This window comes from Podarcis erhardii (genome assembly GCF_964252035.2).
Source record: "Podarcis erhardii genome assembly, chromosome: 14".
Lineage (NCBI taxonomy): Eukaryota > Metazoa > Chordata > Lepidosauria > Squamata > Lacertidae > Podarcis > Podarcis erhardii.
Window position 1 is genome coordinate 53275155 of NC_138503.1, and position 60198 is coordinate 53335352.

The 60198-nt window shown below is 46.7% G+C and overlaps 1 protein-coding gene across 2 annotated transcripts; it reads right to left on the reverse strand.

The window, feature by feature from the left end:
- Window positions 1–3976: 3976 nt before the first annotated feature.
- MMD2 (monocyte to macrophage differentiation associated 2) lies at window positions 3977–43917 on the reverse strand. 2 transcript variants are annotated; one of them, XM_081840059.1, is made up of 7 exons: window positions 43739–43917; window positions 14154–14235; window positions 13494–13654; window positions 11694–11768; window positions 10557–10658; window positions 7759–7828; window positions 3977–5391 (listed from the first exon to the last, which is right to left on the reverse strand). In XM_081840059.1, exons 1-7 carry the CDS (start codon window positions 43783–43785, stop codon window positions 5188–5190), a joined length of 741 nt encoding a protein of 246 aa, XP_081696185.1. In that variant the 5' UTR covers window positions 43786–43917; the 3' UTR covers window positions 3977–5187. The 2 variants fall into 2 exon arrangements, with proteins under 2 accessions (XP_081696185.1, XP_081696184.1); XM_081840058.1 differs by lacking the exon at window positions 43739–43917 and adding an exon at window positions 42099–42248.
- Between the last annotated feature and the right edge of the window lie 16281 nt (window positions 43918–60198).

Below are 60198 nucleotides of genomic sequence, written 5' to 3' on the forward strand. Positions count from 1 at the left end.
AATCCATATTAAATAACACTGTGTTAAATACAAAGACTCGATGGCCCTTGTGGTCTCTTCCAACTCTATGATTCTAAAATACTGATTTTAACAAGAGACAAGTGGTTTTAAAACAGTTGGGTTTCCTTCCCCCCGTTTCCCTGCGGGTCTGTATCTCATCCGCAGTTTCGTTCGCAGACGTTCTTCTCTGAAGCTACAAATTTGTATGAAAAGTTAGTAGAAAACATTTAGGACGATAGTAACAGCTGCCCCACCGCTGATTATACGGCAGGAAGATCTTACAAAGCATAAAAATAACCAGAAAAATCGGAGACTTGGGAAATCCAAGGCTGTCTGGATTTGCGTAAGGAGAAGATTTGTAGAAGTGGGGGAACCATAGATCAGGTGCCTGTCCCAACCTGGCGCCCTCCAGATAATTTTGGACTACAACTCCCATTCTCCCAGACCTTTGAAATTGGGGATGGCTGAAGAAGTCCTGTTTAAGCTATTGCCCTGTCTGAAAGTTTTCAATTATCATCACGAGTGGGAAGATAGATTGGTCAAGAAGTAAGCTCAACAGGATTTGCTTTTGAGCAAATGGAGTTTTTCTTTTTCTAGGAATGGATCAAAATGGCCCCAATCCAACACTCTTATTTTCTGAGTCCATTGATTGCCACAGTATAAATCAGCTGTAGCATGCTACAATTCAGAGCTGGATGAGACCCCTTATCACGGAGGCTGGATCTCCCAGCTTTCTGCCGCAACCTCGCTTCATAGGTGGGCTGGCCCTGCCATGCAGCTGCCTTGGGTGGTCCAAAGCCTTGGTAAAGGTAAAGGGACCCCTGACCATTAGGTCCAGTCGTGGCCGACTCTGGGGTTGCGGCGCTCATCTCGCTTTACTGGCCGAGGGAGCCGGCGTTCAGCTTCCAGGTCATGTGGCCAGCAGGACTAAGCCACTTCTGGCGAACCAGAGCAGCGCACGGAAACGCCGTTTACCTTCCCGCCAGAGCGGTACCTATTTATCTACTTGCACTTTTTGGCGTGCTTTTGAACTGCTAGGTCAGAGGTCAGCAAACTTTTTCAGCAGGGGGCTGGTCCACTGTCCCTCAGACCTTGTGGGGGGCCAGACTATTTTTTTTTTTGGGGGGGGGGGATGAACGAATTCCTATGCCCCACAAATAACCCAGAGATGCATTTTAAATAAAAGCACATATTCGACTCATGTAAAAACACCAGGCAGGCCCCACAAATAACCCAGAGATGCATTTTTTTAAAAAAGGACACATTTAACTCATGTAAAAACACGCTGATTCCCGAACCGTCCGCGGGCTGGATTGAGAAGGCGATTGGGCTGGACCCGGCCCCTGGGCCTTAGTTTGCCTACCCATGTGCTAGGTTGGCAGGAGCTGGGACAGAGCAATGGGAGCTCACCCCGTCGCAGGGATTCGAACCGCCAGTAGGCAGCCCAAGAGGCTCAGTGGTTTAAACCACAGTTCCACCTGCGTCCCATTTGACTCAGTCCCGATTCCTAATTGGGAGAAAGGGATCTGCGCTTTCTCCTTTGCTGCATGAAGGAGAGGCCAACTCTCGGGACGAAGGAGGCGAACCCCTTTTGCGACTCCAGCTGGGATGGCGGTGTGTAGAAAGGAAGAGTGAAGGTCACAACTGCGCACCAAGGAATGTACAGAGTTGTCTACGGAAGAGTAGGCTAGAGAGAAGAGGCTTTCCTTGTGTACTCACTCCGGGGAGCCCTGGGTTAGATTCAAGTTTTTGTCGTGTGTAAGGCAATGGGATCCTGCACGTTCCTGGTCCATCCCTGCATGGACTCGATCCGAGCCTAGGTTTATTTTATTTATTGAATAAATAAATAAGCTGAGGTCATGCCGTCTAGGGGTTGCATCCGGAATTTTTTGGGGGGGGATTTTGTTGGGAGTTTTTGCTGTTATTGATATTAATATTAATTGATATTAACTTTTGATCGCAACCAGCTATCTGCTGTGCATATAAAAAGGGGAATGTAACTCTGCTACATAAAGGAACTTGCTAGGACAAGTTAGGAAGGATATTAATAAACAATATACCCTCTCCTACCACCCTGAACGTTCCCACACAAAGCAACGGAGGCAGCAATGCCAGTTGCCAGAAGCCACGGGAGGGGAGAGCCAGAAAGGGCTCTTGGGTTCGAATCCTGGGTTTCCCACTGGGTCATCTGGCTGTCCCCTGGGAGAGCAAGTTGCTAAACCAGGTGGACCATTGGCCTGATCCACCAGGCACTTCTTATGCCCTCCGTGTGCCCTTGAAAGTTGCAGCAGATCCTGGGATCCTTCATGGAGAAGGAGCAGCTATCTGGACTCAGCATTTGGGAACTCTGGGAATTGTAGTTCTCGGAGGGGAGCAGGGCTTGTCCAACAATTCTCAGCACCCTTAACAAACTAGAGTTCCCAGGATTTTCTGGGAGAAGCCGTGACTGCTTAAAGTGGGATACTACTGCTTTAAAAGAATAGTGCGGATGGGGCCTAAGATTAGATACAGGTCAGTGAAAATGGGCTGAGACGACTATGAGACAGGATCTCTCTCTTCCTTTTGCAGCGAAGGAAGGAAGGAAGGAAGATCCCTTCTGAACCCCAGAAGTTTTTAACACATTGCTCTGCAGTTTTACATGGCTTGATTCAAAGTACCTTAAAGTGAGCAGCACAAAAGTGCTCTGAAATGCATTAGGTCTTTTTCTTTCTTTCTTTCCTTCCTTCTTTCTTTCTTTCCTTCTTTCTTTCTTTCTTTCTTTCTTTGCCTGCCAGATATTCTGTTAGCTCTTCCACAAGGAACTGTGGAACGAAAGGAATGGCAAGAGCGTCTAAGATTTGATGGCTTCAAGATCCCAGTGTAACTTTGGCTGGTGGGAACTAACGGCACAGTGCTGGTCCTTTTAACAGCTGCCAAGCCAAACCCTCAATTTCTGAAGAAGTGTGCATGCACACGACCCAGAACAAACTTAGTTGGTCTCTAAGGTGCTACTGGACAATGTTTTTATTTTATTTTTTTATTTCGACTACGTCAGACCAACACGGCTACCTACCTGAACCTCAGTTTCTCAGTTTCAATCTTTGCAGGATTAAAGTCCCCGGAAGTTCTGCTTCTATCCCAAAACAAAACAAATTCCTTCCAGTAGCACCTTAAAGACCAACTAAGTCAGTTCTTGGTATGAGCTTTCGTGTGCATGCACACTTCTTCAGATACACTGAAACAGAAGTTTCCAGACCCTTCTATATAGTGAGAAGGTGGGGAGGGGTATTACTCAGAAGGGTGGTGGGAATGGGTGATTGGCAGATAGCTGTGATGAGCCTGTTGACGACTCTTAACGACTGCAATAGGTCTTACAGGAAAAAGCAAGGGGTGGAAAGGTGAAAAATGGCTTTGTCATGTATAATGAGATAAGAATCCAAGGTCTTTGTTCAGACCAGGTCTCTCCATGGTTTTAAGTTTGGTGATAAGTTGTAATTCAGCAGCTTCTCTTTCCAGTCTATTTCTGAAATTCCTTTGTAGTAAAACAGCTACTTTGAGATCTTGTATAGAATGTCCTGGGAGATTGAAGTGTTCTCCTACTGGTTTCTCTGTCTTGTGATTCCTGATGTCCGATTTATGTCCGTTTATTCTTTGGCGTAAGGTCTGGCCTGTTTGTCCAATACCCCTCCCCACCTTCTCACTATATAGAAGGGTCTGGAAACTTCTGTTTCAGTGTATCTGAAGAAGTGTGCATGCACACGAAAGCTCATACCAAGAACTGACTTAGTTGGTCTTTAAGGTGCTACTGGAAGGAATTTGTTTTGTTTTGACTATGGCAGACCAAGACGGCTACCTATCTGTAACTGCTTCTATCCCAGATAGCCTTTTGCACAAATTGCTCCTGCTACCCCAAAGGAACCTTCTTTCTATCTCATCAGACTCTCAGCTCATCTGCCCCAGTATTGCCCAGCCTGGCTGTCCTTCCCATCAGCTGGTATCCTTTTTCTAACTGGAGATTGAACCAGAGAACTGAGCCAGGGACCCTCGGCGCCCGAATTCAGGTGCTCTTGCCACTAGGCTAAAGACCCTGACCTCTTCGACCACAAAGGCTATATAGAATGATGACTTCTTCATTTTTGTAAAATGTTAGCTCTAAGACTTAGTTTTCATAGTGGTGGGAAGCGGGTCAGGGCTCCGCTGCTTCCAGTGATGGAATGTTCTTCGATATCCCTGCACATAGAAACAAAATCTGTCAAGGAGAAAGCCAGGCACAGCGCTTTTTCTCCTGACAAACTCGTTTTCTATGTACAGACGGCTTTTTCAAATGGTCGTGTCGCCAGAGGTCATGCAATCCAGAAGGGCATATCATTTAATCTCCTGCCTATTAGAAGCAAGTTTAGCATTTTAGGACACTGCGGGAACCAATAGGCAATGTATTTATGACTGCATCCCGCAACTGACGCGCAACAGATTCTTAGCCCTTTGGCACCTTTTCCTGTGGTCATTCGTCACATTCAGGAGTCGCCAAGGCAAACATTCCTGTTTCCATTGAAAGATGTGGAAACAGCTCAGCTGAAGATGTCATTTCAAAGTCTGCAACATCCAGACAAAAGTTGGCGATTCAGATTTCTGTGGCCTCCCAAAAACTAGCCTAAGCATTTGACAGTCTGGCCCTTGATTGTCCCTGCTGTGACATCACAGCAGCTAAGCCAATTGCAGCCAGAAAGGGAGGGGCAGATTTTTGTGTGTTTGTAGGAAATGAGAATGCAACTAGTCAATTATGATGGACCCTTTGCAGACTGGTATTCATGTAAATCTCCTGTCAGCTTCCTATTCGGTTTCCTTGCTACCAGTTTGTGTCAACGAACACTTAGGACCACAAGGGCAGAGACTTCCAAGTGCCTCCAGAGGCCTGTTTATCTCCCTCCCCCCTTGCCTTTTCAAGAATATCCATTAATTGTTCGCTTCATTACAAAACCCTTGCCTAAAAACACTGATTTATAAAAATAAGAATAGAAAAAAAACAACCCTTGGGGCTTGGGCAAGTTTGGCCAAGGAAATAATACTCAAGACCACCATTTCCCATCAGGAGAAGGAGGAATCAGCACAGGGTCCACGTCTCCCAAGGGCGAACCGAAGGACAAGAGTCTGTTGGAAGGCTCCCCAAAATCCCTGGCGCCTCCAAATCCTCCTCCTTAAGGCACCTGTCTACCTGGAGGTTTCTGCCTCGACATCGCCCGGCTGATAGAGGTACCTCCAGATGGCGTAATAGTGGGTGCCAGCTCCCAGCGCCACGAAGAGGTGCCAGATGGCATGGGCGAAGGGGATGCGCCCATCGCTCTTGAAGAAGACAGTGCCCAAGCAGTAGAAAAAGCCACCAGTCACCAGCTCTGAAAGGCCGTCCGTGTTGGGCTGCAACAGGCAAGCGGAAAGAGAGGCCAGCGGTCAGTGATCAGGTGGCAGAATCCAGGGAGCACAGCCACGAGCCCCTCCTAAATACCGTATTTTTCGCTCTATAAGACGCACTTTTTCCCTCCTAAAAAGTAAGGGGAAATGTGTGTGCGTCTTATGGAGCGAATGCAGGCTGTGCAGCTATCCCAGAAGCCAGAACAGCAAGAGGGAGTGCTGCACAACGATCCCTCTTGCTGTTCTGGCTTCCGGGATTCAGAATTTTTTTCTTCTTGTTTTCCTCCTCCAAAAACTAGGTGCGTCTTATGGCCTGGTGCGTCTTATAGAGCAAAAAATACGTTAATTATTATTACTTTTAAAAGACCACTGAAGGCGACCCTGTTTAGGGAAGTTTTTAATGTCTGATGCTGTATTGTTTTTAATATTCAGTTGGAAGCCGCCCAGAGTGGCTGGGGAAACCCAGCCAGAGGGGCAGGGTATAAATAATAAAATATTATTATTATTATTATTATTATTATTATTATTATTATTATTAATTAAGCGTCCCTATTTTCCAGGGACTGTCCCAGATTTACAGAAACCGTCCCGGTTTCTGATTTGATCCCAGAATGTCCCAGGACGTCCCTATTTTCATCGGAGGGTATGGAGTTATGTGACCCCCCCCAAGCTGAGAAAATAAGTCACGGCCTTTAGAAGACATCTGAAGGCAGCTCTGTATAGGGAAGGTTTTTTAAATGCTTCATGTTTTATTATGTTTTTATATACAGTCGTACCTTGATTTCCGAACTGCTTAGTTCTCAAAGGTTTTGGCTCCCGGACGCCGCAAACCCGGAAGTGACTGTTCCAGTTCGCGAACTGTTTTCGGAAGCTGAACATCCGACAGGGCTTCCGCGGCTTCTGATTGGCTGCAGGAGGTTCCTGCAGCCAATCAGAAGCCGCGCTCTGCTTTCTGAATGTTTTGGAAGTCAAACGGACTTCTGGAATGGATTCCATTCGACTTCCAAGGTACGACTGTATATTGGCAGCCTCCCAGACTCACTGGGACAACCCAGTCAGATGGGCAGGATATAAATAATATTATTATTATTATTATTATTATTATTATTATTATTATTATTATTGAATAGGACGTCCCTATTTTCATCAGATACATGTTGGAGAGTATGGAGAAATGAGAAGTGGCAGCTGCTTCCGGGTTTAGGCAAGATCCTGCGAGAACCCCATGAAATTTTGGGGAACTCTTATGAGATCTTGTCATGGGCTGGCACTTTCACATTTTGCCTCAGGTGGTGAAACAGAACAGGCCATCCCTGGGCACGGGCACCTCTGAGCACCTTCGCTGGGTGCTAGACATTACGAGGAAAAACGCAGGACTCTCAGCCTCACGTAACGTGAATCTTATTCGTTTAATGCATTTATATCCCGCCATTCTTCCTACGTTTCCGAGCACAATTCAAAGTGTTGGTGCTGACCTTGAAAGCCCTAAACGGCCTCGGCCCAGTATACCTGAAGGAGCATCTCCACCCCCATCATTCTGCCCGGACGCTGAGGTCCAGCGCCGAGGGCCTTCTGGCGGTTCCCTCCCTGTGAGAAGCCAAGTTACAGGAAAACAGGCAGAGGGCCTTCTCGGTGGTGGCACCCTCCCTGTGGAACACCCTCCCATCAGATATCAAGGAGATAAACAACTATCTGATGTTTAGAAGACACCTGAAGTCAGCCCTGCTTAGGGAAGTTTTTTTTAATCTATTCTCAACTGCAATTGCTATCTCAGGCGTCCATTTTTTTCTGCACAGTGCTGAATCATTTGCTTTATCTATTCCCTGTCTATGTAAGAGCGCTGAATTGAATTTTGGCCAGTAGTGGAGACAGTAGTGGAGAAAGAAATAAACAACTATCTGATGTTTAGAAGACACCTGAAAGCAGCCCTGTTTAGGGAAGTTTTTAATGACTGATGTTTTAATGTATTTTTAATCTTTTGTTAGAAGCCGCCCAGAGTGGCTGGAGAAACCCAGCAAGGTGGGCGTGGTATAAATATAATTTTATTATTCAAAAAGTTAAAAATAAAAATCCCTCTTTTTAATTTCTTATTCTTTTCTTTTTCTTTTTCTTTCTTCTTTATATGTTAATTGTTTGCATTTTTGTACTTCGATGTTTCTTGTATGTTTTTACGTTTAGTGTTTTCTTATGTAACATTTTCTTTGATAAAATTTAATAAAATATCACTTTAAATAAATAAATAAATATATATATATATAATTTTATTATTATTATTATTATATTGCTATCCCCCCCCCCCGCCGCAGCTTGAAATGCAAGGACAGGACCATAAGTGCAAAATCAGTGCACTGCACTCCATCCCAGGTAACGTACCATGGAGAGAATGACCACCGCAGGAAGGAACCCCATGATGACATAGCACACCAGCTCCACCAACTTGTATCTGGAAAAAAGGAAAGCAACTTTCCATCATTTCCCCCACAATTAAAAACAGGAGGCATACATAAGGGACAAAAATCTGGGCTTGCGAAAAGCATTTCGTTCCACGAGGGGGTGCTGTAAGCCAACTTTGCGCCAGCTGTAGATCAACACATCGATTTACCCAGAGCTAAACTCTGCTTTTCAGCTAGTCATGTGAAAAGGTATTCCAAAACACATGTTTGCTGTTTCACAATTTATTCTTATTATTTACTTATATAATAACAGGCCCACCAAGTGTCCCTATTTTCCAGGGACGGTCCCAGATTTACAGAAGCCATCCTGGTTTCTGATTTGATTCTGGAATGTCCCGCTTTTGTTTAGGACATCCCTTTTTTTACCAGAGAAATGTTGGAGGGTATGCAACAGTTGCAGGAATTTATGTACAGGTGGGGGGGGCGGGTTGCCCCTCTAGCAGATCTCATGCACATGCAGCCCACTACCAACATCAGCACAGTCACTTTTGTGACTTTTGTGATTTGTCCCCACAAAACATTTCATCTCAGTTTCTTCCTATCTAATCAAAGGGCCTTTGCTGCACGATACCAAATGTAAGAATTCACTGATAAATGTATCTATGTACTGGTTCACTGGGAAAACTTTAGAAATTCATATAGACATGTGAGCTCAACTACTCAGCAGCCCCTCTGCCTGAGTGATAATCCCTGGCATCCTGATACCTGAGTGCCAGACAGGTAGCCATTCCAGAAATCACAAACCCAGATGAAGACAAAAGGGTGTGATTAACTTGGCTGGGAAACAGGGAAATGCAAATATCTCTTTTGTTCCACTTGATGGGTGTTTGGTGGAGGGCAAGGGGAACCATGGGGCAGGGTCCAGGATGCTCAGATTACTGCCACCAGACCTCCCCTTTCATGACGTAACCGTGATGTATGAGTGATGTAGTTTGGGGGGTGTAACATGGGGATTGTTGTTGTTGTTTAGTCGTTTAGTCATGTCCGACTCTTCGTGACACTCGGGACCAGAGCACGCCAGGCACTCCTGTCTTCCACTGCCTCCCGCACTTTGGTCAAACTCATGCTGGTAGCTTCGAGAACACTATCCAACCATCTCATCCCCTGTCGCCCCCTTCTCCTTGTGCCCTCCATCTTTCCCAACATCAGGGTCTTCTCCAGGGAGTCTTCTCTTCTCATGAGGTGGCCAAAGTACTGGAGCCTCAGCTTCACAATCTGTCCTTCCAGTGAGAACCCAGGGCTGATTTCCTTCAGAATGGAGAGGTTTGATCTTCTTGCAGTCCATGGGACTCTCAAGAGTCTCCTCCAGCACCATAATTCAAAAGCATCAATTCTTCGGCGATCAGCCTTCTTGATGGTCCAGCTCTCACTTCCATACATCACTACTGGGAAAACCATAGCTTTAACTATATGAACCTTTGTTGGCAAGGTGATGTCTCTACTTCTCAAGATGCTGTCTAGGCCTGTCATTGCCCTTCTCCCAAGAAGCAGGCATCTTTTAATTTCGTGGCTGCTGTCACCATCTGCAGTGATCATGGAGCCCAAGAAAGTAAAATATCTCACTGCCTGCATTTCTTCCCCTTCTATTTGCCAGGGGGTGATGGGACCAGTGGCCATGATCTTCGCTTTTTTGATGTTGAGCTTCAGACTATTAGCAGCTAATAAAAGTTTGGTTTCTCTTTTGTTGGGGGCTTCCATCTTGTTCCACCTGGTGGCAGGTGGGAGTCCTGTCGCCACAGTCTTCAATAAAGACCAAGCCTCCTGGCTGCTCTTTTGCTCTGGTACTCCTGGCTGGCGTCCTTGCTTTTTTGTCCAAGGGAGCCCTCAGATTTCTCCGTTAACACTCCCGAGTAGGAGCGCCTGAGGCCAAGTTGGCCCTACTACTTCAAGTAGCCAAGGGGCCAGGGGCATAGAGCATGGAGAACTGTAGTCTAACAACATCTGGAGGTTTTCCTTTTCCTTTTTTTGTAATATTTTTTATTAGGCTTCCATTTTACATAGTTAAAGCACAACCTTATTTTAACTCATGGGTCTTTGCTCCTATGACCTAATCGACTTCCCTCCCTCCTGCTTCATGGTTACCATAATTCCATTCTGCGTCATAGCATTTATACTTTTTTCCTATTTGTATTTCATTCATCTCCATTGTCACAACATTAAATGAATATATAAAAAGGTATCTGGTCTTATTTTGCTTTCAATCCGATTTTAAGCTGTATTTTAGTCGATCGTTGAATTTTATGTCTTAATATATTATATATTTTGATTTTAGCCACCCTGAGCCCGGTTCTGGCCAGGGAGGGTGGGATATTATTTAGGGAAGTTTTTAATGTCTGATGCTGTATTGTTTTTAATATTCAGTTGGAAGCCGCCCAGAGTGGCTGGGGAAACCCAGCCAGAGGGGCAGGGTATAAATAATAAATTATTATTATTATTATTATTATTATTATTATTATTATTATTATTATTATTATTATTCAGAAGCACTGCTGCCTTGTTGGTAGCCATCAATAGCCTAATCCATGAATCTTCTTTTAAAGCCATCTAAAATGGTGGCCATCATTGCCTCATGTGGGAAGGAGTTCCGCAGACTAACTCCATGCTGCGCAAAGAAACCTGGGACTTTCTGCGTGCAAAGGATTTCTGCCCTGTCACTGTGCCTCCACCCTTCTTGTCAGCACTCAGCACCCTGGGGGGCATATCGAGGTTTCGACTCACCGTTCATGGAAAAAGAAAACGTAGATGGTCCCGACGGAGGCCATGATCCAAATGATCCAGCGCATGTGGGAAGCCCAGGGTCCCAACTCCCGCAGATTCAGCCTGGGAGAAGAAGAGAGACCATTGAGTGCTTGAGAGAAACAGGAGCCTGGAAAGGGGAAGAGAAAGAGACAAACACATACGAGGAAACACACAATTCCAGAACAGCGAAGGAGGAGGGAGGTGGGACTGCAATGCTTACCTATGGACATTATTATTATTATTATTATTATTATTATTATTATTAATATACTGCCCTATTCCCAGAGGTCTCAGGGCAGTTCACAGAATAAAATCAATATATAAAACAAAAAATAGATAATCAAAATAAAAACAACAACTCAATAACACACACACACACACCCCATTTTAAAAGGGCATAGGATGTCATACAGGTCAGCCAAGGGCCTGGTTGAAAAGGGACATTTTTGCCTGGCGCCTTTGTTATACACCTTCCCTGGGGAGAGCATTCCACAGACGGGGAGCCACTGCAGAGAAGGCCCCGTTCTCGTGTTGCCACCCTCCAGACCTCTTGTGGAGGAGGCACATGAAGAAGGGCCTCAAAAGATGATCTCAGGGTCCGGGTATGTTCACATGGGAAGAGGCGATCCTTGAGGTATTGTGGTCCTGAGTCGCTTAAGGCTTTATAGGTCAAACCCAGCACTTTGAATTGAGCCCGAAAACTGATTAGTAGCCAGTGCAGTTAGACCGGGATCGGTGTAAGATGCTCAAACCGTCTTGCCCCGGTGAGCAACCTGGCTGCTGAATTCTGCACCAGCTGAAGTTTCCAAACCGTCTTCAGAGGCTTAAGATGGGAATCATGTAGGTGGCTTCATGAAATAATAACAAATATTATATCTATTATTATTACATGCGTATAGGCCATTTATCCCCCAAGGAGCTCAAGGTGGCGCTACATAGTTCTCCTCCCTCTCCATTTAACCCCCACAACAATCCTGCGAGGTAGGATAGGCTGTGAAGGTCGTAACTTGCCCTAGGCTTGAACCTTGGTCTCCTAGTCCAGTACTCTAACCACTACACCACACTGCCCCTCTTCAAGTTTCTGAAAGGCTGGGTAGACAGCTTGCGAGAACTCACCAAGGGGCGTAGGAGGCAGCTATGAAGAAGTAGATGACCATTCTGTCAAACATGTGCAAACAATGTTCCACAGTCCTGCAGAAGAGAAAGAGAGAGAAAGAACACTGCTTCATACAGGTGTGGTAGGGTCAGTCTGGATGATACCTAGGGGTCCCTTCCAAACTTCTGATCCTGTGCAGGTGAGGCTACATTAACAGGAAAACCAGCCAGACAAGCGCTACCATTTCCATGTCCAAATGAGTTGCCATGGAGACAAATGGGCTGGCCTTTCCCCACCTCACCTGTGTGGGATGTGATACATAAGTAACAGTCAAGCACAGCATTCCTTGTTTTCCTAGAGTGGACATGCGGGGGAATGTTTGGTCCAGCCAGTTGAAAACTTCCTGTTTCCTCCTGGCCTGTGTTGGCATGCAGAGGGTTGCAGGGCCAGCTGGCTAGCCCCAGCTGGGTCGTCTCCTTCCAGCCGTCCCGCTGCGAAGACCCATCAGCCTCTGCTCCAACGTAAAACAGTGACCCAGGCTTCAAAGCCAGGGCACACTATAGCAGCAGAGCGAACTGGGCACACAGATTAGGCGTGAGGCTTGTGGAAGCATACTACAACTACGGATTTATTAATCATAAAGCAGGATAAAGAAACATGTCGTCTCTCTTTGTCTTCTCAGAGAGACAGAGAAAAACAAAAGCTATACAAACAATGGAAGTTCCTAGCAAGCTGTGCTGGTATGTAAACAGACATGTGACATGCAACAGTTCATGTCTGCAACGAAGGGTGGAATGGAATTTTCCAACAGCCTGGAGCATCCTTCCTCTTGCATGTGACTAGAGGTGGGCGTGACCTTACCTGTCCAGGTAACAAAAGGACAAGGCACGCAGCACACTCTCTCTCTTTTGACTTCCTCCATCGTTGGAGCAGCTTTTTAGCTAGAGGTGCTCTGATGGCTTCCAGAGGACACTGGGATTGTCCCCACATAGGATAGATCCACATGTATATACTTTGTAACTAAGCCTGCGTTCTGGGATCCAACTGTGAACTGATGATGTGAGTAAACTTCTTATATACTTTACACAAGATTGTGGCGTGTTCATTCTTTTAAGAGGGATATAAGGGGACTTAAAGGCAAAGGGACCCCTGACCATTAGGTCCAGTTGTGGACGACTCTGGGGTTGCAGCGCTCATCTCGCTTTACTGGCCGAGGGAGCCGGCGTACAGCTTCCGGGTCATGTGGCCAGCATGACTAAGCCGCTTCTGGCAAACCAGAGCAGCGCACGGAAACGCCATTTACCTTCCCGCCGGAGCGGTACCTATTTATCTACTTGCACTTTGATGTGCTTTCGAACTCCTAGGTTGGCAGGAGCTGGGACTGAACAATGGGAGCTCACCCCATTGCGGGGATTCGAACTGCCGACCTTCTGATTGGCAAGTCCTAGGCTCTGTGGATTAACCCACGGCGCCATCCGCGTCCCATAAGGGGACTTACCAGGAACCTAATATTGAGAGGCTTAAACAAGCCTGCAACCTGCTATCTGCTGTCCGTTTAAAAGGGGAATGTAAAACCCTGCTAAGTTATAGAACTTGCTAGCACAAGTTAGGAAGGATATTAATAAACAAGAAAGCCTCTCCTGCCTCCCTGAACATTTCCACAACCTGGCCGGCTGCTATGGCATCCTAGGATGGAGATCAAGGGGCCAAGGTGGGCTCTCTGCTTGCTGCTGGAGAGACAAGAGGCCTGCCTTGCTCAAAGGGCAAGCGAGCTCCATCGCCGCCATTGCCCGCCCTTGCACCGCAGACGTCAGAGTTACCGCAAGTGGCTTTTCTTCCAGGAGATGGTGTGGAAGATGGTGGAGACGATGAACAAGCCAGACAGCCCAAAGCCATAGATCCAGGCGGAGATGGTCTCCCAGGGGTTGTCCGAAAGGACATGGAGGATGGAGCTCCCCAGGATGCTGGGAATGATCCAGAACTGAGAAGGAAGGAAAGGGAAGGAAATGTCTTTATTTCCCCCTTGATCGGGCCACAACTAGCAGATTTCTCTCTCTCTCTTTTTTAAAAATATTTTTATTAAACAATTTCAACATAACAATTTATCAGTCCAAATATTCAACTACATTATTCTTTTCGTTGGTATTTTGTTATCTTTCCATTTTGGGGCTAGTAATATTCTAGCCACTGTTGTCGCATACATGAATAACGTCTTCTGCTCTTTTGGCAAGTCTTGTCCTGTAATGCCTAGCTAGAAAGCTTCTGGCCTTTTAACAAATGTTATATTCAACATTTTTTTCATTTCATTGTGAATCATTTCCTAAAACCTTTTGATTATTTTACAATTCCACCACATGTGAAAAATCGTGCCTTCTTTTTCTTTACACTTATATTGAACCGCCCTGAGATCTACGGATAAAGAGCGGTAAACAAATTTAATATCATCATCAACAACAACAACAACAACAACAACAACTCACAGCATGTGTGGCGCAATTGGCTGCATGTTCATATTCTGTGGGCTGGTACCTCCGATTGGGCGGCACTCTGTGGTTCATAAACCTTGAAGGAGGAGAGATGGAGAAGAGAGGCAGAAGTTCAGCAAACAGGTTGGTCTGCAAGTAACAGTATGAATCTCACTAGAATGATGGATAAAAAAACTATGCAGAAATGGCAAAACCTACAAGAAGAATAAGAAATCAAGATAACAAACTTTTTTTTATAAAAGAGTGTAAATGGTTTATTGAATATGTACACACAAATTGTAAACAGATAAAAAGAACTGGAAGGATTATTGTAATAACTTGCAGTTACATAAGAGTATATATTTAAAGGAGGTAAATAAATGAGTAAGTTAACTGAATTTGGATATGCAGAAGATATTAAAAATAAATTTAAGGAACCACAGAAAGAGGGGAAAGGAAGTCAAGTTTTGAAATGTCAAAATGACTGTAAAGTCAGTGAAATGAATATATCTGAAAAGTATAAATGATTTTTTTTATAAAACCCCACTAGAATGGATTCTTTGCCCACCCTCATGAGAAACAATCACTAATAATAGTAATAGTAATAAAATACCAATTATATTTAAGTTAGTTCTTATAATTAATATTTATTTATTGCTAAATTTGCTGGTTGTAATGTATGTGTTGTTGTTTTTTGAAAGCTTCTCTAAATTTTTATTTTCTATATAAATATTACATACATGCCAAAAAAAAGAGTACAGTTATACAAATAATACAGGTTACCGAATACCAAAAAGCTACTAATAAGGGAAAAAATACAAAAAATAAGAAAATGATACATATTGAAAAGAAAAAGAAATAAAGAAAGAAGAGATTTTTTAAAAATAAAGTCAAAAGGAAAATAGAAGTTGTTGACTTCCTTTGACCACTATACAGTTTATATGATATCATATCTTTATAGTTATCTGTAATCATTTTGCATTAATTAACTTGCAATATTTTAAGCAAAGAAACCAAACACATGCATAAAAATTTATAATGTTTATTTATGTATGTGTTTGGTTTCTTTGCTTAAAATATTGTAAGTTGCTTTGCACTGCTGTGCTGAGGAGAGAGCAACTGATAGATTTAATAAATATGGACAAAGGACATTGGGTATACTGTAGACAATAGACAATTTTCATCTTGGGAAAAGTTATGGAGGGAAGATGTGCTGTACGCTGAAAGAAAACTATACGAAAATTATTTGGTGATCACTTGTAGCCAAGTAAGATTGTCTTCCATAAACACAGTTTTAACAATGAGTCGATGTACTGTTGGCACCTACAAGGTTAGCAAAAATGTATTGAACTGCTACCAGTATATGTTGGAAATGTAAAAAAAGAGAAGGCACTTTCTATCACATGTGGTGGACATGCAAAATAACGAAAGCTTTCTGGGAAATGATATATAATGAGTTGAAAAAAATGTTCAAGATAACCTTTGTGAAAAAACCAGAAGTTTTTCTATTAGGAATTAGAGGTGATGAAATACCAAAGGACTTGAAAAGACTATTTATGTACGCGACGACAGCTGCAAGGATGCTTTTAGCACAGAGATGGAAAGAAGACAAAGTCCCAACCAGAGAAGAATGGAAAATCAAGATGATGGACCATGCCGAAATGGCAAAATTAAATAAACAAACCCCTGTGTTGCAAAGAGTACGTCAGCAATGTCTATGCAACACGATGACCATGTACATACGGAACAGACAATCTTTATAGATCTTTATAGAATTCCTTCAAACCATAACAAGTACAAAATGAAATCTTTAGTCTCAAAGTCTCTGAAAATCTTTAAATGAAGCGAGGTACCAGAGTTAGTACGATGAAAGACAAGCTGTGTATTCCGAATATTGACTACTGTTTTGTAGAATTCTTCGTCAGCGTGGTGGCTACATTATTACATGAGCACTGTTCCACAGCATTTGATATTTTCATTTACATACATTCATTCGAAATAAGATAGGTTTATGAAGCAATTCTATATCCTCCCACCACGCTGACGAAGAATTCTACGAAACAGTAGTCAATATCTGGAATCACTGTTCAGTGTTGGACATCATATTTGCTGAATACACAAAGCTTCACAGCTGGGCACCACAATTTAAGTTGACAAGCTAGAAGGTGTGCAGAGGAGGGAGACCAAGATTATCAAGGTTCTGGAAGCCAAGCCTGATGAGGAGCGGTTGAAGGTGTAGCCTGGATGTTTAGCCTGGAGGAGACTGAGAGGAGATAGGATAGCCATCTTCAAATATCTCAGGGGCTCCTACATGGAAGATGGAGCCAGCTTCTTTTCTCCTGCTCTGGAGGATAGATCCAAACCCATGGCCTCTCCTTCCTTGGAGGTTGTTAGGCAGAGGTGGGATGGCCATCTGTCTCGGATGCTTTAGCTGAGATTCCCGCAATGCAGGGGTTGGACTGCATGACCCCTGGAGGTCCCTTTCAAGTCGACAATTCTGTGACCTGTCCCCTGTTTACCTGGGCAAGACCTTCCCCCGTGGCTTCATTCATTGCATCGATAAGCTGTGCTTATCCCACCCTAGGACTCCTTGGAAAAAGGGGAGCTAGTTGTTGTTGTTGAGTTGTTTAGTCGTGTCCGCCTCTCTGTGACCCCCAGGACCAGAGCATGCCAGGCACTCCTGTCACTCACTGCCTCCCTCATGCTGATAGCTTCGAGAACACTATCCAACCATCTTGTCCTCTGTCGTCCCCTTCTGCTTGTGCCCTCCATCTTTCCCAAAATCAGGGTCTTTTCCAGGGAGTCGTCTCTTCTCATGAGGTGGCCAAAGTACTGGAGCCTCAGCTTCAGGATCTGTCCTTCCAGTGAGCACTCAGGGCTGATTTCCTTAAGAATGGATACATTTGATCTTCTTGCAGTCCATGGGACTCTCAAGAGTCTCCTCCAGCACCATAATTCAAAAGCATCAATTCTTTGGCGATCAGCTTTCTTTATGGTCCAGCTCTCACTTCCATACATCACTACTGGGAAAACCATGGCTTTAACTATACAGACCTTTGTTGGCAAGGTGATGTCTCTGCTTTTTAAAATGCTGTCTTGGTTTGTCATTGCTTTTCTCCCAAGAAGGGGAGCTTAAATGCATATAAATAAAAGAACAGTGTTTAGGGCTTTTTTAAAAAAATAAAAAAAATAACCTCCTGTATGTTTCTGTGGAAACTGTGACATCACTCTGAAGCCCTGGGTGCCCAGGAGACACAGAAAGGATTTCATTTCCCCCACATCACCCAAATGGGGGGTTCCAGTGAGGCGCCCAAGGTTGCCGGGCAACCGCAACAGGAGAATAATGCGCTGTTGTCTCAGAGCTATTTGCTGCACTGCGTGGAGGAGAAATGCTTTGAGGGGAGGCAGCCTGGAGGTCTCTTTGTGAACCGGGAACCTGGATCTGAGGGAGATGCGGGGCGTGGAATGGGATACATAAAGAGGCTTTGAGTTCCATCAGTGTCAATCCATTTCCCCAAGCCTGGGGAAGCCAGCCCCCGAGTTTATTAATGGATTCCTTGACGCAGACGGGACCCTCAAGGCGGTTTACCGATCAATCATTTCAAACCCACGCTTAGAAAAAGAAAAAGAAGTTATAGATAGGTAGCCGTGTTGGTCTGCCATAGTCAAAACAAAATAAAAAAATTCCTTCCAGTAGCACCTTAAAGGCCAACTAAGTCAGTTCTTGGTATGAGCTTTCGTGTGCATGCACACTTCTTCAGATACACACTATCTGAAGAAGTATCTGAAGAAGTGTGCATGCACACGAAAGCTCATACCTAGAACTAACTTAGTTGGTCTTTAAGGTGCTACTGGAAGGAATTTTTTTATTTTGTTTAGAAAAAGAAATTAATGTGGTCTTCGGGTGGCGCATAAAAACCCCATCAGCAAAATTCAACGTGGTTTGGCAGGGAGAGCGAGAAAAGAACACGAGACCGGGGGCAAGAGGGTCGACACACACACACACAGCAACTCTCAGTTGTGGAGGTCAAAGGGGCCTGTTTTCGTTCCCTTCATTTCTTTCCGTATAAGCAATCTGGTGGAAATGTCTCTACCTGGTAACGAAAGGGACATAGTGAGAGGCCAGCTGAATGTAGTGAGGCGAAGAATTAGGCAACTCTGGTGCCTCGGAGGGGACAAACCTGTGGCATTTCAGAAGAACATATGGAGAGGGGGATCCTGCCACCTGAATGAATTAAATTGAAATACTTTATTGTCACTTGTACAACTTATATAGGGATGTGGGTGGTGCTGTGGGTTAAACCACAGAGTCTAGGACTTGCCGATCAGAAGGTCGGTGGTTCGAATCCCCACGATTGGGTAAGCTCCCGTTGCTCAGTCCCTGCTCCTGCCAACCTAGCAGTTCGGAAGCACGTCAAAGTGCAAGTAGATAAATAGGTACCGCTGTGGCGGGAAGGTAAACAGCGTTTCCGTGCGCTGCTCTGGTTCGCCAGAAGTGGCTTAGTCATGCTGGCCACATGACCCGGAAGCTGTACGCCGGCTCCCTCAGCCAATAAAGCGAGATGAGCACCGCAACCCCAGAGTCGTCCACGACTGGACCTAATGGTCAGGGGTCCCTTTACCTTTATATGTACAAGGGTACCTTGGTTCTCAAATGCCTTGGTACCTGAACAACCTGGAACCCGAACACTGCAAACCCAGAAGTAAGTGTTCCAGTTTGCAAACTTTTTTCGGAAGCTGAATGTGCTCTGTTTTGAGTGCCACACTTCTAATTTGAGTGTTACGCTGAGGTTTGTCTGTTTTTGCTATTTATTTTCCGTTTTTGTTTTTGTTTGATTGCATGACTGCAGCACATTGTTTATTGCTTTCATTTTATGGATCAATGGTCTCGTTAGATAGCAAAATCCATGTTAAATTGTTGTTTTAGGGGTTGTTTTTAAAAGTCCAGAATGGATCGGTCCATTATGCATTACTTTCTATGAGAAAGCATGCCTTAGTTCTGGAACGGATTAAGTTTGAGAACCAAGGTACCACTGTAATTCAAAACCAAATTATTACTATGTATATAATTTGGCTTTGAATTACAAACTGCAATCCTTACCACTGTAATATGCATGCCACTAAAATCTTCTCATTGCTTAGGGCCCCTAAGGTATTGATTCAGCCCTGTAGACAGCACACTGGTTCACCAGCTCTTGTGCTTTCAAGCATTATCTTATTATTATTATTATAAGAAGAAGAAAAATGAAACCCGTTCAGAGTATGGAGAGAAACAAGGCCCTCTACTAATTGAGCTGATTTCAAAGCTGCACTAGCAGCAAGCAGCTGGACAGTTGGCAACCCTCCGCGACGTCAAAGATTGCTGAGAGACGGGCAAACATCTGAGATTAACATGGGAGGCTTGTTAAGGCGGCTGAAGGCTTCTCACAACCCTGTTCGCCCCCTTCTCTTCTCCTGCTTCCCCGAAAGAGAGGGAGAGAGAGAGATTTAAAAAGAATTACCTCGAGTTCCCAGCTTTCCGGGCTCAGAAACAAAGGGCTGCTTGTCCCTCAGAATCAAAGACAAGTCCAACACCAGCCTCCCGCATTCCCTTCCTTTGTGTGTGTGCTTGCTCGCAAGGATTCGGGAGGAAATATCTTGTGCCGAATGCCAGACAGCCAGTGGGTGGGGGTATTTCCTCCCCTTTTCTAGCTGTTGCATTCAAGGGGGGATGAATGGTCCCCTGGCAAGACCCCATTGCTTAGGAGCGGGACACCTGCTCTGCATGCAGAAGGCCCCAGCTTCCATCCCCAATGCCATCTCCACTTAGAGAAAGGATCTGGCCTCGGGACCTGTCTCCTGAGACCCCAGAGAGCAGAGATGGGGAACCTCTGGTACCCAAAACTGCTGGACAACATGCTCCCAGCATCTTAAAAAGCAGAGACATCACCTTGCCAACAAAGGCCTGTATAGTTAATGCCATGGTTTTCCCAGTAGTGATGTATGGAAGTGAGAGCTGGACCATCAAGAAGGCTGGTCGCTGAAGAATTGATGCTTTTGAATTCTGGTGCTGGAGGAGACTCTTGAGAGTCCCATGGACTGCAAGGCGATCAAACCTCTCCATTCTGAAGGAAGTCAGCCCTGAGTGCTCACTGGAAGGACAGATCCTGAAGCTGAGGCTCCAGTACTTTGGCTACCTCATGAGAAGAGAAGGCTCCCTGGAAAAGACCCTGATGTTGGGAAAGATGGAGGGCACAAGGAGAAGGGGACGACAGAGGACGAGATGGTTGGATAGTGTTCTCGAAGCTACGAACATGAGTTTGACCAAACTGCAGAAGACAGCGGAAGACAGGAGTGCCTGGTGTGCTCTGTTCCAAGGGGTCACGAAGAGTCGGACACGACTAAACGACTAAACAACAACAACACATGCTCCCAGCATCCCTGTCCTGCCTGGAGCTGGCGGGAACTGGTTTGCAGGACCACAGACCCTCCATCCCCACCAGTAAATGGGTCTGGGTGCCAATTGCTGGAAACCACGGGAGCGGCGAGTTGCTCTTGTGTTCGAATCCTGCTTGCACTTTTCCTGCAGGCGTCTAGCTGGCCTCTGTGAGAACAGGATGCTGGACTAGATGGGACATTGGCCTGATCCAGCAGTCTCTACTTACCGCTCCATAAGACACACTTTTTTCTTCCTAAAAAGTAAGGGGAAATGTCTGTGTGTCTTATGGAGCGAATGCGTGGTTCCTGGAGCCGAATTGCCCAAGAGAGAAAAGCAGATCATGCTTTTTCCTTTTTCCTTTTTTTTTGAAAGAGGGAAGTGGGTGTTGAAAGGAAGCAGCTGATCGGCAAGCAATTGGGGAGGGAGATAAGGGACGCTAGAGATAAAGGAGGCTGCCTGGGAGGGGGGAGGTAAAAGCCCATGGATCCTCAGGATTTTTGCATTGGGTCACCCCAAATTCACCATCAGATCAGCATGTCCGTGGCTACAGCCTGCACCACAAAAAACATACATCCACTGTTTCGCTCAGAATTCCCCCCCCCCTTGTTTTCCTCCTCAAAAACTAGGTGTGTCTTATAGTCAGGTGCGTCTTATGGCACGAATAATACGGTATGTTCTTATGTTTCCTGTCTCAGTTTAATTCACGCAGGTGGCAGAATTCCACTGTTCCTTTCTGCAGAAAGAAGCTGGGTTATGGCAGCCAGTTTTACCTGCAGATTTTACCCTGTTTCGCCAGCAGAGCTCTACGACTGCTGTTATTTATTAAATTCGTATACCGCCCTCGATCCATAGATCTCAGGGTGGTTCATAGCATAAAATCTACACTGGCTGCTCAACTTCCAGGATCAATTCAGAGTACTCTAAATGGCCTGGGACCCAAAACTCTGGGACCCATATGTGCCAGCCCAGCCAAGGGCGTGTGGATTTGCTGGATACCCACCTTTGAGGCAAGCGGGGGCCTCCTGGGGGTGAGGTTTTCTGTCCCAGCCTCCAGATTTTGGAATATTCTCCCCGGCCACTACTCATCAGGCTCCTCTGTTAAATAGGGCTTGCGTCCAACTAAACCATACTCAAGAGTAGACCCATTTAAATCATTACAAGGACAGTCCAGGTTGGAGGCATTAAATGGGTCTGGGTGCCAATTGCTGGAAACCACAGGAGGAGAGAGCTGTCCTTGTGCTTGGATCCTGCTCACTGGTCTCCTATGATGGGCATCTGGTTGGCCACTGTGAGAACAGGATGCTGGCCTGATCCTGCAGGCTCGTCTTTCAACGATGGTAAGAATGAATGCCAAAATGTATAAAATAAGTAATAAATGTTGGAAATGTAAAGAAAAAGAAGGATCTTTTTATCACGTGTGGTGGGAATGTAAGAAAGTGAAAAGCTTCTGGGAAATGATATATAACGAGATGAAAAAGATCTTGAAATATATATTTATTAAAAAAAAACCAGAAGCATTTTTACTTGGCATTGTAGGGGAGGATATTAATGGACAGGATAGTAAATTGTTTTCATATGCAACAATGGCAGCAAGAATATTATTGGCACAGAAATGGAAATGAGAAGAACTACCGACGAAAGATGCATGGAAGACGAAATTAATGGACTATGCAGAATTAGATAAGATGACAGGAAGGATTCGAAACCTGCGGGACGAGAGATTCTTAGAGGACTGGAGTAAATATATGAACTATTTGAAAAGCAATTGTAACAAACAGATTACACTAGTAGGACTGCAATAAGTTTTGTAAGGAGGATTATGCGAAATATTGCAGGAAGACTACACAGAGAATTATTAGTTAAGGACAATTAAAAGTAAAAGAGAAATTAAGAAATGTAAATTAAGTGATAAAGATTGAAAAATCTTCAGATGTGGTTGATGGAAGTCCAAAACAGTATATAAGATAAGAAAGTATGGTATATGATTTTTGGAAATTATTTGTGTGTGTGTGTGTATGTATGTGTGTGTGTGTGTATATATATATATATATATATATATATATATATATATATATATATTGTCAGGGAACTGCCATCGGAGAGACAGGTGGTGGACAGGCTCCAGGAGAATAGGAGAGAATCTGCAGCAGAAGAGGGAACCAGCAGGGGGAGTGCAGGAGTCACAGCGGAGGGGAGGCTCTGGGATGCTTCCAGTGAGAGTAGTGGAGAGGTAACGGGACCCCCGTTGGGAACTCCCACCCTTCGCCGGAAACTGTCACGCAGAGAGTCACGAAGGCGCATGTCCGTCAAACAGCTTTTATGTTGGCGTAAATTCCGTAGACGCCCACTGTCAGATTCTACCAGCGACTGACGGAGTCATGCTTTGGGGGCTCCGTTAGTGCATCGGTTTGGATGACCAGCCAAACCCCAGAGGGATCAAGCTTTTACGCACAAGCAGCTCATTATCCCATCACAGCAATCTGACAGTCTTTGAAAGCAGCTTGTGCAAGCAGAAGGCATCATGAGCGAACCAGCCGGAACCGGAGGAGCAGGAGCTGGAGCTGGAGCAGGTCCAAGCCTGGAACAAAGGTACAGGGCGTTGGAGGTCCAGCTGGCGCTGCAAACGGCGAGGCTCGAGGAGAGGAGGGCTCAAGATGCAGATAAGGGGAAGACCACCCCACTTGCCAGACGGGTGCCTGGACTGGTGCAGAAATTTGGGGGGGATCCCCGGAACTATCAAGCCTTTAGGACAGAGATGCAATATGCTCTCAATCTACTGTTTGATGACTTCCCCGACGAGAACTCTAGAGTGGCGTACGTGATTGGCCATCTAGAGGGAGGGGCGAAGGACTGGGTTCAGCCCCTGATGGCAGCCAATAATGAAATCTTAAAGGACACAATGAAGTTTTTTCGCGCCATGGACTTGGTGTTTTCCAGCGAGATCGAGCAGGGAGTGGTGCGCAGGCAGTTAATGGCGTGTAAACAGGGGAGCCGATCTGTACGTGAGTACTGGACTGAGTTCACCATGCTGATTCATAGACTTGGGTGGGACCTTGCTAGTGAACCTATTCAAATGCTGTTTGAAGAAGGTCTCTCTCCGGCAGTGAAAGATGAACTTTCCCGGGCGCCTAGGGCGGAGTCTATGGATCAGCTGACTAAATCAGCGCTGTCCATTGGGGCACGCCAGGAAGCTAGAGCTATGGAAAAGCGGGAAGGAAAGGGGGAACGTTGGAAGGACTTCCGCATTCCAGAGATTCCGGAGCAGCCTTTCCCGCCAGCAGAGCCGATGGAACTTGGAACAGCGTGCGCGCGCGCAGTTTCAAACACCAGTGAAGGGCGGAAGAAGGAGGGAAAGAGCGGCAAGAGATGCTATCTCTGCCAACAGCCAGGTCACTTTGCCAGAGTCTGTCCGCAAAGGAAGGAATGGCAAGGGATGGCGGGAACTGTTGGGGGGAAGGAGGAAGAAGAAATCACGGAGCAAGTAAAAGCCAACGCCTGGTTGCCAACATCAGGGCACAGCAGCCAGGCCAGGGAGTAATGAATGTGCCCACGCCGGAACCTCCAAGACCAGCGCTTGTGATAGAGGTGTTGCTGGAACTGGCAAACGGACACCCACTGAAGATAAAAGCGCTATTGGATTCAGGTAGCTCATGTAATTTCATGAGCAAAGAGTTTGCAGCTGAACACCAGATACAGACTATCCCATTGAGTAAGCCTTTGCAGGTTACCACGATTGATGGGAGGGAGCTGTTGGGAGGAGAAGTGAGCCAACAGACTGTACCAATGATAATGAGGGTGGCACGACACACCGAACTGATAGCGTTTAACGTAGCCACCTTGGGAGGAGCTCCTATTATCTTGGGTATGAGCTGGCTGGCGCTACACGATCCGCTAGTAGGCTGGCATCAGAGAGTGGTTTCCTTTGGATCAGCACATTGCCTAGAACACTGCAAGGAGGGAGAGGCTCAGGCAGGCGCCAGGGCCACTCTAGCAGGGATGGAAGTGATGGACAAGGGGAGGGTGCCACCACAATACGCTGACTTGATTGACGTATTCAGCGAAAAAGAAGCAGATAAACTGCCCCCGCACAGACCCTTTGATTGTCAAATTACCTTACTCCCAGGAGCACAATTGCCAGTGGGCAAGCTGTATGCAATGTCAGACAGTGAGATGCAGGAGTTAAGGGAGTTCATTGACAAGAATCTCAAGCGAGGTTTCATCAGAGAGTCACGAGCGGTGGGGGGCAGCCCAGTGTTCTTTGTGGACAAAAAAAACACGGGCAAGCCCAGGCTTGTATGTGATTTCAGGGCCCTAAATGCAGTGTCAGAACCAGTGACTTTCCCTATGCCTAGAATTGATGACATTCTAACACGGGTGAGAAAAGGGAAAATTTTTACCAAGCTGGACCTTAGGGGGGCATATAACTTGATACGTGTGAGAAAGGGGGATGAGTGGAAGACCACTATGTTCACCCCCTTGGGGGCCTTTGAGTACCTCGTTATGCCTTTCGGATTACAAGCGGGCTCCGCCTGCTTTCAATCATTCATGAATCACGTCCTGGGGCCACTGCTCTACAAGAACTGCGTAGCGTTCTTAGATGACGTCCTGGTGTACTCAGACAATGAGGAGCAGCATGTGCGAGATGTAAGAGAGGTACTGAGCAAGCTGCGAGAAAACCGGCTGTGGGTGAAACTGGAGAAGTGTCAGTTTCATACCAAGGAGGTGGAATTCCTGGGGTACCGGTTGTCTGACAAGGGATTGGCCATGGATCCCAGCAAGGTTCAAGCGGTACTGGAATGGAAAACACCAAAGACCAAGAAGGACGTGCAAAGGTTCCTGGGCTTCGGAAACTTCTATAGGAAGTTCATCAAAAACTTTGCCCATTTAACAGCGCCCATCACGGATTGTCTTAGTAGCAAAAAGAAATTTGTTTGGACGGGAGAAGCGCAGAGGGCGTTCGAACGCTTAAAGCAGGCGTTTGCGTCGGAAGAGCAACTTTTGCACGTGGATCTACAACAACCAATGAGAGTGGAGACTGACGCGTCAGACCGAGCGGTGGGGGCCGTTCTTCTCCAGCCGGGAAAAGATACGTCTGAATGGAGACCGTGTGCATTCTTCTCGCGGAAGTTGAACAAATCCGAGAGGAACTACACAGTGTACGACCGAGAACTGCTCGCCATTCATGAAGCATTCCGGAAATGGCGGCACTTGCTGATTGGGGCGCAGCACAAGGTTCAAGTCCGAACTGACCACAAAAATCTGGAATACTGGAGAACAGCCCGAGTGCTGAACCAGAGACAAGTGAGATGGGCCCAGGAGTTCTCCAAATTCCACTTTGAGATTCGTTACGTGCCCGGCTCCGAGAACGTGAGGGCGGACGCTCTTTCCAGGAAACCTGAGTACTTAGAGGGGGAGGGAGCGCCTGAGGCAAGGCATGTAATCCCTGAAGACCGCTGGGTGTGTGGGGCGGCATTGGTGGGGCAGAGGGAACTGATAGAGGGTACGGAGAACGATGAATACGCCCAAGAGAAACTCAGAGAGCTCCGGAGGACAGAGGAGAACACAGGGGGGTTCGAAGAAAAGAACGGGGCGTTGTATTACAAAGGGGCACTGTACATACCCGACGGGGAACTGAGGGGCAGAGTACTCAAGCAGTTGCATGACAGCCCCACAGCGGGACATTTTGGACAGCACAAAACCATGTGGTTGGTTACCAGGGAGTTTTGGTGGCCCAAGGTGAGGGAGGACGTACGGGAATATGTCAGGGGTTGCGACAGGTGCCAGCGAGCGAAAGGAGAGAGGGTGGCGCCAGCGGGGCTATTACAACCCTTACCCACGCCCGAAAGGCCATGGGAGGCAGTATCCATAGATTTTATGACGGACCTGCCAAAATCCAAAGGCAAAACAGCTGTCATGGTGGTGGTAGATCAATTAACCAAGATGTGTCATTTTATAGCTTGTTCACATGCAGTCACAGCGGAGGAAACCGCCAAGTTGTTTGTAGAACATATTTTCAAGTTGCATGGCGCCCCCTTGAGGGTTTTGAGCGACAGAGGGAAACAATTTACTTCCAGGTTCTGGAGGAAACTTATGAGCTTACTGCACGTAGAACTCAATTTCTCAACTGCCCGGCACCCAGAAACCAATGGGCAAGCGGAAAGGGCAAATGGGGTTTTACAACAATACTGAGGTGTTATGTAAAAGACAGAGAAAATGATTGGGTGGATAAGTTACCTCTAGCAGAATTTGCCTACAACAACGCGGAGAACGTGTCCACAGGGATGAGTCCCTTCCTGGCAAATTATGGGTGTCACCCCCGGGCATTCCCAGGAGAGGGAGGGGAGAGGTGGAGCGTGCCGGCGGCGGAATATTTTTTTGAAGAGATGGAGGCGATCCACCGTCAGCTTCAACTTAACTTAGAGAAAGCCAAGGAAGAATATAAGAAGCAAGCAGACAGAAATAGGAGGGAAGGTGAAACTATAAGGGTGGGGGACCGGGTGTGGTTGTCCACCCAAGGGCTACCGTTCAAGGGCGGGAGTAAGAAATTGAGGCCCAAAAGATTGGGACCCTTTGAGGTCATACAGCAGGTCAACCCAGTGGCATTCAAACTCAGGCTGCCCAGTCACATGAAATTACACCCAGTATTTCACACGTCATTACTGTCGCCGTACCGAGAGGGACGTGAGTGGGGGGAGCGTGAGAGAGAGGCCACCCAAACGCCCGTGATAGAAGAGAGAGAGCGCGACATGAACGTGGCAGGGATCATTGATTCCAGGTGGAAGGGGAATCAGGTGGAATATCTGGTAGAATGGGAGGGGGAAGCAGAGTCGGAAAACACTTGGGTACCAGCAGAGGTAGTCAATGACGAGGTTTTAATAGAAACATTTCATCAGCGTTTCCCAAGAAAACCGCAACCCGTGGCTCGATTTAGAAGGGAACACTTTGGGACCACCGATGAGGAAGGAGAGTTTGAAGGGTTCCCAGAGTCAGGGGTGGGTGAAGAAGCCGACTCCGACGAAGAGGAAGACGGGGAGAGAGACGGTACGCCGTGGCTAGAAGTGTTAGAATCCTCGGACGACGAGGAGAGTTCCTTCAGGGGCTTTCCGCCCTCACCGCCAGTGGGAGAGGAGGCGGGAGGGGGTGAAGGGGGCCCTGGGGGGGAGGTGGATGTCAGGGAACTGCCATCGGAGAGACAGGTGGTGGACAGGCTCCAGGAGAATAGGAGAGAATCTGCAGCAGAAGAGGGAACCAGCAGGGGGAGTGCAGGAGTCACAGTGGAGGGGAGGCTCTGGGATGCTTCCAGTGAGAGTAGTGGAGAGGTAACGGGACCCCCGTTGGGAACTCCCACCCTTCGCCGGAAACTGTCACGCAGAGAGTCACGAAGGCGCATGTCCGTCAAACAGCTTTTATGTTGGCGTAAATTCCGTAGACGCCCACTGTCAGATTCTACCAGCGACTGACGGAGTCATGCTTTGGGGGCTCCGTTAGTGCATCGGTTTGGATGACCAGCCAAACCCCAGAGGGATCAAGCTTTTACGCACAAGCAGCTCATTATCCCATCACATATATATATATATATATATATATATATATATATATATATATATATGAGAATGCATGGCAGGAAGGCATTAATTTTACTGCATGCAGTGCACTTAAAGAAAATATTATGAAAATGATATGGAGATGGTATTTAACACCAGCAAAACTGGCTAAAATGTTCAAGACAAGAACCAATGTGTGTTGGGAATGTAAGGAAAGGGAGGGTATCTTCTACTACCACATGTGGTGGACTGCTAAAGAGGTAAAGGCTTTCTGGGAAATGATATATAATGAGCTAAAGAAAATGTTTAAACATACTTCTGTTAAAAAACCAGAAGCCTTTCTATTGGGGATAGTGGGTGAAGAGGCACCAAGGGAAAATAAAAGACTGTTTGTGTCTGCAACAACTGCGGCAAGAATTCTTTTAGACCCAAAATGGAAACAAGAAGAAGTACCAATGAAAGATGAGGGGCAGATGAAGATGATGGACTTTGCAGAACTGGCAAAGCTGACGGGAAAAATCCGAAACCAGCAAGATCAAGGGTTCCAAAAGGACCGGAATAAATTTATACAATATTTGAAATATTATTGCATCACTAGCAGGGTTGTCTGAAGACTTGTAATGAGAAATTTCCTACCTTTCTATATTTATTTAAATTTTGAGCCATTTTGTAATGAGTGTAATTAGAATTGGGAAACGTACAAAATGCAATGAGATAAAGGTGAATTTCGATAGCCCTGAGGTGGGAGGGAAAGAAGTCGATAGGCTCTAAAGAGCCAGGGCGGTAAAGTGGATGAGAATGATGATGAGAATGTATATAATTAAATGGAAAATAAATAAAAAGAATGAATGTATGGCAGGATTTGGGGCAACGGCAGCAGCGGCAGTGACTCAGAACAGTGCAGAATCCTGATTTTAAGAAGCAGTATGCCAATTTGGGGTGTGATTTTCATGCCTTTGGGATGAAAGGAACGCCAGCAAGAAGAAAAAACAGCTAGGAAAACCAGGGTGGGGGGTAATGCCAGAAGGAAGGGAAACAACAGTATGGAGAGGCTCTGAGCATCTGTCGGTGGAAGGAGTTGTCAGGGAAACCGAGGACCGGGGAAGCTAAAACGAGGAAGGCTGCACCGCAGAAGGAAACTGGGAGGCACAACAAATTGATAGATGTTCAGTACCAGGCCTGCACTACCACTAAGAGAGCAACCTTTGGAGCAGGGGTCCCCAAACTAAGGTCCGCGGGCTGGATAAGGCCTGAGGGACTTGTTTATCCGGCCCACGGCGCACCCTGCCACCTACTGCCTGCTCTTACCAGCATTGCGCTGCGCGGCACTGTGTGGCACGGCTGTCCACTTCCGGATCAGAGGAGCACCGGAAAGAGAAGAGTTTGGATTGGATATCCCGCTTTATCACTACTCGAAGGAGTCTCAAAGCCGCCAACATTCTCCTTTCCCTTCCTCCCCCACAACAAACACTTTGTGAGGTGAGTGGGGCTGAGAGACTTCAGAGAAGTGTGACTGGCCCAAGGTCACCCAGCAGCTGCATGTGGAGGAGCGGAGACGCGAACCCGGTTCACCAGATTACGAGTCCACCGCTCTTAACCACTACACAACACTGGCTCTATTTCACACTGGAAATAGCTTGTGTGCATGCACAAGTGTTGTGCACATGCGCAAGCGTTATTTCCGGTACACATCCGGGTCGGAGGAGGCCCGTGCACATGCACACAAGCTATTTCTGGTGCTCCTCCGACCTGGAAGTGCGGCGGAAATAGCGTGTGTATGGGCACGCGCTCTCCGGCCTGCTGCTTGGTCAGCGCTGGAGACACCGGCCCGAGACACGGTAAGTTTGCTGACCCCTGCTTTGGAGCCTACTTTCCAGCGTCAATGCTCAGTGGTAGGTATCCGTGCAGAAGGTCCCTTCTTCCATCTCTGACTGGCAACATCCTCTCTCTGAGACCCTGTCAGTGCAGACAACTGACAGCTGGACGGACCGGGGGACTCAGTATAAATCCGTCCCCTGAGCTCCTTTCCAAATGCCGAGGCTCATCTCTCCCGCAACGTGTGTTCGTCGTGGTGAGCAAAGGCAAGGGTGCCTCTGAGGGTGTGCAGAGAACCTTCCCTTCACTGCCGAGTCACTGGGGACCAGAGACCAGGGATAGCTTTCACGCTGTCCTGTTCTCTTTGTAATCTCCATTGGCTTCCGTCTGTCTCGGGAGACGATGGAGGAGGATGGAGTCAAACGGTTGGAGAACGCTGTAGAAACCAATAGGGGAAACAACATTTTATATATAAATTTTCTCTAATGTGTTTTTTAAAATATGAAAAGAGCCTGCTGGATAAGACCAAGTCTCGTCCGTCATCTTGACCAGATGCCCCCATGGGAAACCTACAAGCAGGGGTTTGATTAAACACTTGCAAGTAAGAAACTAAGTTGAAAGGTCAGGAAATAATAATATGGAATGTAATTGAGTGCAAGATGTAATTGTGAAAGAAAATTTGCTATAAAAATGGCAAGAATTTAAGTGTATCGAGGTATAAGATCATAAAAACAAGACAAAAATTAAGCAGAAGTAATAAATGTTTGAAGAACCAGAAGGGGAAGTTGAGGGAAGTCATGGGGAGGGGTTTTTTTTATTTTCTTTTTTGTTTATATGGCAAATTGTGTTATTTGGTTGAATATTAAATTGTAAAAATCCAATAAAATTTGTTTCTTAAGAAAAGGAAAGGAAACCTGCAAGCAGAATTCGAACACAGGAGCCCTTTCCCCTCCTGCATGCGTTTTAACAAACTCCAGTGGTGTTTATGGAGCTTAGAGGAACTTTTACGCCCTCTTTAAAAATATTTTAAATTATCAGGGCATCAAGACAGGAAGGAAGATTGTTGTAGCGAGAGGGAGAGGGTCCTGTCCTCCTGGCAGCTGCCCCAGTGTTTGCTTTCCTCATCCCTCCGCAATCCTTTTTCCTTTAGCATCATGTCTTTTAGATATCAAGCATGCAGGCAGAGACTTTTAACGGCGCTCAGAAAATCTTGCATGCTTTGTAAGCGCTAATTACTGCAGCTGTTAATAATAATAGTCACAATAGCACTTGCTTGCTTAAAATCTGAAGCTGCCAGTTAGATTTGCACAACTGGGTGCCCTAAGTGTTGCACTCCAGGTAATGAAACCTTGATTTCAGCGAAGACCTCCTCATACTTTTGTTCATCTGCTTGCAGCCAGCAGTCGGCCTTTTGCTAATTCCCCTCGGCTGGACTCTGGGTCTCTTTATCCTTTCGATCTGTAATCTGATAATGCTCTCGCTACAAGCTTTGAAAATAGGATTTTCTGTCTCCCTTCCCTCTTGCGCTTATAAACAGGCCACTTCTGGGTAGTGAATGGCATTATACACCAGCAGAAGATGCATGCCACATCCACCTTAGAGGGCTGTAAATGAGCATGGAAAAGATCTGCCCCATTCGTAGCAGCATGGAGGGCTTCGCCAGTAGAATGTGGCACAGCCTCTATTTTATATTTTAACTTTTTCGTTTTGTAAAACAGTAAAAAAGAAACTGCAGATCCGAAAAGGGGAGGGGAGAATTCCCAAATACGGGTGGTTTCATATTAACCAACATAAATCAAAGCAGTGGAGAAATAATAGAATCATATAATTTTCTGAACTGGGAAGGTCAGGGTATAAATAAATTTATTATTGTTGTTGTTGTTGTTGAGTTGGAAGGGACCCCCCAGGGTCATCTAGTCCAACCCCTTGCAATGCAGGAATCACAGCTAAAGCATCCACGGCAAGTGCCCACCCAACCTCCAAGGAAGGTCTGTTGCAATGTCAGGCAGCTCTTACATCGAAACATTCTTCCTACATTTAGTAGGATTCTCCTTTCTTGCCATGTGAAGCCCTGGGTTCGAGTCCTACCCTCCAGAACAGGAGAAAACAAGTCTGCTCCATCTTCCATGTAGGAGCCCTTCAGCTCTCCAAAGAGGGCTCTCATATCACCTCTCTGCCTCCTCTTTTCCAGGTTGAACGCACCCCATCAATCGACAAAACGGAAAGGATTTCCAGCACCGAGGAGGAAGAGGGATGGGTGGAAATAATCCCATCTCTGCCAAAACACCTACGCATGTGCTCAAGCGCGCATGTCCTGTCCCCTGTTTTTGAGCAACCGAATGCATCTCCTACGCACCCATCTGGAGCGCCAGGTGTTGAAAGGGCAGCTCCGCACAGATTCTGGCTTGCATGGGGCTCCCCGCCTCTCTCGTCCCTCCGGAAGAAACACAATCTTTTAAATAAAGAACAACAACACAGGCACCTCTGCTAAAGGGAGGTTTGCTCGCAGGAAGGTTCGTTCATCTTCCCCGGACTGTGGTTGCCAGTTCATATGGCCAGGTATCCCACAAGGCCTTGGCAATTCCTGAAAATGGGAGCTCAGGTAAAAGAGGCAGGTGGTATGGCTATGTTTTACCCCTACTTCCCAGGAGGGGCTGGGCTTGTGGGATGTAATACATACGTAGCAGACAAATACAACATTCCTCGTTTTCCTAGAGTGGACATGCAAGGGGATGTTTGGTCCACTCAGTCGAAAACTTCCTGTTTCCTCCTGGAGCATCCTTCCTCTTGCATGTGACCAGAGGTAGGCGTGACCTTACCTGTGCAGGTAACAAAAGCACAAGGCACACAGCCCTCCTCCCTCCTTCTCCATCTTCCTTTCATCGTGTGAACTGCAGTGACTGCCAGTCTGCAGTCACTCCAATTAACCCCCCATATGGGGTAGATCCACATGTATATACTTTGTAACTAAGTCTGCCTTCAAGGATCCAACTGTGAACTGATGGTGTGAGTAAACTACTTTTATATACTTTACACAAGATTGTGCGTGTTTATTCTTTTAAGAGGGAAAGAAAGGATCTTACCAGGAATCTATATTGAGAAGCTTAAACAAGCCTGCAACCAGCTACCCGCTCTGCGTTCAAAGGGGGATGTTAAAACTCTGCTAAGTTATAGAGCTTGCTAGCACAAGTTAGGAAGGATATTAATAAACAGTATCTCCTCTCCTGCCTCCCTGAACATTCCCACACATATAATTGAATCTCTCTCCTTCTTTCGGTCAAAGAGAACAGGGCCTTTTTAGTGGTGGCTCCCTGTTTGTGGAATGCTCTCCTCGGAGAGGCTCACCTGGCACCATCACTGCACGTCCTCTTTAACCAGGAAGGATAAGAATGCAAGAAGAGCCTCCTGGATCAGGGCATTCGCCCATCTTGTCCAGTATCCTGTTCTCACTGTGGCCGACCAAATGCCCCAGCGCGAAACCAGCAAGCAGGATTCGACACAAGAGTAACTCTCCTCTCCTGAGGTTTCCAGCAACTGGGATTCAGAAAAATCGCTGCCTCTGACTGTGGAAGCCGAGCAGAGCCATTCTGGCTAGCAGCCCTCAATAGCTCTCTCCTTCTCCATGAATTTGTCCAATCCTCTTTTCAAGCCATCCAAGTTGGTGGCCATCTCTGGTCTCCTGCAACAGGGAGTTCCATAGTTCAGCTATGTGGACGATGGGCTTTCTTTTCCCTATTCTGAATCTTACAACATTCAACTTCATTGGATATCCACGAGTTCTGGTGTTATGAGAGAGGGGCAAAAACCTTTCTCCATACCATGTCTAATTTTATAGTAGTATGACTCATGCAACACGTTGGCGACGAATATACACACAATAATTACCAAAATAATCATCCATTCTTTATCAATCTTCTGAGAAAAATACAAAGTCTTGTGCAAAGCCACATAAACTTGCGAACTACCCAGTCTAAGATGAACTTATAATGTCTGATTTCAATAGATGTTTCAAATGCTTAATTCAGTCTTTTGTTTTCTTTATCTTTTTAGGTAAGTTCATGAAGATACCAACAAAAGGTAAGTTCGGTGTTGTTCACAATACTGAGAGATGCTAGTGAAGTTGTCTAATTTTATAAGCTCCTGTCATGTCACAGTCCACACACCCTTCTTCCCCAGAACACACCTTTGCTCTCCAGTGAAACACCCATTTAGAAGCCGCCTCGAGGCCAAAGTAACAGACTACAACACAAACCCCGAATGTCTCCCTGAGGGCAGAGAAGTTATCTAAATGACCAAACACCCACACTTTAAGCGACCTTGCAGAAAGCACAGCCACTGGCTAAAATTTTGTTTTGTGCAGGTCCCTTTCTTTTAAAAAAGAAGAGGTAGAGGAAGCAATCCTACTTAATTGGTTAATAGGAGTCAGCTTAAAGTTCAAAGTCGGTGTGTCGTTCCAAAATCCTGAAAGCAAGGAGAAAGTTGATCAAATGATAACAATAAACCCCAATTCTGCTGCAAGGGAGATGTGATCAGAGCTGCGCCGACGAGTCCACCCTCCCGTGACCCACTTACACTCAACAAGTGTTAAAGTGGCAAAGAAGTGTAATTCATACTCGGCTGGGCATCCTTGGGTCACGCAAAACAAATGTAACCCATACCTCCAAGGTGGCAAAAGCCAGGAGGAGGAAACAAGCGGAAAAACGGCTGGTGAGAGGCAGTAAGATAATCCCCGGACGGGAACCTGATCACTTCATGCCAGTCGCATAACTGACACTGCCTGCCATTTACGTCACAGCTGAATTTGGGACCACGGTCCAGGAGTAAATCCATAATCCACCGTCAGAGAGGAATGTGGCAAACATCACGGTTACAAACGTGGGAGCTTCAAGGCAGCTGAGCTGAGGCTGTTGGCCTCTTAAGTGCATGTTGGGGGGGGCTGCATTCTTGCTGGCTTTGTCACCAACCAACCCCCCCCCCTTACCACTTCCACTCCCTAGTCGACCCCCTCCTATTGGGGCCAGTCAACCCATGAGCAGTGCCGGGGTTACGTATAAGCTAAACAAGCTATAGCTTAGGGCCCACTCTCTTGGGGGCCCCCAAAAAATTTAAAGGGGGGAAAAACTGGATGGACATTTCCAAAATATAAGATAAAAATACAAATAAAGTAAAACCTACATACAGAAACAGTGTAGGCTCCTGTGATGTAAGTAAGGGGCCCCACCTGCTAGCCTGCTCCCTCAAATATCATTGGTTTGCTCCTTTCTATATATAGGGCACAAGGAGAAGGGGACGAAGAAGGATGAGATGGTTGGACAGTGTTCTCAAAGCTACCAGCATGAGTTTGACTAAACTGCGGGAGGCAGTGGAAGACAGGAGTGTCTAGTGTGCTCTGGTCCAGGGGGTCACGAAGAGTCAGACACAACTAAACGACTAAACAACAACAACAACAATATATAGGGTGCCTACATTCTGCATGGACTGGTTGCACAGCAACATGTGCAAATGGCTTTAGATACCTATTAGGTCCATAAATTACCATATATTCAACACAAAAAACAGTGACAATTTGTTGTTGGCAAAGGACAGCTGGACATATAAAAGGCCCCATTACCTTCAGGAGTTTAAGGCCTCATCAAACCTATATCCGGCCCTGCCCATGAGACATAGTGAGGCAGTTGCCTCAGGTGGCAGGCTGGGGACAGCTGAAAGGGGTGGCCTCCTTTGCTTGTTGCTCTCCTCTTCCTCCTCCCTGGCCTCTTTCCCCCTCGCTGCCTTCAGTGCTCCTCTGGGCTGCCTCCAGTCGCCGCCATCGGTGGTGAGGGAAGTGTGGCATAAGTGGCGGCAGCGGCAGGGGGGACACCATTAACTGTTTTCCCTCAAGCAGCAAAATTTCCTGGCCCATCCCTGCCTCCTATCGGACCTCACCTTACAGCTCACCCAAATCACACCCCCTGCTCCCCTCCGCATATCACCTGTGTCTCATCAATGCAACTGTTTCGGCCTCAGCTGCAGAGGGTGAGGAGAAGGGATGGAGCAGCATTAGGGCAGGATAGATGCTGGTGAGCTGGCTTGTCCTGTCCTGGCTGTTTCTCCGCAGCTCACCTGGGCTGCCCACCCCCTAGACTGCTCACCTAGGCTGCCCACTTGCTTGTTCACTTGCCTGGCTGCCTGCCTGGGTCTGCTCACCTGCTCTTCTGGGGCCCCTGCCCTGCCTGCCTTCTGCCCCATCTCCATCTCCCTCCTCATCGCCCTGCACTGCTGCTGCTCTTGCTGTGGTTTGCAGCAGCCCCTGTTGGCAGCAATGTGAATTGCAGTGTGATGACATCCTTACATTATTATTATATAGCAATATCTCTACAGTATTTTGTTCTGCAGTTTGTTTGAAAGTCGCACACAGCCAAACTGAATGTCAAAATAGAGGCAGTTACAGTTGACACTCATTCTTTGTTATCACCTATGTTGCAAATTTTGGAGGCCCTCATGCCTTTTGCTGCAAAAGCGAGAGGTGTGTACGGAAGATCGGTGAGGAATCCCTACACCCCCCAAGCTTGACTGCTGCTACCCAGAGGTGTGGTGCTCCAATCACACACCGTGGCACCATCATTTTAGTCCTGGGAGGCCTATACGCAGCCTGGCACCACTTCAGCTTTCTCACTCTAGCGGCATTCGCCTGGTGACCTGGTTATAATCCACTTGGCTGCACCTTTACAGTAGGCATAGAACAAGTCCAGAGAATTGAGTCCAGAGGCTCACAGGAAACCTGGTCGGGTCAAGTTTTCAGGTCACTCATACCAATGCCAGCCAAGAATAACCTGACCCCGTTTAACCCCAAAGCTCCCTCTGCCTTAATCGGGAGATAAGCTTCGTCAGAGGCCACCAAGTTACATGATCTGGACAAACAGACGCTTTTACTTGTTCCTCAACTGCCCCCATTTCCCAGAGACAGACAGACGCATTTTCTGCTCCCTCTCCCTGGAAAGCAGAGCTGCACTTTCCAAGTTGCAAGTAGTCACAATTCCATTTTATGCTGCCCTAGTCAGCTCTTGTGGGTCCAGTTCTGGACAGTGTGGATTTTGAGAAGGAGGTAGATGAAGGGGAACAGACTCAAGAAGTGAAAACAAATCATAAAAAGAGCCTGCTGGATCAAGTCAACAGTCCATCTAGTCCAGCATCCTCTTATGGCCAAACAGATGCCCTAGTGGGAAATGAACAAGCAGGGCTTGAGTTCAAGAGCACTGTCTCACCTCCCTCAGTCTCCAGCAACTGGTTGCTGAGGTATATCCTGAACTGCTGCTAATATATTGTATCTATATATAGATTAATACTGAATAGAATGTTAACCAGCCCAAGGCCCGGTTGAAGAACCTCCCTGGAGAGAGTGTTCCACAAATGGGGAGCCACTGCAGAAAAGGCCCTGTTCTCGTGTTGCCACTCTCCGGACCTCCTGCGGAGGACACACACGAAGAAGGGCCTCAGATGGTATCACAGAGTCAGCATATGGGGAGAGACAGCCCTTGAGGTGTGTGGCCCTGAGCCATTTAAGGCTTTGAACTGGGCCCAGAAACTGACTGGCAGCCAGTGCGGTTGGGCCAGGATGGATGTAAACCATCTTGCCTCAGTTAGCAACCCGGCTGCCAAATTCTGCACCAGCTGAACCGTCTTCAGAAGCAGACCCACATGTGTTGCAGTAATCTAACCTAGAGGTTAGCAGGACATAGACAACAGAAGTAAAACTATTTATCTCTGTCCAGAGAGGGGTGCAGCTGGTGCACCTCCGAGGCCACCTGTGCCTCAGGCGGCAGCATAGAGGTACCCTCAAGCTATGTACCCACTCCTTCAGAGGTAACCAGGGAACCAGAGGTTACAGGGAACCAGGCAGAGGACCTTCTTGGTGGTGGTGCCCGCCCTGTGGAACGCCCTCCCATCAGATGTTAAAGAGATAAACAAAACAGGACACACACACACCCAGTTAAAAAGGTCATAAAGTAAGGTAAAGGGACCCCTGACCGTTAGGTCCAGTCACGGACGACTCTGGGGTTGCGCACTCGTCTCACATTTGTCCGCAGTTTGTCCACAGACAGCTTCTGGGTCATGTGGTCAGCATGACTAAGCCACTTCTGGTGAACCAGAGCAGCGCACGGAAACGCCGTTTACCTTCCCGCTGGAGTGGTACCTATTTATCTATTTGTAAGATGAAGTGCTTTCGAACTGCTAGGTTGACAGGAGCAGGGACCAAACAATGGGAGCCAACCCCATTGCGGGGATTCGAACCGCCGACCTTCTGATTGGCAAGCCCAAGAGGCTCAGTGGTTTAGACCACAGTGCCACCCGCATCACTACCCTAAGGAGTCTCAAAGCGGCTAACAATCTCCTTTCCCTTCTTCCCCCACAACAAACACTCTGTGAGGTGAGTGGGGCTGAGAGACTTCAGAGAAGTGTGACTGGCCCAAGGTCACCCAGCAGCTGCATGTGGAGGAGTGGGGAGGCGAACCCGGTTCACCAGATTACGAGTCCACCGCTCTTAACCACTACACCACACTGGCTCTGTGTGTGTGTGTGTGTGTGTGTGTGTGTGTGTGAGAGAGAGAGAGAGAGAGAGAGAGAGAGAGAGAGAGAGAGAGGTGCAAATCTCTGATTGCAAACTACTTCACTGGATCCCCCATAATATGCACATGCATTTCCTCCCCCAGCAATCACTTGAATACAGAGTTTTTTCCAGGCCGGGAACTGCAGTGTAAAATAGGAATGTAACTACTTGCAACTCGGAAACTGCACTTCAAAGCTGGGAGGAACCAGCTAAATATTTCTTCCACTCCTGAAAGGGGATTATCCAGAAACCAGGGCAGCTGCCAAGGTTCATATTTCAGCACCTGTTCAGCTGCCCTCTTCAAGCAACAGAGGAGCGGCAAGGATGGTTGCCAGACCTTTGGGCCTGACCCAAAGTCTCCAAGTTTGCCTGACCCCTTACAGGGAGGGCTCGAATCTCTGGGAGGGCAAGAGTGCCTTCCATCATCATCAAATAATTAAGAAGACTGTGCATGCAGCTTGCAAACTCCAGTCCAGCAGGATCTGGCTGCAAATTATAGCATAGGCGCTCGGGGTGGGGGTACCAGCCCTGCCCTGCTCCCAATTAACTTCCGTCTCCAGGACGCATCCCTGTGAGATCAGGGTCTGCCCCTAGCTCTCAGGTTTGGGCCCTGAAGTCTCAGAGTCTGGGATGCTCCCAAACTGGCAGATCTGACTGCAAGAGGCTGGAAAAGGAGCAGTGACGTTTTCCCACTCCTGCTGGGAGCAAACTTGTCATGGGCCAAGAGTCAACCTGGCCTGAAGAGGGAAAGACAGAGTGACTCCACCTGCAGCTCACCAGCCTTCAATGACAGGGAGGAAATGGGAAACAACTGGCTTCAGTCTTCCGAAACAGAGCTCTCAGCATCAGTCAGATGCTGGAATCAATGTCTGTGGTTCCTGGTCTCACCTTGCTGTTTCCTCTTCTCCATTTGGACCTTTGGCTTCATGATCATTGGATTCCCTGACCGCCTGACTACGGAGGTTGCCGTATGCCTGACCCTCAGAGCAGACTTGACTTCGGATACGGACTCTGCCAAGCCTGTCTCAGAGACTGTCATCTTCTGCTTGTTTGGCCTCACACTCCACCGAGCTCTGAATACCGTTGCTCAACAATGGGACTCCGACAAAACTGGGCAACTGACCAGGAAAGAGCAGGCACTGCTGACCATGGCAAAGATGGAGCATGGGGGCCACCTTGCCTCAGCTCTGGAGCAGGCACTAGGGTGACCAGCGGCTGAGGACTAGGGCAGGGTGGTTAGCTTGCAGTTGCCTCATAATGATATTTTTTTAAAAAATGATTCCTTCACTACAGAGGGTTGGACTAGATGGCCCTTGGGGTCCCTTCCAACACACACACACACACACACACACACACACACACACACACACACACTCTCACACTCACACTCACACTCACACTCACACACATTCTCTCTCTCTCACACACACAATTTTTATTTCTTTTCCATATAATATTATGCATTAACCTTTATATCATTGCAAGTTATACATTTTCCAATTATAATCACACTCATTTCAGAATGGCTCGAAATTTAAATAATATAGAAAGATAGAAAATTTCTCATTACAAGTCTTCAGACAACCCTGCTAGCGATGTTAATTGCTTACAATAATCTTTCAAATATCGCATGAACTCTTAATGATTCTGTAAGTTCATGCAAAGTTACTTGCCACAAGTCGTATGATGAAACAACTTCCAAGGGGTGTGTGGAAGACACCCCACCCCATAGGGAACCATCGGGGGGCTGCCTGGATAATCAATCACATTTCTGGCTATTGAATCGCAGTTCGCCAGCTGCAAAGCACCGTAGAGAAAATGCAATTTAGCACCATGAGGTTCTCCCTGGAACAGTGGCGTAGCGTGGGTTGTCAGCACCCGGGGCAAGGCAAGTAAATTGCGCCCCCTAACCCGTGAATTTGCGCACCCTAACCCTAACCCCCAGATGTTGTGCCCGGTGCGGCCGGCCCCCCCTGCACCCCCCACGCTACGCCACTGGAAGCAGCCTGTGCTCAGAAAAGGGAGATTTGGGGATTGAGCTAAACAAGTGGAAATGAAGAATCCTGGATCTTTTGTGGGGTGGGTGCAAGATTTCTGAGATCTGGGCTTCTGGGATCTAGTTTGTTTTTCACCAGAAGTCTTGACATCCAGCAACCGGAGCGCCAAACTTAAAATTATGTAATTCTGAGCCCAGGAATTTGTTGCAATGAATGCCAGGACCAAACAGAGCTCACAGTCCTTTCTCATGTAAGATCACACCTGGTGAAGCCCTGCCCTGCAGGTTTCTATACTTGCAAGGAAGGGTGGGTATGTCATTGTTTGAAAACTGAGTCAGAAATCTGCGTGGGTCTATCTCGGGCGCCTCAAATCACTTTCTGTTCAACTGCGGTGCAGGAGTCCAGGAAGTGCAACAACTTCCTGCTCCATGAAAGCTACACTTACTTAACCGAAATTCTCTTTTCTCCTACGTGAGACCAAAACCTGCTGGATCAGCCCAAAGGACCCTTCTGTTTCCCAAGGCAGGGAGTGATCAGCAGGGCATCTCTTCTCTTCAGGGGTGGAGAGGGCAGTTTGCCGAGTGAGGCTTGTGGCCACCCTCCCAGCTACTATCCACAGTTTCTAAGCCACGTGAGACATCTCTGCTAGCCACAGAGATTGTGTCACATCTGCACACCCAAAACCCCAGCAGAGCAATCTGGCAGACATGCCCCACTGTGCCCCGGAAGGACCAGGTGCGCAGCCTGGGAGTCATTTTGGACTCACAGCTGTCCATGGAGGCGCAGGTCAATTCGGTGTCCAGGGCAGCTGTCTACCAGCTCCATGTGGTATGCAGGATGAGACCCTCCCTGCGGGCTGTCTTCCCAGAGTGATGCATGCTCTAGTTATCTCCCGCTTGGACTACTGCAATGCGCTCTACGTGGGGCTTGGACTACTGCAATGCGCTCTACGTGGGGCTACCTTTGAAGGTGACCCAGAAACTACAACTAATCCAGAATGCGGCAGCTAGACAGGTGACTGGGAGTGGCCGCCAGAACCACATAACACTGGTCCTGAGAGATCTGCATTGTCTCCCAGTACGTTTCCGAGCACAATTCAAAGTGTTGGTGCTGACCTTGAAAGCCCTAAACGGACTCAGTCCAGTATACCTGAAGGAGTGTCTCCACCTGCATCGTTCTGCCTGGACACTGAGGTCCAGCGCCAAGGGCCTTCTGGTGGTTCCCTCCCTGTGAGAAGTGAGGTTACAGGGAACCAGGCAGAGGGCCTTCTCGGTAGTGGTGCCTGCCCTGTGGAACGCCCTCCCAGCAGATGTCAAGGCAATAAACAACTATTTTACTTTTAAAAGACCACTGAAGGCGACCCTGTTTAGGGAAGTTTTTAATGTCTGATGCTGTATTGTTTTTAATGTTCAGTTGGAAGCCACCCAGAGTGGCTGGGGAAACGCAGCCAGATGGGCGGGGTATAAATAATATATTATTATTATTATTATTATTATTATTATTATTATTATTATTATTATAGCATTCAGGCTCACCAGTCACACAAATGATGGCTACTATGAGCCCAAGTGTTTCCCCCAATGAACATGCAAACAGCACCTACAGGATCCGGCCAACGGCCCATCTACTGCAGCATCACTGAAGGTTTCTATGGAGAGGTTGGATGGTCTTGGATGCTTTAGTTGAGATTCCTGCATGGCGGTGGGTGGACTAGATGACTCTCGGGATCCCTTCCAACTCTATGATTTTATGAACCTGTGGCCAATCAGATGGCCCAGTGAGAAACCCACAAGCAGGAGCTGAGATCAACAGCCCTCTCCCCACCTGTGGTTTCCCCCAGCTGGTATTTGAAAACATTGCTGCTTCCAGGGCATAGCCATAGCAAGCAGTCATTGATAGCTTTACCCTCCTCCATGTCTAACTCTCTTTTAAATCCATCCTAGTTCATCACTGCTTCCTGCAGCAAGGAGTTCCAAAGTTTAACACTGTGCTGCATGAAAAGGGGCTTTCTTTTTATCTGTCCTTCCAACTTTCGGCTTCATTGAATGCCTATGAGTTCCAGTGTTATATGGGGGGGGGGCTTTTCTCTATCCATTTTCTCCATGTTAGGCAAATTTTTTTTAATAAACTTTCATTATGCCACATCTGACTCATCTCTACAGATGTACATGGAGGATGAAGCAGGCTTTTTCTCTGTCGCTCCAGAGGACAGGCCTAGAGCCGAGAGGCAGAAATCGATGGGAGGCAGATTTTAGCTAAACACCGGGGGGGGGGGGCACTTGCGAATGGCAAGTACTGTTTAGGGAAGCCCTGTTTAGGGAAGTTTTTAATGTTTCATGTTTTATCACTTTATTATTATTATTATTATTATTATTATTATTATTACAGTGGTACCTTGGGTTACAGACGCTTCAGGTTACAGACTCCGCTAACCCAGAAATAGTACCTCGGGTTAAGAACTTTGCTTCAGGATGAGAACAAAAATCGTGCGGCGGCAGTGGGAGGCCCCATTAGCTAAAGTGGTACCTTGGGTTAAGAACAGTTTCAGGTTAACAATGGACCTCCAGAATGAATTAAGTTTTTAACCTGAGGTACCAACTGTATTAATATTAATATTCTGTTTGGAGCCGCCCAGAATGGCTGGGGAAACCCAGCCAGATGGGCGGGGTATAAATATTATATTATATTATATTATTATTATTATTATTATTATTATTACTACTGTTTGATGGTGGAAAGGCCTTGCCTTGGGAGGTGATCAGCTCTGCTTTGCTGGCTGCTTTTAAGGAGATGTTGGATGCCGTGCCTAGCAACACTCCCCGTTACAGAACTATTAAAAGTTGCAGAAGCGCTGCAACCCCCAAACACACACACTTAACCAGAGCTGCGGGGGCGGGCGAGGCTAGCTGGGTTTTTTGCCCCAGTGAAGCCTCTAGAGGGGCACTGCTGAGGCTCCCAGCCTGTGTGTGTATGTATGCGAATACAGTACAGGTGGAGGGTATGTCAAACTGGGTCTTTGACCCGGTTGAAATAAAGCCTAGTTTCACCCCTGACTTAGCATCATAATAATAATAAAACGTAAGAAATTGAGGAGAGGGTGACTTACTTCTGAGCAAAGATTCTTGGGATTGCAAGAAAGAGAGACCTCACCGAGAAGTCAAAGCTAAGACCGCATTTCTCCCTTACAGGGGAGCCAGCGCCTTGCACCTAGCAGGGCTTACTCCCGAGGAGACGTTTACCTGGCGTATCTGGTCTTCTGGAAATCCAGGAGGCTGGACACAAACATCTTTTTAATTCCATCAGAATCCAGCTTGGGCGATGTTGGAAGAGGAGGAGGAGGAGGAGGAGGGCGGCCCAGAGCAGGAGTGGTGGAGGAGGCGATAGGGAGAGACCCCCGTCCTCGGATCCTCGGTGTCCCGCGAGGGGGTCCCGGGTGGTCCCAGCCACGAAGAGGCAGCCTCCCTCCGGAGCAGGCAGCCCAAGGAACTTCATCCGCTCCTCTGCCTGAGCTGGTCGGGAGCAAAAAATGAATGCCCCCCACAAATGAAATCTCACTTCTTCGCGTCTCCCAAAGCCAGGCAGGCGATATTGATTTTCAGAGGGGGTTTAATTTTTTATAATTAAAAAAAGAGGAGGAAGGAGGGCAGAAATCCTGGCCATTCTGGGTCCCTCTCTCCGGCAGCCCTGTTGCGCAGGGGGGGAGAAGCAGCCGGCAGGCACCCCGTCTGGAGAGGCTCAGGAGCTAAAGAGCGCATCCAACAGGCAGAGTTGGAGCGAGGAGGAGGCGAGCGAAGGAGCCGCGCGCTGAGTCGTGATCGCGAAATAACAAGATGATTAGCGCTCTGGAGGAGGGAAGAGAGGGAGGAGGAGGAGGAGGAGAGAGGGAGGGAGGAAGGATAGATAGATGGATGGATGGATGGATGGATGGAGGGGAGATGGAGGGGAGGGAGGGAAGGAGGGAAGGAAGGAGGGACCCCCGGGGCTCCAAGTGGCCGGAGCAACCGGTCCCCAAGCCGCCTGTTGGATCCCAATCGGCATGAGCAAGGGAGCTATAAATAAAGGCAGCCCCGGTGATATAGTGCGCGCCCGCGGATCAAATAGCAGCGGATTTGGATTAAAAAGGGCAGAGCCGAACTGCGCGCGCTGGCAGCTCGTCCGACTGTACAGCTGAAAGCGCAGGGCTTTGCCCCGCCTCGCCAAGAATCCTGGGAACCATGGTTTGTTAAGGGTGTTGGAAGTTCTAGTTTGGGGGGAGCGGGTCCTTACTCCCAATATCCTTAACAAGCCACAGTTCCCAGGATTCTCTGGGGGATACTCCCCCCAGAACTACAACTCCCAGTATCTCCAACAAACTGCACTACCCAGGATTCTCTCGAGAGAAGCTGTGTTGTTGTTTAGTCGTTTAGTCGTGTCCGACTCTTTGTGACACCCTGGACCAGGCCCTCCTGTTTTCCACTGCCTCCCGCAGTTTGGTCAAACTCATGCTGGCGGCTTCGAGAACACTGTCCCACCATCTCGTCGTCTGTTGTCCCCTTCTCCTTGTGCCCTCCATCTTTCCCAACATCAGGGTCTTTCCCAGGGAGTCTTCTCTTCTCATGAGGTGGCCAAAGTCTTGGAGCCTCAGCTTCAGGATCTGTCCTTCCAGTGAGCACTCAGGGCTGATTTCCTTCAGAATGGATACATTTGATCTTCTTGCAGTCCATGGGACTCTCAAGAGTCTCCTCCAGCACCAGAATTCAAAAGCATCAATTCTTTGGCGATCAGCTTTCTTTATGGTCCAGCTCTCACTTCCATACATCACTACTGGGAAAACCATAGCTTGAACCATACGGGCCTTTGGCAAGGTGATGTCTCTGCCTTGGTGTGCCTTAAATGTAGAGTGAGTGTCTGCTTTTAAAGCACACGGGTCCCCCCCCCCCCAAATAATAATCTTGGAAAATGTGGCTTGTTGGGGATGTTGGGAGTTGTAGTTCTGTGGAAGCTACCTACAGTCCCTAACTCACTGGGGGTTTGAGACGCATCAGCTACCCTCACCTGTCAAAACCAACCCAAATTGTTTATCTGGGTGTGGCAGCTGTCACATGCTGACAGCTTCTAGGAGCCACAGGTGAGAGCTGAGCGCAGGTTGGAGACCAAAGGCGGACAGACTACCCCAGTAGGAGCATGATGTGTCCCCCACCAGAGATGGCACCCCTCTTTCTGAACACCAGTGGCTGGAAGCCACAGCAGGCGAGAGTTGCTCTCGTGCTCGAATTTTGCATGCTGGTTTCCCACAAGCAACTGTTTATATATATATATTAAATACATATATATATTAACAATTTAAATGTAACAAATTATCAAAGCAAATCATCTTCATTATTTCCCCCCATTATTCCCCCCCCTTCCACCTCCTCTACAAACCCTCCCTCCCCCCTCTAAGACTTCCTTCAGCTCCTCTCTCTGATTTCTCAACCTATATTAATTTCTGCATATTGTAAAATTGTACACATCCTTATATTATCTGTCTACTATGTTAACCCTCAACAAATTTGTGTATGTTTATTCAAAACCTGCCAAGGAGTCCAGTTCATTTTGTTGTCTTTTAAAATAATTTGTAAAAGGCGAAAGATTTATACGATCTGAGGTGAAACCAGAAACTAAAGATGACCAAAAGACGGCAAAGACTATTAAAAAGACGGCAAAGCGGACTGGTGAAGGACTATGGCCTAGATGTGGGAGCTCCAGGATGACGGTAGACATTGATGGACATTGGGAACGCAACCGGGAAAGGGGGGAGGGAAATTTGGAATCCAAAGGGTGTTAAATTACATTTTGTTCTTTTTTCTATTTTTTTTTATTCTAATCTGTATTGCATATTAAAGAGGGGAACTCGTGGAAGGGAACAGGTCGATTTTAGGGGATGGGAAAATATTTTTAAATTGGGTCAATGATAATAATTTTAAAACTTGGGGCAAGAATTTGTTGAATTTATTTGAAAGAATTGGAATTCAAGAGGGGGAGGGGAGGGGAAGTCCTGGAAAGATGCCAATGAAAATAAGGTTTTAAATTTGGATGTTTTTCTTTTTCTGTTATATTTGAAAATCCTTAATAAATATTATTTAAAAAAATAAATAATTTGTAAAAGGCTCCCGGTCTTCTTTCAAGTCACAGTTGTCCTTGTCTTGTAATGTGCATGTCAATTCCACCAGTTCTGCGTAGTTCATCAATTTCTCTTGCCACTGTTATTTCATCGGGGTTTCCTCATTTTTCCATCCTTGTGCGATCAAGACTCTTGCCGCTGCCCACAAGCACTGTTCAGCCACTGTGAGAACAGGATGCTGGACTAGATGGGCCATGGGCCTGATCCAGCAGGACCTTCTTGTGTTCTTATGGAGTGGATCATTTTGGCCTAATGATCTGGGCTGTCCAACGGGGGACCACAGACTGCTTTGGGAGGTGGCAACGGAGATATGGAAGTAGGAGCTGGATAGCTGTCTCTCGGGGGTGGAGGAGTTGCAAGGCCTCTTCGCAACTCTCTGAAATTCTGGCTGTTCTGGATTTGGCATGGCTTTCACTGATGTGGACAATGCATCAGAAAGCCTTAAAAGGCTTGTGCAGCATGCATGCATTGATTGTTTATTTACCATCGTCAAACGTGCATCTTTTAAATGTTATTAGTATTAGAGCAGCTGGGGCAACCCAGCCAGGTTGGTGGGGTATAAATAATAAAATTATTACTGCTATTACTAGTAGTAGTAGTAGTAGTAGTACATTTACCGTATTTTTTGCTGTATAAGACGCACCAGACCATAAGACGCACCTAGTTTTTGGAGGAGGAAAACAAGGAAAAAAATATTCTGAATCCCAGAAGCCAGAACAGCAAGAGGGATCGCTGCGCAGCGCTCCCTCTTGCTGTTCTGGCTTCTGGGATAGCTGCACAGCCTGCATTCACTCCATAAGACGCACACACATTTCCCCGTACTTTTTAGGAGGGAAAAAGTGCGTCTTATAGAGCGAAAAATACGGTATATACTGCCTTTCCTCCAAGGGAACATGGGGCCTAGTGTATGGTTACCAGGCGTCCCCGTTTCCCGGGGACAGTCCCCAGATTCACAAATCTGTCCCCGGACAAAATCCGTCCCCAGAATGTCCCCAGATTTCATTTAATGTCCCCGGATTTATATTTTAAGTGTTGTAGATTTATCAGTAGGGAATGAAAGTTGCGTGATTGCTTCAACGGCACACGACACATCATATGGGGACTTCCAGTGAGGCAGAATGGGGGGTGCCACTGCTGGGGGGGAACTGGGGACGCCCAGCACATCAACTGGGGGAACCGCACATACCCCACAACCCAAATCGAGCCGGGAGCGAGAGAACCCAGCCACCTGGCCGACTGCCCAGCGGTGCTCCAGAGCCATGAAAACCCCGGAGCCAACGCAGGGAGGAGGAGGAGAGGAGAAGGAAGAGAGAGAAAGAGGAAGGGGAAAAAAGAGGGGAGCCCCGACCTTGCTGCTCCGCTGCCACTGAGGAGAGGTAGGAGAGCACCTGGAGGGCAAGGACAAGTGGCCGAGCCCAGGCCCGACCCGGACCTACTCCACAGTGACTAGCGCTCCAAGAGAGCAGGCCAGGGCCCAGAGGAAGGCCGTGTGACACTTTTTTTTAAAGTGTCCCTGGATTCTTTGAAAAAAATCTGGTAACCTTGGCCTAGTGAGGGCATTTGGACCCAGTTTTCCTGCCTACTTCCAAAAAAACACCCCTCTGGCCTGAGCACCAGAGTGCAGAATGCTCATAGTTCTGCACTGAAGCCACATCTCCTCTATCCTGCCTTCCCCCAGCTTATATTCTGCCAGCTTATAATCCTGCCATTTTATATTCTGCCAGTTTATAATCCTGCCAGCTTATATTCTGCCCTAACACAGCGGTGGATGCACTCCAGTTGAATCCAATGGAGGTTTTGCACTCCAGCTTGCTCTCTCCTTTTGCTCCAGTACCCTTCCAAGGGGGGGCTGTGAAGCAAAGCATTCAGGGTACGAAGCTCAGAAAGCTTCCTCCCTCCCCTCTCCCCCCCCCTCTTTTTTTTTGGATCCATCACTTCTGGGAGCAACACGGCCTGGCTCTCTCCCAGCCTCCTTCCAGGCTGCTCAGCAGTGCGTGAGCCATCCCGGGGAAAAACAGCACAATACAGAATGGCTGAGAACATAGTGGTGAGAGGAGAGGAGGAAAAAGCCGCTTCCATTCATTCAGCAAAACAACAAAAACAACAAAAACAGGTCAGCTTTCTCTTGGCACATTCGGCAGCAACCACTTTCCCAGGCAAGGGCTTCTGCTCTCACAGGAAAACAGGGTTGCGGATCACAGAGGCTCCAATAGTTGCTCGTGAGCGCAGACAGTCCCTCGTTTTTGATCCCTTGCAAATCATCCCGTGGACTGTGTCCCTACATTTTTCTCTCCCCCCCCCCCAATTTTGTATTCATTTTATAACACAAATAAAAAACACAAACAGAAAAGACAAACAATACGAACAAATTCTTGTCATATCCTTATTTTTCTAAACATTGTTAAGCGGGCTTCCCCACCTATCTGATTTTCATTATACTTTAGCAGTTTACATATATCATAATTTCTAACCATTTTTTAATCATGCTTACTTTTACCATAAAAATCTTCACATTTTATCACTTACAAATAATACTATTTTAAAATACACTTTCTTCTGCTTCTAACCCTACAGCCTATATTCACTTCCAAAGCTATTCTAAGATTAAATATTAAATATTCCTTAAACTTCTTCCAATCTTCTTCCACCGTCTCTTCTCTCTGGTCTCGGAGTCTCCCAGTCTCTGAAAATCTTTAAGTGAAGCGAGGTACCAAACTTTGTACGATGGAAGACAAGCTGTGAAGCTTTGTGTATTCAGCAAATATGATGTCCAACAATGAACAGTAATTCCGGATATTGACTACTGTTTCGTAGAATTGGTCATCAGCGTGGTGGGAGGATATAGAATTGCTTCATAAACCCATCTTATATCGAATGTATGTATGTAAATGAAAATATTAAATGCTGTGGAACAGTGCTCATGTAAGTCTGGTACCTCGCTTCATTTAAAGATTTTCAGAGACTCTGAGACTAAAGATTTCATTTTGTACTTGTTATGGTTTGAAGGGATTTTATAAAGATTGTCTATTTCGTATGTACATGGTCAACCTTGGAGAGGTGCTTCTTGTCAGTACAGTGGTACCTCAGGTTACATACGCTTCAGGTTACAGACTCCACTAACCCAGAAATAGTGCTTCAGGTTAAGAACTTTGCTTCAGGATGAGAACAGAAATAGTGCTCCAGCGGCGCGGTGGCAGCAGGAGGCCCCATTAGCTAAAGTGGTGCTTCAGGTTAAGAACAGTTTCAGGTTAAGTACGGACCTCCGGAACGAATTAAGTACTTAACCCGAGGTATCAATATAGAGTTCAAAGGAGCAACCGTCCAAGTCTCAGTGCAAGGCAGCCAGCAGTTTTCTGATAAGATGCCCTGAGCAGAAACAGCAGCTTTCTTAACGTTGTGCTGGTTATTATTAATAAAATACACAAAACCCTGCTCCTTTGGCTACTCTTCTACCAACATGACCTCCTTCTTCCCTGCCAAGTTCCTTAATGACACTAAATCTTATGTTGGTTTTTGCGGTGCAGTTCTGCGCTGAGTGTTAAGCACACTGTTAAGACTTCCAAATTAATTTCACTCTTGGCGTCGGCAGGATTTAAGCCCCGGATTCCCCTGGCCTGCTAGCATGACTTGACTTGCTCCTTCGAGCAGGAATTTCCAGTGCGAAATGCCTCTCCGTTTTGATCAACACCACAGCAGAAATCTTGGCTGCAGCTCAGTGTAGCTGTGGCAGGAGGGGTGAGGACTGAGATACCTTAAATACAGTCTCCTTGGTTTCCGGATGTGTCTTTAGGAATCAGTATTATTCAGCTGCTGCAGCAACCTGGGATGGCAGGTGGGGAACTCCTTTATGAGCTTCAGAGCAAGCAGAAAATAATCTCTCCCAGGTACTCCTGCTATGGCAACCCCAGCCCTTAGAATTAAACCATGGAACTCACTGCCACAGGAGGCGGTGATGGCCACTGACTTGGATGGCTTGAAAAGAGGACTGGACAAATTCACAGAGTGCAATAATAATAATAATAATAATAATAATAATAATAATAATAATAATAATTTATTTATACCCCCCCCCATCTGGCTATCGATGGCTCCTGGCTACAGTGGCTATGCTCTGTTTCCATGCTCAGAGTCAGCAATGCTTCTGAATGGCAGTGTGGTGTAGTGGTTAAGAGCGGTAGACTCGTAATTTGGTGAACCAGGTTCGATTCCCCGCTCCTCCACATGCAGCTGCTGGGCGACCTTGGGCTAGTCACACTTCTCTGAAGTCTCTCAACCCCACTCACCTCACAGTGTTTGTTGTGGGCGAGGAAGGGAAAGGAGAATGTTAGCCGCTTTGAGACTCCTCCGGGTAGTGATAAAGCAGGATATCAAATCCAAACTCTTCTTCTTCTGCCAGTTGCTGGGAATTGCAGGAGAGGAGAGGGCTCTCATGCTTTTGCCACTGGGGCACATTAGTGGCCACTGTGAGAACAGAATGGGCCACTGGCTTGATCCAGCAGGTTCTTCTTATGTATTTAAAAAGGTAAAGGGACCCCTGACCATCAGGTCCAGTCGTGACCGACTCTGGGGTTGTGGCGCTCATCTCGCTTTATTGGCTGAGGGAACCGGCGTACAGCTTCCGGGTCATGTGGCCAGCATGACTAAGCCGCTTCTGGCGAACCAGAGCAGTGCACGGAAATGCCGGTTACCTTCCCGCCAGAGGATCTACAAAGTGATCTACTTGCACTTTGACGTGCTTTTGAACTGCTAGGTTGGCAGGAGCAGGGACCGAGCAACGGGAGCTCACCCCGTCGCGGGGATTTGAACCACCGACCTTCTGATCGGCAAGTCCTAGGCTCTGTGGTTTAACCCACAGCGCCACCCGCGTCCCTTCTTATGTATTTACGATGGAATAAATAAAAGTGCTTCTGGCCTGGACAAACATGTGCAGTGGGACACTGTGCCCACTTCTGTGGGCACTTGAGGTTCACAGGGAAAGCAGGGAAAGTCTAGTGAAAACTGTGATTAGTTGTAATTCCTCCATTGCAGGGGGTTGAACTAAATGACCAAATGACCCTTTGGGTCCCTTGCAACTCTACAGTTCTTTGACACTGTAAGTCAGGGAGCAGAACAGCACCTTGGACAGCGACAAGCGTCTGCAGAAAGCTGAGGGATTCTCCTTCTAAGAAGGCTGTAGGGAGATGTTGTCTCAGCAGAGTGTCAGGTGTGCATGCAGGAGCCAGGCCCTGTGACCAATAGGCCTTCCTAAGTTTGTTCTGAAGAGGCAAGGCCACAGGTGAGGCCAATTGGTAACTCACAGCACCTGGTGGCAAGAGCTGGGAAAGGATATAAGGTCAGCATTTTCCCTTTGGCTCTTTGTCACAGCAACACGTTCCCTGCCTTGCTGCGTTTGACTCCTTAACTCCTTGCTTCTTGATCCTCGGACTCCTGACTTCGTGACTGCTTGCTTCTTGATCCTCAGACCCCTGACTTTGTGACTCCTTGCTTCTTGATCCTCGGACCCTTGGCTTCTTGACTCCTTGCTTCCTGACCCTCAGACTCTTGGCTTTCTGACTCCTGGCTTCTGGACTCCCGTTCCTGCTCCCACCCCGCCATCTTGCCCCCGGTCCCGACGTCCCCAGCCGGGACTTTGATCGCCTGTGAACTGGACTGTGACATAGAAGCAGCCAAAGCATAATATAGGCAGACAAGACCTGGAGCCTGGTAGTTACCACCTCCCTGGAGAAGCTGGTTGGCTGGTTAAAGGACCCTCACCTTATTTTGCAGACATTCACAGTACTGAGGGGACAGAGGTGCTGCCATTGGTACTGCCACCTTAGTCAGTGGTTGCTGGCAGGGCTGTGTCCTCCAGCTGAGAGGATCCTTAGAAAGATGCTGATTATTCTCCACCCAAGGAAGCAGCCTGGACCTTCTCCTCTTTCAGAGTCCCTCACCATGCAGATCATGAGCCATGACAATCCGTTTCTCAGCTAAGGAAATCATAGCGGACTATGAGTTGAAATCAGTTTCCTCCTAACCCTGAACTGTGCCTGCTGAGTCTCCCCTTCTCGATCAAATCTTCCAGCTGATAAGTCAGATCACCAAACAATCTGTCTCACCAGATCCTGGAATGGCTTTACTTTCCTACATTTTGCCAGGAGCTCCAGTATTGTCTAACAAAACTTTTTATAGCCCAGTACTGGAGAATTCTCAATATGGATCTTTTTGAGGCATGGACGTCACAGATATGAAACTTTTTTTTTTTTTTTATGGACAAGCTAACAGCACCCCCATACTAGAAGAAGCCCTCTCTTCCACACCTGCCCCTCCCCAATTTTCCTAATGACAAGTGTTTTGCTAATTAATAAGAATGGAGAACAACAGCTCTGCAACCACCCCATTTAGAGGCGGTGCTGATTAGGCTGTTCTGATTATTGTGTTCTTAATCACTTTTGCTGAGGTATGTGGCACTAATCTGCCTAGGAACCAGAAATAAGGCTGTGAGCCTGTAGTGCTAAACCCAGAAATACCTCTTGCATCCTGCTAAAACCGCTCCTGGGTAGCTGAGCAACACCCCATTTGGGTAGCTGAACAACACCTTTGGTCCTTGCATAGCTTGCAGATTAAAAAAAATTGATTATCCAAATGATTGTTTGTATATGATAGCGTATGTATGTCTGTACATATAATAGTTCTCTCTCTATATATATATCTATAGACCTCCACAGTTGGGCTGCAGAACAGAACAGTTGCTTGTGCATGGTTGTGTGTGTGTATGTGCATACATTTATAGGGCTAAGGTTGGGCTACGGGAAAAGCCATAGCAAGGAGAATAGGAACAGGATCTGCCTGGCCAACGGAGCTGGAATGGGAGCAAGCAGGGGGAAAGCCAGGAAGGCAAAAGTGGACCTGCCTCAGAAGCTGCGAAGTCAGGGACTGAGTCAGATCAGAAGCTGAGTAGTCCAAGGTAGAGCTGGATCAACTAGATCAGGAGCATCACAGAATTGTGGATCTTCTAGTCCAACCATCTGCTGTGCAGGAATCACAACTGGCCACCCCTGGCAGGTGGCCATCCAACCTCTGCTTAATTTATTTATTTTTTAAATAAACTTTTAATTAACAATTTCAACATAACATATCAAAACATCTCATATTCATTATTCCCCCCCCATTCCCCCCACCTCCCCATCAAACCCTCCCTCCCTCCTCCCGAGACTTCCCTCGGCTCCTCTCTCTGATTTCTCAACTCATATTGTTCTTTGCATACTGTAAAATTGTATAAATCCTTATATTATCTATCTACTATATTAACAATCAATAAATTTGTGTATGTTTATTCAAAACCTGCCAAGGAGTCCAGTTCATTTTGTTGTCTTTTTAAGTAATATGTAAAAAATTCCCGTTCTTCTTTAAAGTCACAGTTGTCCTTATCTCTCAGTTTGTATGTCAGTTTCGCCAGTTCTGCATAGTTCATCAATTTCTCTTTTGTTCTTTTGTCGGGATTGTTCTTTCGTCGGGATTTCCTCATTCTTCCATCCTTGTACTATCAAGACTCTTGCTGCTGCTGTTGCATACATAAATAAATTCTTCATTTTCCTTGGCAGGTCTTGTCCTACAATACCTAACAAAAATGCTTCTGGGTTTTTTTACAAATGTCATTTTAAACATTTTCTTCAATTCATTATATATCATTTCCCTTTTTTTAAATTCCTCTACATTCCCACCACATATGTAAAGTATTGCACTTGGGCAAAAAAAATGAGAGGCACAAATACAAGATGGGTGACACCTGGCTTGAGAGCAGTACATGTGAAAAGGATCTAGGAGTCTTGGTTGACCACAAACCTGACATGAGCCAACAGTGTGACGCGGCAGCTAAAAAAGCCAATGCAATTCTGGGCTGCATCAATAGGAGTATAGCATCTAGATCAAGGGAAGTAATAGTGCCACTGTATTCTGCTCTGGTCAGACCTCACCTGGAGTACTGTGTCCAGTTCTGGGCACCACAGTTCAAGAAGGACACTGACAAACTGGAACGGGTCCAGAGGAGGGCAACCAAAATGGTCAAAGGCCTGGAAACGATGCCTTATGAGGAACGGCTAAGGGAGCTGGGCATGTTTAGCCTGGAGAAGAGGAGGTTAAGGGGTGATATGATAGCCATGTTCAAATATATAAAAGGATGTCACATAGAGGAGGGAGAAAGGCTGTTTTCTGCTGCTCCAGAGAAGCGGACACGGAGCAATGGATCCAAACTACAAGAAAGAAGATTCCACCTAAACATTAGGAAGAACTTCCTGACAGTAAGAGCTGTTCGACAGTGGAATTTGCTGCCAAGGAGTGTGGTGGAGTCTCCTTCTTTGGAGGTCTTTAAGCAGAGGCTTGACAACCATATGTCAGGAGTGCTCTGATGGTGTTTCCTGCTTGGCAGGGGGTTGGACTCGATGGCCCTTGTGGTCTCTTCCAACTCTATGATTCTATGATAAAAAGTCCCCTCCTTTTCTTTACATTTCCAACCTCTGCTTTAAAACCCCCAAGGAAGGAGAGTCCACAACCTTCGAAAGGAACTCTGTTCCACTGCCAAAAAGCTCTTGCCACCAGAAAGTTCTTCCTAATGTTTCTTTGGAATCTCCTTTCTTGTAACTTGAATTCATTGGTTCTGGTCCTCCCCTCTGGAGCAGTAGAGAACAATCTTGCTCCGTATTCCATGTGACCACTTCTTAGATATTTGAAATGACCAGCATATCTTCTCTTGGTCTCCTCTTTTCTGGGCTAAACACACCCAACTCCCTCAGCCATTCCTCATATGGCTTGGTTTCCAGACCCTTGATCATCTTGGTCAGATCAGAAGCGGGGAAGTCAGGAACAGAATCTGGTCAGAAACCAGCAAGGTGCAGGTGGAGCTGGGTCAGGAACTAGGAGTCATATCACGGGCTGTGAAGTCAAGAGACAATATTGTATTGAATACCTGCAGTTCCTGGACGGAGCTAGGGTAGAAGCTTGCAAATCATAGAAGGAGGAGAACAGAACCTGTGAAGGAAGGAAAGGAGGCATACAGGAAGCCAGCAAGCAGGGGTGGAGTCAGAGCAGGATCTGTCCACTCAGGAAGGAGTGAAACCTGGAGCCATCTGGAGTTTACTGGTTTTTCAGATCTAAGTACTGGTTATCAAGCAGCAGAAAGTAAAAACTGGTCAGCAATAAGTAACCAAACAATTAACCCCTGTGCTGCAAACAAATATCAGTAATATCAAAAGGCAACACGATGACCAAGTACAACAATGCGATGTCAATATAATCTTTATATAATCTATACAGAACATTGAACAATATGAAATATATGAAATATGCACTCTATGCAAAACCAAATAAACAGAAATCTTCTAAATCTCTGAAAGTCACAGAATATGCACTCTTGATGGATTCTCTTAAAAACATAGAGCCAAATAAACATACCGTAAATCTTATAGGTCTCTGAAAGTCTTTGTGGGCTATGCAAGCCTCTGAAAGAAGCAATGGGTCAGATTCTTATCTGGAGAAAACAAGCTGTAAAGCTTTGTTTTATGATGTCCAACGCTGCCGAAGTGGTCCGCAAACAGACCTAGCGAACAGTGATTCCGGATATGCCCACTGTTTCATGGAATTCTTCTTCCACACAGCAGAAGGATACAGAAATGCTTCAACAACTGCAATTGAATTGTTGAAACAATGACCTACATATACATGGTAACTTACAATAATTCAAAGTCTGGAAACTGGTCAGAGCAATAAAACATTGGGGTTCCAGCTATTTCCATTGTGGGAACTCCCACGCAAACCTTGGCAGATGACACTGAAGAAACAGGCAGAAAAGACTTTGGAGGGAAAACTGGGAAGAAGACTGTTTCTGCCATCTTCATGTTGAAAGATACTGCTGAATAATAGGATTGGAATAGCCACCCAAAATAAAGATATTTTTTGTATGCCACTACAGCGGCAAGACTGCTATTAGCTAAAAATTGGAAATCTCAAGAAATACCAATGGTAGAAGAATGGCAGATGAAGATGTTGGAGATTTTGGAGCTGGCAGACCTGACTGGAAGAATCCGCAATCAGAAAGAAGAGGAGCAACAAGAAGATTGGAAGAAATTTAAAGATTATCTAGCTAAATATTGCAATATAAGATAATTAGAAGGTACTTGAAAGTATCAAATAGGCCTAGGATTAGAATAAGAATGTTGTATAGTAATATGGATTTAAGTCAATAAGAAAAGAGATGAGGATAGTAAATTGAAGGAGTAAATTGTAGTAGAAAGATGATTTTGGAAAACTGTTACAAGGTGATACAATGAAATTCAGTTAGGAGGGATTTGAGGAAGTCAGTTAATAATGGAATTTAAAATGAACTTCAGAAGGAATATGTGTTTTTATTTTTGTTTTTTGTTTTCTTTTAGTATTGTAATGTTCTTTCCTTTGTATGTTTTATCTGTTAAAATCAATAAATTTTTTTTGGAAAAAAAAGATTCTGCTGAGCAACTCTGAGCATGTGCAGAGTTCAGAGCAGCGCAAAGGGTCATAAAGGCTACATCATAAGCAGATTTATTCTGAGTCCCGTTGGATCCCATAGGACTTTCTTCGGTGCTAATATACACCGAGATGTGCAATCATTCTGGCTGGGTGGAAACCCTAGACGAAGGAAATACACACACTCTGTCCCTTTGTGAACCCAGCATGAGGTGGGGGGCCCACGGAGTTCACTTGGGATGAGAGAGAAGAGAGAGGGACACCTGAAATAAACCACCAGGACAAAAATAGACCTGGTCCTAAGGGCAGGAGACAAGCTGAATGAAAAATAAGTTACTATTTTTAAAGCCTGGATGTGGTTGTTATGGAAACGAGTGTCTGTTGAAGCAGGCAGCAGAACAACCACAGAACGGCGAGGATCTCACAGGCTTCCAACAGAGCAATCCTACTGAGTCATGGACTGTCTCTTGGGAGAAATATTCTCAGGCAATTGATGGAGAATCTTAAGTCGCCGACCCACACAGACTTTCGCTATATTTTGAGCCCAGCTTCTTCCAGCCATTCACAAAGGCAATTTTATGGGTGAAATGTGGAATTCCTGTGCTTTTAATATTCTGCTATAGGTTTTTTTTGGGGGGGTGGGGGTGGGTAAGGTCAGTCTGGATGATAATCCCGGGCCCCTTCCAAACCTGCAATCCTATATCTGTCAAGGTAGAACGTGTAAAAGGGAACCTAGTCAACTAGTCAAACGAGTTCCTTTGGCCTTAGCTGGGCAGCTGAGTACTGCTCTTTACAAGCACAAATAAGGCTGCCATAGAGGCAGGTTGATGGGACCTTCCCCAACTCGACTGACTGGAAACAATAGGCTACGTGCAGAATGCGGGTGCAGAATGCCGCAGCGAGACTCCTTACGGGGTGCTCGCTGCGGGATCACATTCACCCAGTGCTATACCAGCTGCACTGGCTCCTGGTGGAGTACAGGATCAGGTTTAAGGTGCTGGTTTTAAAGTCCTATGCAGTCCAGGACCCACGTACCTACAGGACCGCCTCTCCTTGTATGTCCCATGGAGGACCTTACAGTCTGCAAACAAAAACATCTTGGAGGTCCTGGGCCACAGAGAGGTTAGGCTGGCCTCAACCAGAGACAGGCTTTTTCGGCTGTGGCCCCAATCTGGTAGAATGCTCTGTCACAAGAGACTAGGGCCCTGCGGGACCTGACATCTTTCCGCAGGACTGCAAGACAGAGTTGTTCCACCAGGCCTTTGGCCAAGGCACAGCCTGACCTCCTCCTTTGGTAATTTCTTCACAGAACTCTAGGCCAATGGTTGCCATCAATTTGATCTGATTTTATAATGAATTGATTTTAGAATGCTGTATTATTTTACTGTTGTTAGCAGCTGTGAGCCTGGCTTCGGTTGGGGAGGACGGGATATAAATAAAAATTTATTATTATTATTATTACTACGTGGAGCTGAGCATGTGAGAGTTGCATGTGCAAGTTGGACTGTTGCTGGAAGCTGGAACCTGAGAGACATCTCTGCTCTGTGCTGTGTTTTGGGGCTTCCATGGAAACCTAAAGGGGACAGAAGCTCTATGGGAGTATTAATGCTGTGAGCCCCTCCACCCTACGCTCAGATTGAATATATGTGTAAATAAAACCATATATCCTAAAGGCTACGGGGGAGTTGTGGTTAAGGAAATGTTGGTAATGTTCTTTCCAGCGCAGTGCAATAGCTTCTTTATCTTTTAGAAGTGTGGTGCCGTCTGCTGAGCGTAGGGGTCATATGCCATGGTTTATTGGCCCATAGATGGTCTTTGTGGCTTTAAAGAAACTCTGTGCATCATGAGTGATTGTGTAACGTTGGAAAATGTTGATCACTTCTCCTACCTAGGCAGTTATCTTTCCACAAGGGCCGACACTGATGCCGAAATCCAGTGCGGCTTTTTCCCGATTGAAGTGCAGAGTGTTTGAGGACCAGGACATTCGCAGGGAAACCAAAATGCTTGTTTACAAAGCTATTGTACTACCAACCTCACTGTATGCTTGTGAAACATGGACCACTTATAAACACCATCGCTAACTCCTTGAAAGATTCCAGCAACAGTGTCTCCAAAAAATTTTTGACACATCACTTGGGAAGAGAGGCGAACTAATACCAGTGTACTGAAAGATGCAAAGATCACCAGTGTTGAAGCAATGACTGTTCAACATCAACTTCGTTGGACTGGTCCTGTTGTGCGGATGCCTGATTATCGTCTTCCAAAGCAACTACTCTATTCCAAACTTAAAAATGGAAAGTGTAATGCTGGTGGTCAACAAAAGAGGTTTAAAGACTAACTCAAGGCAAATATTTAAAAATGTAGTATAAACACCAGCAATTGGGAAACACTGGCCTGTGAGCGCTCCAGTTGTAGAACAGCCTTTCCCAAAGGTGTTCTGGGCTTTGAAGACACTCAAACTCAGTACGCAAGGGAGAAACATGCTAAGAGGAAGGCATGCTTGGCACATCCACACCATTATCAACTCCCACCCAGAAACCTATGTCCCCACTGTGGAAGGACGTGTGGATCCAGAATTGGCCTCTACAGTCACTTACGGACGCTTTGCTAAAACCGTGTTTATGGAAGACAATCTTACTCAGCTACGAGTGATCACCAAAGAAGAAGATATCCTAAAGGTATCACAGTCTCCGTCAGCCTTCATTCGAAGGAAACCTGGCCCTTGGAAAGCACAGGCATCCCTGGAGTCTCTTGCTGCTCAGAGATTGGGGAACATGCAACAATTCTTATTCTTGCACCAGGGACTGTTTCCTAACTCCCCACTCACTTACTTCCATATTTTAGGGTACCCTTGTACTTTGCCAATGACAGTAGTCTATTTGAAGCATTCTCCAGTCTGCTGGCATCCCCGGAATGCATCTCCGGGGATGACGCCAAACTGTTGGAGAATCACAGCGCCTGCTGCGGCTGCAGAGATTGGCAATTTGTAACTCCCGCTTTGTTTTTGCTGTGTTAACAGCACGCTGACGTGCCCTTTGCGGGGTGCAAGCCAGGGCAGTGCTTCTGGAGGTCCCGAGCTGC

Bases quoted from the DNA above. Each gene is read 5' to 3' on its own strand.
- MMD2 (XM_081840058.1), bottom strand. From the start codon at position 42,196: ATGCAGGAATCTCAACTAAAGCATCCAAGACCATCCAACCTCTCCATA. The intron at 14,236-42,098 runs GTGCTGTTTGCA...TCCTCCTTCAAG, and splicing joins CCGTTGGCCGGATCCTGTAG to GTTTATGAACCACAGAGTGC. The intron at 13,655-14,153 runs GTGAGTTGTTGT...CTTCCTTCTCAG, and splicing joins CCAATTGCGCCACACATGCT to TTCTGGATCATTCCCAGCAT.